Source organism: Nuphar pumila, chromosome 3 (assembly GCF_984573655.1).
Source record: "Nuphar pumila chromosome 3, dmNupPumi1.hap1.1, whole genome shotgun sequence".
NCBI classification, from domain to species: domain Eukaryota; kingdom Viridiplantae; phylum Streptophyta; class Magnoliopsida; order Nymphaeales; family Nymphaeaceae; genus Nuphar; species Nuphar pumila.
Window position 1 is genome coordinate 139,643,587 of NC_143251.1, and position 72,089 is coordinate 139,715,675.

Below are 72,089 nucleotides of genomic sequence, written 5' to 3' on the forward strand. Positions count from 1 at the left end.
GGGAGGTTGCAGGTTCAAAACTAAATGGTATAGTTGTATTACTGGTAGGGGTCTACCTAACCCCAGCTTGCCTTTCTAAAAAAAAAAAAGGAAAGAAAGGCATAAAACATGAGCATTAGAACTGTACGTTAAACATAAGGTGAAATCTAAAGCAACCATAGTTAACTTAACGCCGTTGATTGAATGGTTAGTATTGAATTTATGATGAAACCCTCATATTTCAAATGATGGAATCTGTGTTCGCTAGGAGGGTTAGGTGGCATATGTTTTAAGGGTATAATCGTAATTGGTTAAAAATCTTACTATGGTTAACGTGTAACCATAATTAACTTAACGCCGTTGTAACGGAAGAACTCTTTTGTACTAACCGCACAAAAGGTGGGCACTAGTTTGTAAAAACTCATAAGGCAGGGACTGATTTGCAAATCCGTCCAGCCTCTCTCTCTTGATAATAAAGAGAGGCAAGAGGGTTTCGCTTCTAACCTCTCTCTCACAGAGGAAGGCGAATGCCAAGAAGAAGAAGAAGAAAGAAGAGGAGGCAGGTACGTCCTCCTCCCCAATCTCCCCCCCCCTCTCTCTCCACCGCCTCTTCTTCCTCCTTTTATTTCTTTCTTTCCCTCTTTCAATTCTACCTTTTCCCTCCTCCTCTTCTCTCTCTACCGCCTCTTCTTCCTCCTGTTCCTTCTTTCTTTCCCTCTTTCAATTCTTCCTTTTTCCTCCTTTTCTCTTTCTCCACCGCCTCTCCGTCCTTTTCTTCTTTTTTTTCTTTCCCTCTTATTCTTCTTCTTATTGACTCTTTCTCCTCCTCTTCCTTCCTCTGCCGCTGGCGGTGAGCGGTGGGGAAGATCGGAGGAAGCAAATTTTTTTTGGGTAGACTGGATCAGGTCCGGGCCCGACCCAGTCCATACCGCACCTGGTGCGCGGGCGGTATCCGCGCCGACGCACCCATGTACTGCTTTCATTGAATTTGTGGGCGTGTGTTCTGAGATGGGTTGTTTTGTTCTACTGCCTTGACAGGCTGCATCTTGTGAGTAACGGGGAGTTGTTTTCCTTTTGATAAAAGCCAATTCTTATTTGGTAAATGGTTGCTGTGGATGATAACTTTGTGTGAAGACTCAGACGTATTGTGTTTGGAGACTTTGGTTTAAGCATTGAAGCGTTGTTGATCATTCACACGATCTTCCAGGTGTTCAGTTTTCCTGTGATTTGGCTTTCCCAAGCGTCTTTTACTTTTCCTTCACCGATTATCAGTGCTGTGGCTCTTGAAACGAATGCAACAATGGCTAGCATGGGCTCCATTCACACGATTTTGACGAAATTGGGCGTTTTAAGTGCGTCCGATCATGCCTCTGTGGTTTCAATCAACATATTTGTTACACTCCTGTGTGCCTGCATTGTCATCGGGCACCTGCTGGAAGAGAATAGATGGATGAACGAATCAATTACAGCTCTTATCATTGTGAGTACCAACCGCATATTGGTCATTTGAAATATCTTCGTCAAAGGACGAGGCATTGACGGGGTTCTTGTGGCTTTTGATAGGGGTTGTGCACTGGAGTCATTATTCTAGTGACCACCGGAGGAAAAAGCTCGCATCTTTTGGTCTTTAGTGAGGATCTTTTCTTCATTTATCTTCTTCCGCCTATCATATTCAATGCAGGGTATGCTCTTACCTTCCAAGTTTCTTGATTGACTTTCCTTTTAAGCTCAACTGATGCTGTGTATGTATGTCAGGTGTGTGTGTGTGTGGCTGGGTGGGTTTAGATTGAGGAGATGGGATCAGATCAGAGTGTGTTCTGGCGGTATTACATCAGCTAAAACCTGTACGAATGAGATGCCCATCACTTGGATGGGCCCCACTCTTTTCTCCGATGTCCATCGAATTTAGGATGGACAGCATCGGAATGGTTTAAACTGAGAGCGGATCCTGTAAAACCACAAAACCCACCCCTCTGTGGGTCCCACTTGTACTGAGCTACAGTACTGTGGGGGTGGGTTTTGTGGTTGTAAAAGCTGGGTGAGAGCTTATTAACTGTTTTGATGGGTGTCGTTCATTTTTAAGATCAGTGACATCCAAAGCGCCTCTGACGGTGTTACCATCAGAAGTGCCTCTGACATGATCCTCTCTCTAGATTGAGGTGACTCTTGGCAACAAGAACTTTGCAGGTGGCAGGAAAATCTCGTAGTGACTTGTTCTTGAACTCGACTTTGGAGTCAGGCAATTAATTGTATATTTTCTTTTTTATGTAATGCTTTAATACTAGGTTGGATTGTTAATGAATTTTCTTATCAGCTTTCATTATCATCCTTCCATCTTGGGTTTGGGTGTTCAGGTTATCTTCTCTGAATTTGGATCACGGGGCAGATAATGTTGATCTGCCAAAATTATTATTATTATGGATGGAGAGAGGAGTTGGGATCCAAGGAGAGCTTAAGTGCCCGGCTATGTGACACTAGCCAATCACATGACAGCATTGCATGGGGTCCGCTCATGTGATTGTCTGTGTAACATATACAGACACTTAACCACTCCATGGATCCCATTTCATGGAGAAAGGGCCTTTTCAATTTAGGCTACTTGTTGAAGCAGGGACAATATACTCTTCATAGTGATGGACACCATTACTCTTTAATATATCTCTCGAGCACCCACAAATTTGCGATGTTTAATTAGCATTATGATGCAACTTTTCTCAAAGGTATTTTTAAAATATATTTTTGATAAAAATTTGTCAGTGTAAACCGTGCATCAAATTTCAAATAACCGGTTCACACTAGTGGTGAAGTCTGCATTGAACGCAGGGAACATGTTTAAAATCTTGTACTCCACACAGAATAAATCTTTATTGCCTTAAATAAAATGTAAACAATGCGCACTTACCTTATTACAATGATCCGAGCAAAAAAAAAATTATTACAACCCAATTAAATGAATGACCTGAGACCCTAAAATAAAAATAAAGAAAAGTAAAAATTTGCATGGCTTTGCCTGATCTAGCTTCTGTTGTCCGCACGTGCACGACCCTCGCTGTCGCATTCCAATAAAAAATCTCGTACCCACCTGCAAAACTCAAGACCATAAAAACAACGAAGCGACTAGACTACCTAGTCTAGTTAAAGTTAGTTGCATGAAATAAAAATTAGATCTAAAAAAAATAAAAATGAAAACTAACTATGTTAAACTAATACCTATGTCACATGGGTGCGGGTGCGGGGATGCGACACTTTAAAAAACGAGGGTGCAAAAATATAAAAAATTATATATATATATATATATATATATATAATTTTGAAGTTTTAACAATTAACATATAAAATATTAACGTTTTATCAAGGTTTTAAAACCTAGTGACTCGGGACTCGACTCGTTCTTTATTGACTCGTGACTCGGTGGGTCAACTCGGTGACTCGGACCGGGTTTTGTTAACTTTTGATTTTAAAAGAAAAACAATATATAATTTGTCTCAAACCATGTTTTTCAGTAAACAAGAGATGTTTTTTAGCTCCATGCAGAATCTTGGGTTGAACTGAAATAAGGAGATCGTAGCATGTGGATAAATTGTTCATTAATGAGCAATAAGTTGGAAATGTGGAATGAAAGAGCACAATTTATTCCAGTTACATAGATGCCTTTATGCATTAAAAATGCACATGCCTATAAAGAAAAGAGAAATTTTTGTTGGATGTGATAAGGCAAGGTGAGGACAATTGGTTCTGATTAAAGGGGTATAGCCTATATGAGATACAAAGAAAATATGAAGTCTGAAAGGACAAGAAAGAAGCACCAAGTAGATGTTGGAACTCTATGGATGTTAAGGCCAAAGTTATGTATGACTTTGTTCCAGTTTCTTGTCTATTATGCCTTCATAAAGATGGGGCAAAGAGGAAAGGTGTGAGGAGAAAACCAAATTCTTCCTTGTTATATAGTCATGTTAGTAAAGTTTAAAGCAAAATATTAAATGCATTTATACAAAGAAACTGCAAAAAATATAATTGTGTAGAACATAATAAAAGCAGCAATCTACTTGATCATAAAATATTAATTAGCTGTTGTTGAATCTGAAGATTGTCCTGCCTGATGCTTCTAGAAATAGATTCATATCCAATAACATTTACCTTAGATCATAGTCACATATTGTCTTCTTTACATATTGAAGACATTAAGAAAGTAACAACAATATTCTCAATAATATTACAAATTTTTTTAATTCTAAAATACTCAAAAAATCAAATTTTAAACATTCCAGAACTCACCCGAGTCAGGCCGAGTCACAGCCGAGTCTTCGCAGACCGAGTTTAGCTTGCCGGGTTGACTCGTTGGAGGGCCGAGCCGAGTCAGCCGAGTCACCGAGTTGACTCAGCGAGTTTTAAAACCTTGCGTTTTATACATGATGCTGGGACCACGCTGTTACAATATTGTTACATTTTACATTTTACATAGAGAGTTTGTGAACTCTCTCAAACCTTCAACCGAGTTCACGTTACATTGGCCTTGGCTGCACTAAGGCCCAACCATGCTCCTTTACGTTTCTCGTAGTTCCCTTGAGGTTGAGTGAGAGAGACAGAGAGAAGAGGCAATGAGAGAGACAGAAAGAAGAAACAGAGAGCGAGTGAGAATGAGAGAGATAGAGACAGAGTTCAAGTGAGAGTGAGAGAGAGAGCGAGTACCTGAGGAGTGAGGAGGAGAGGTCGGAAGGCGTCGGCATCAATGTCGGCGTCGGGGTTGTCGGAAGGCTTTAGGAGAAAAACTCGGGCAAGAAGAAAATTAGGGCAAAATTTTTGCCCTAATCCTCCTCCCCTAAGCCTTTTCATCAAGCATTTTTTTTGTCCAAAAATTGGATACAAATGATCTTGGGTGCGTTGACCACACCCAGGGTCTGGTTGACCGCATCGAGTGCCACACCCACACGCGCACCCGCGTCACGTCGCGTTGCGTCGACGCGGGTGCGGTACCCGGTTGGCCGAGTCCCTGTGACATAGACTAATACCGAAGGGAATACATTTACTCAACTAATTTATCGCTACACTGATGAAAAGTACTAACAAAACTGCGTCACACAGTCTACCTTAACCGAGCCCCTGCTAAAAGAATATGCTTATCAAGTCTACTCGACTATCAGATCTATTCAAGTGATCAGCTGGGCTGGTAAGCTGACGTTGATCCGATCTAATCAGGCTGCACCGCAAGCAGCCTGTTCACTTAACTTGCAGTCGGCTAGGGCTGATCCGGATCAGCAGACCAGTCTGGACAGCCCTGATCAGGTCGGGTTTGGATAAGCTAGCAGCAGACTGCCAACCAGACTGGCAGGGACGAATATACAAGCAGATCAGGGCCTGGTCTGCTGGCTATTCAGTTAGATGCAGATATGGTCACAACAGCCCACCAGAGAATGGGTCTTGCTGTCAGGCCTGATTAGAGTCTGGTCAGTTTGGGGCTAGCTGAATCTAGGCAGATCGGGTTTGCGCTACTGCTGGCAGCAGATCTGATCTAAAAAAAGTAAGCTGAGCTGATCTGCCAGCAGGGCTGGCCTTATCAGTCTCGGCTGGTTCGGCCAAAAAATAATCAGATCTGGCCTGGGCCTACCAGCAGATCGAGTATGCACTGTCCGACCTGATCAAGTTGGCTCGGCTGGCAGATCAGTGACTGATCATGTCTGATCAGAGATATCCGATCAGATCTGCCAACAATGGCAGATCTGATAAAAAAAGTCAGACCTAGAAGTTTGTTGAATCAGATCTGTCGTAGATCTGATCAGCAAATCTGATCTGCTTTTTTTTTTGTTGTTTCCTTTTCAGCAAGTAAAAAGAAAGCTAACCTATACTTGGAAAATAAATTAATCAGAAACCTAAACTATGCAACAAACTAATAAGAAAAAATGCATGCATGCAGCAATTAATGAAAGCTCCCTATATGCAGCAATATATAAAGAGAAGGGCGAGAAGAAGCGTACCTTGGGTTCGCCTCCGACATACTGGGCAGACTTCCCTTCGATATCAACGTGTATCACCGCACCTCTGATCCAAGAAAAGAGACTCCAAACCGACGAGGAAGATGAATAGAAAGGAAGAAAAAAGAGGGGAGGAGAAAGAAGAAAGTGAGTGGAGGGGGCCGGTTGAGAGAGAAAGAGAGAGACTAGATAGAGGCTAGAGGGGGGACGTGTTTTTGAATGAGGGAAGACCCCCTCCTTATTGCTTAAACTAATATTTATAATGCTAAGTTAGGGTTAGGGGCTATTTTAGATTTTTTTCTAAAAGAGTATTATGATTTTCAAGAATTTCACAAAACCTCCTCTTTTAAAAATTAATTTATCAAAACCTGTTAAAGAAAACTAGAATTTTCTAAAAAGCACACGTTGGTCCAAACTTGTTTATTTCTTTTAATTGAGATCAAATGCTACCCTGCACAACAATGCACAAACATCAGCTAAACACTTAATGCTAATTTCGCACAATATCATGCATACATGCTGTATAAAATCATGAATAAATTATGCATGATCACATTATGTCAATTACATTACCCTTAGCACTATTGTTTATAGATTTAGATTTCCTTCAATGCACCACAAATGGAGCAGAAAGTTTCTTATATCAGCATTTTCTTTATTAAGAAATATTTTTACTGTATAATTGTTTGTAGCACAATTTTAATAGGTCTATTTACATAAAAAAAGTATCTATTACATATTTTCATCGCATGGTCAGTTGGTCAATTCAAATTGTGAATCAAAATTTGGCATGTAGTGATAATTAATGCAAGTTATACAGACAATGTCCTTCTTATGCATTTGAGAATAGCAGACTTGCGTTACTTTTTTCTAAAGATAATTTGATCTTTCTATTATGTCCCATTATCATTTATGCAGATTCTGAATTTTTTATTTCAGGTTTCAGGTTAAAAAGAAGCAATTTTTTCGTAACTTCATGACTATCGTGATCTTTGGTGCAGTTGGCACATTGATATCTTTTGGCATTATCTCTTTTGGTAAGGCTTAGTGAAATTGACTGAAGCTCTTCTCATGAAAATGTATATGCTTGTTGATATAAGCTAATTCAGAATATTCACCTATTATCAAACTTTATCTAGAACTATCCTATTGACTAGTTCTTGGATTGATCTGCTGAACTGCATGTCTTTTGAGAAATTGCGCTCTTTTTTTTTTTTTAGAATAATTTTCAGAACAGTTTTTGAAGCCGAGGTTGTAGGTGCCCTTTTCTTTTTCTGAGCCTTTTTATTCCTATTCCAGGAGCACTACTATTGTTCAGGAAGTATGATATAGCTCTCTTGGATATTGGAGACTATCTTGGTACTCTCTCTCTCTCTCATGTATTCATGCATGTGGAGATGTGATTGCTAGTTTTATAGAGTTTTTCTAATTACACTGTATGCTATTTTTTTGAAATTGCAGCGATTGGAGCAATCTTTTCTGCAACCGATTCTGTTTGCACTTTGCAGGTCCATTTGCTGTAAAAGAGGGTCTGTCATACTTTTGTGTAATTATACTTTATGGTACTATCAAAATTTGTTTTGTTGTAGGTTCTTAACCAGGATGAGACACCTCTACTTTATAGCCTGGTTTTTGGTGAAGGTGTAGTGAATGATGCCACTTCAGTGGTGCTCTTTAACGCTATCCAAAACTTTGACCTTAATCACATCAACTCTGCTGTTGCTGGGCAGTTTCTTCTTAACTTCTTTTATTTATTTGTGATGAGCACTTTCCTTGGAGTAGTTGTAAGTTTCACAATGCCATTTAGCATGACTACAGTTACCCTTTCTTCTGCATGTGAAATAATTTATCATAGGATGTCTCCTCTCTGTAATTTCTTACAACTTTCATTTTTACATTTTGCAGACTGGACTTCTAAGTGCCTATATAATAAAAAAGTTATATTTTGGAAGGTGAATAGACAAGTCTTTATAACCTATAACTTGAATTTTAGAAACAGTTTTTATCTTTATCTTTACTGTCATCCTTAAATAAGGACAACTTTGTTTTTTTTGTCTTTCTTTGTGTAAAATCTGATGCGAGAAGTTCCATTTGTTTTCAGGCATTCTACAGATCGTGAAGTTGCATTAATGATACTAATGGCCTATCTTTCATATATACTAGCAGAAGTATGACTCTGTTAATTTTTTATCTAGTTGCTAAATCTTCCATTTCTTCTTATTTATATGATTTTCATTTCCTTGTGAATTTTATGCTTTGAAAAACTTTTGTAGTCAAACTTTATTTGCATTTTTAACTTTTTCTTCTGTTGCAGTTTTTTAATCTAAGCGCCATTCTCACAGTTTTCTTTTGTGGAATTGTGATGTCTCACTATACCTGGCATAATGTGACAGAGTCTTCACGAGTTACCACCAAGTAGGTCAAACGTAATATTAAACATTTTGAATGTATGTTGTATTATGTTCTTTTTTTTTTTGAAAGGCAAGCTGGGGTTAGGCGGACCCCTACCAGAACAACAGCTGCCCATGTGGCAGAGGGATTCAATCCTGGGCCTTCAGCTTGACACAGGACCCCGCTTACCACATGGGATACCACCTCAGTGGTTGTATTATGTTTCTTATCACTGTCATGTGGTTAAAAGTATTTACGGTCTTCTCTCTTGTAACTTATGTCCATTTCAGGCATGCATTCGCTACAATGTCATTCATTGCTGAGACATTTATCTTTCTTTATGTTGGTATGGATGCATTGGACATCGAGAAGTGGAAGCTTGTGAAAAACAGGTATGGTTTGTGTCCAACAATCATAACATTAGACTGAAAAATCATTTTCTCCAATTACTTCAAAAAATAACATGGGTGTCCATGACATAATGATTCTGTACTTGTATCCCTGGGTCTCCAGAGAGGGAATAATTCCACTCATTGTGTTGTTTCCAGAATTTCTGTTTCAATTGACTTTTCATGCTACCTTTGCTTTTGGAGAATAACCATATGAGAGATTGTCCAAAAAAAAAAGAATAACCATGAGTATCTAATTAGAGATGAGCTTGTGATTATTGTTATGATGGTACCAAAGAGTTATAACTAATTGTTTGTAGATCTGCTGCCTTTGTTGGTGTCATCATAAAGCCCGACTCAATTACGCTAGTTACTAGGGATCAACTTAGATGTGCCATGGAAGTCTGAAGTCTAAATTCTAATCTTGCATCCACTCCCAAATTTCTTTTTACGACCTTTTTTCCTGTGATCTTGTGTTTCCATAGCATGTCCTTAGAAACGGTTTGCACTAAAGCATTCTCAAATCCAATTTATAGTTTTTATGGCATCAATAACTAGTTCCCTGGTTATCACAACAAGGATTTACAGATTTAGCTCACCAAGAAAATGCCTGTAAACATTTAAAATATGTCAGACTTGTCACTGTAACACCACTATGATTGTCCATGGCAGTGTTATAAAAAACGCGGCTTGAGGCGCGACCCTCTGTGCCTCAAGGTGCAAGCCTGAGGCACAGATTTTTTTTTTACAACAAGACTTCTGAGACATAATCAAAAAGATTTTTATAGGTTAATCTCATATACTTTTCAGTTATTTCAGTTATGTAATAAGTTTCTTAGTATATTACTATATTTTAACTTTGTTGGTTAATCTCGTATATTTTTCAGTTATTTCAGTCATGTAATTAGTTTCTTAATATATTTTAACTTTTGTTGGTTAATTTCATATATTTTTCAGTTATGTAATCAGTTTTTAGTTACTTTTATATGTTAATCTCATATTTTTTAGAATAATCTCATATATTTTAACTTTTGTAGGTTAATCTCATATATTTTTCAGTTATTTCAGTTATGTAATCAGTTTCTTAGTATATTTTAACTTTTGTTGGTTAATCTCATATATTTTCCAGTTATGTAATGAGTTTTTAGTTACTTTTATATTATATGTTAATCTCATATTTTTTAGAATAATCTCATATATTTTAACTTTTGTAGGTTAATCTCATATATTTTTCAGTTATTTCAGTTATGAAATCAGTTTCTTAGTATATTTTAACTTTTGTTGGTTAATCTCATATATTTTCCAGTTATGTAATCAGTTTTTTAGCTACTTTTATATGTTAATCTCATATTTTTTAGAATAATCTCATATATTTTAACTTTTGTTGGTTAATCTCATATATTTTCCAGTTATGTAAACGGTTTCTTAATATATATTTTCTTTTATTGGTTAATCTCATATATTTTCCAGTTATGTAATCATTTTTTAGTTACTTTTATATGTTAATCTCATATTTTTTAGAATAATCTCATATATTTTAACTTTTGTTGGTTAATCTCATATATTTTCCAGTTATTTCAGTTGTGTAATGAGTTTCTTAGTATATTTTAACTTTTTTTGGTTAATCTCATATATTTTCCAATTATATAATCAGTTTTTAGTTACTTTTATATGTTAATCTCATATTTTTTAGTACTTATTTGAGATTTTCTATTTCTTATTGGTTGCTATTTCATCAATAAAGTATTTTTTTATTTTTTTATATTTTTAGATATTTTTTTAAAAGTTTTCAAATTTTTTTTGAGGTTTACGTTTTACGCCTTGCCTCGGTTTTTGGTGGAGCGCCTTGCTACGCCTCAACGCTTTTCACAACACTGGTCCATGGTGTATTATTATTACAAGTATTGCCAGTAGTGATGCAATCTCTTCACTTTTGCATCTTGGAGTCTTTTTTTTTTTTTTTGCTTTTCTTTGCATTGCATAGTTTGTATCTTATATGTACTTTGTGCTTTGTTCTCCCATAATTTAATTCCTCTAAATAAATTGCTTATGTTGACCTGAAGAGCCCTTTTAATGTCTAATAAAATATGCGAAAATATAGAACAAAGGCCTCTACGGGCTTACATGATTATAAACACATAGTGCACATGCACATACTCAAGTCCAACTATGGGACAATCCAAGAGCTACTAAGGCACTATACAAGGACTAAGTGCATACAGGTAGGGGTGGCTAAATTTGACACGACCCACCAACCCGCTTCTTAGCCGGGTTCGGGTTCGTGTTGTAAACGGGTCGACCCGCCTAACCCGTTTATTAAACGGGTCGGGTTCGTGTTAAGGGTATGCCAACCCGCCAACCCGGCTGACCCGTTTAATAAACGGGTTAGGCGTGCGGGTAGCGGGCGGGTCAACCCATTTACCCAACCCTGACCCGCCCGCCAACCCGTTTACTCGAACCCAACCCGCCCGCCAACCCGTTTACTCGAACCCGACCCGCCAACCCGTTTACCCAACCCGACACGTTTATTAAACGGGTTAACCGTGTCGTGTCTGGTTACCCGTTTAATAAATGGGTCGGGTTCGTGTTGAGGTATGCTGACCCGCCAACCCGCCGACCCACCAACCTGACACGATTGCCACCCCTACCTACAAGACATAAAATAATTAAAAGAACACGATTATAAAAAATATATATTTTATTGAGCATGAATACTTAAGAGAAGCATTAAGAAATAAAAGGGGATAAAAGCCCCTATTTATACACATACAAGATAGAAGGAGACCTCAATAAAGTTGTTGGATTGTTCTAACAACAGCTCTATTAAAGTCCAAAAAGAACACAACAACTCTATTTGGTATTTGACCAAATAGTCCTCATAAAAACACAAAAACACACAACAAAGAATAAAGTACCAATGTACCCTTAATGGGCACAACCTATTACAAAGACGGAAATGACCAAAATATGTCTAACAAGTATTTACCTATTATATCATTATAAATAATATATATATATATATATAACTTAACACTCCCTCAAACTTATGGTATGATAAACCGAAAGTTTGAAAATACAAAAAGAATGAATGGAAATCAAAGTCTTTAAGTGTCTTCATTGTAAGTCTCCATCTTTATGTCGCATCAGAGAATTTTGCAATTACAAGTCTCTGAATGTCTTCATTGGTGATCGTCTTCAAACCCCTTCATCGACTATCTCCATCTTTATGATATGATGCATCAAAGATATTTCTTTCTCAATCCATCACATCTTTAAGAACCTGTAAAGAGAACAAAACAAATGTTCCAACTACACGGGAAAATATCCTAACCTAATAGTTATAAAGTTTTTAAAACAAATATATTTTTGAACAAGAAAAACATTAGATAATCATTAAGAAAGATAGAGGAGTCATAAACCAAAATTAATATATTAAAAAAAAACATAAATATTGATTATAAGAGAATTTGATCACTAAAGGACATATAAATCATAAAGAAGAGATAAACAATTATGCATAAATAATATCCCAAGGTTTTTTAGAAAAACATTTTAAATGAAATAAAAAATGGTCATCGACAACATGCATATAAAATATAACAATTCAAAAGAGCCCTTAAGAAAATAAGAGGTAATTAAATTCATGCATACAACAATGTGGACACGATAATTAATATGAAATACATACATCCAACATGCAATTAAAGCTTATTTAATACACAATAATGAAAGAAAGCAATCTCACAAAACAAATCATCACCAACAACATGCATATAAAATATAACAATTCAGAAGATCCCTCAAGAAAAGAGGAGATAATTAAATTCATTAATCAATATGAAACACTTATGTATCCAAAATGCAACTTGAGCTTATTCAATGCACATAATAATGAAAGAGAGCAATCTCATAATTCAATTCATTCAGACAACCTATAATGGGCTTAAGCATAAAGGACCAAACATCAATCTTAATATTAATAAAATGATCATAAGATGCATAAATTTTTTTCAATAAACATTTTTTCATACAAGTAGAAAAAGTTTAGAAATTTTATGGAGAGATTTTAAAAATCCCACACAACAAAAGGAATGATATTTGCAAATCTTAGTTCGACCACCACAAACAATCACCTCACTAGACCTCCAAAACTAAAAAATCAAGTGTATAAGCTACTAGAATAAAAGCATAATCACAATGCCACTAATGGGCTAAACCATACACAAAAAGTGTACAACATCTCTTGTCTAAAGATACTTAAACAAGTTTATCAACTACTAGAACAAATGCATAATCATAATGTCACTAATGGGCTAAAACACACACAAAAAGTGAATAATCAACATCTCTTGTCTACATAAAATGACACTTAAACAAGTGTAGCAACCACTAGACCAAATGCATAATCAGAATGCCACATATGGGCAAAAAACACACACAAAAAGTGTGAATAACCAATGGGTGCACTTAACTCACCACATTTGAAATACATCTATTGTCTACGTAAAATGACACTTAAATAAGAGACATAACATGAGCCAACAAGCTTATAATGAAAACAAACTAATGCCATCAAGAAGAATAAGAATAACGATTTTAACAATCCTTCGAAACTCCATGGTTTTAAAAACATGACTACCGTCACAGGAAAATCAAGATATTAAGCATCCAATAATGTAACAATGGCCACACAAACAAATGAGTACACTCATATAAACCGAGGTCAATCACTTGCCAGTTAGATACATACCGATACTCCGATACTCACAAGATGACATGAGACAGATTTTCAATAATGAGTTCAAAGGTAATCAACCATGAATAAGACCAAAGGCAAATGACAACACATCACTCATAACTCCTGATAATCTAGAGTGATAAGATGATATGAGGTGAACACATAACTTACAACATCGAGGTGCACAATAAACAAATAAGTGATATAACACGCTCATAGAACCGGAGGTCAATCAACCGTCAGTCAGAACCAAATCATTTTGCAATCTATACTGATAAGAAGATAAAGATGCACACATAACTCACTTTAACAACTAACTCTGGTTCCACAACATAGAAGTGCATACAACTTACCTTGATAAGGCCAAACTAATAATAATGGATGTATTGAAAGAAGAGTGATGGACTTACAAAGCTAAATAATAAAAACCTCGAAAGACACATTCCAAGGAAGAAAAACTAATAAGCTAAAAAATTTAAAGTCAAGGAAATCCTCAAGTAATGCAAGTATAGAGCCTTCAATCACGAACCAAAATGTCCGCCAATATTAAGTGGATAAACCAAAAAAATGTTCTCTAAGGAACATTCTCACAAAACCCACAAAGGGCTACACAAGAAGTCTCATAATATAAAAAATGATATTTTATTAAATAAGTATGCAATAAAAACTTAACACTTAAAACTCATGTGAGGTATCATGATGCAAATAAGTTTTAGTAAAAACATGAAATCATACAATAAAATAAAATGTCCACCAATGAGAGTGTACGAACAAGCATGTCAATTAATAATGGCCAATTACTAAGTGAACCACGGAGGAAACACTTATGACACCCACAAAGATGGTTCTCATAATTCTTAAATTAATATTTTATTAAAACTAAGTATGCAAAAAATTATAATATTTAAATCTCATGCAAAACATGTAAGATAATGTTCATTAAAGAGCCATAAGACTAAAAAAATAACACAATCAAAAGGGGCAACAAGAGAAACACCCAATAATGCAACCATTTTTAAATAATTTTTAAAATGGAACATATTTAAAATACATTTATACATGAGAAATCTTGTAGAATACCTTATGCATGGATAGATAATCTCATATTCATCATGTAAGGCAATCACAAGGATCATATATCAATATAAAAATTATTTATTCAAAATTCAAAAATATCAAGGTATCTTGATTGTAAGGAAATAGCGGAAAATACAAAAACAATGCAATTAAGGGCTTCACAAGATCACAATCACAAAAGTGCATAAGCACAAACCAATGCCACCAAGGGCTTACAAGATCACAATCAAAATGTGCATAAGCATAAGTCCACTATAGGACAAAATAATACCCAACAAGGGGCAACAACACAAGCACTTAGTTCATATAAAACACTAACTAAATACAAAAACATAAAATATAAAAATATTCATCTTTATTGAGTATAAATGCTTAAGAGAAGCAATGGTTACAAGAGAGGCGTTCAACCCCTATTTATACACAAAGGGAGAGCATACACAAAGGGAGAGCATGGGGCTCCATTAGGGAGCTCTCCCAATGACCCATGCTCTTTACAAAAAGGACATTAAATAAAAATAAAAAAATTTAAAAAATAAGAGAAAAACTGTTCCTAATAAACAGTACTCTTACACAAGTAAAATGACAAATACCCCTAGAGGGTATTTACCTATTACTAATATATATATATATATATATATATATATATATATACTAGTGAGATATAACAAAAGTTTTGAAATACAACAAAGATTCAATGGGAAGGATCCGAGTCTTCAAGTGTCTTCAATAGAATTTTGGATCTTTAGGACATATTAGAGAGTTTTGCAAATACAAGTCTTCAAATGTCTTTTATTGTTGATCATCCCCAATCGCCTTCATCGGCTATCTCCATCTTCATGATGCATCAAGGATATTCCTTTCTCGGTCCATTGCATCTTTTGCATCTTTAAGAACCTGTAGAGAAAACAAATCACATGTCCCAACTATTAAAAAAAGGTATTATAACCAAATAGTTATGAAGTTTAAAATATATATATATATATATATATATATATATATATATATATATATATATATATATTGAACAAGAATAACATTCAAGTAAAGTGGTGATAATTTTTAGAAATATTAGATAACCTTTAAGAAAGACAAGAGGAGCATACTTCAAAAGAGAAATTTTTATGAAATCAAATTTAGACAATCATAAACTCAAAATCAACATATTTTTCAATAAAACATAAATATTGATGATAAGGGAACCTAATCTCTAGAAAATGTATCAATTATCAAGAAGAGATAAACAATGATATATTAATAATATTCCAAATTTTTAGAAAATTCCCTCAATTAAAACAAATAATCAATTTATACTAAAAACATGCATATAAAGTATAACACTAAAAAAGAACCCTTAAGAAAAGAGAAGTTAATTAAATTTATGCATGCAACAATGTGAACAAGATAATCAATATGAAATACACATACATATCCAACATGCAATTAAAGAATATTTAATACACATAAGACAACAATAAAAATAACTATTTTTATCAATAAAATGCATATAAAATGCATGATTTTAATATAAAGAATCAAATAGCCTTCAATTACGAACAAAAATGTCCACCAATATCAAGTGGACAACACACAAGTGTTTTCGTAAAGAACACACTCTCAACACCCACAAAGGGGCACACACACAGGATATATCGCAATATAAGGAATAAGATTTTTATTAAACATCACAAGTATGCAAAATTCGTGAAATTTTATCAATAAGCATTTTTCCCTATATAGGAAACACAAATAGAAAACATTTTGAAATTTCATGAAAAGATTCTAAAAAATCTCACATAACAAAGAAAATGATACTTGCAATTTTCAATAATAGTTTGACTACTACAAGCAATCACCTCACTAGACCTCCAAACCTCAATTCAAGTGTATCAGCGACTAGAACAACATAAGTAATGACTGCACATAACTCACCACGTTGAGATGGGTGAAAATTATACACAAAGGTGTGATTAAACCTCTCTTGTTTACATATACTGACACTAAAAAATCAAGTGTATCAACCGATTAGATCAAGAGTATAATCATGCCACTAATGGGCTAAAAAACACACATTGAATAAACATTTCTTGTCTACATAAAATGACATTTAAATAAGATGCATAATAAGAAGAAACACAAAAGGTAAGAGAGTTTGTAATGAAAACAAACTAATGTCGTCAATCTGTACAATATTTCAAAATACCATGGTTTCAAAAATAGATAGTCATCACTAATAAACATAATTATTAGCATCCAACATGATAATGGCCAAATAAACAAATGAGTGATACAACACAGTCATAAAACTAGAGATCAAACAACTCTCAGTTAGAGCCTAACTATAAGTTGACAATTTAAACTTACATAACCACCGCCACAAACAAACTTTGGTTCAATAATAACTAGGTCAAGAAAAATGATGCATCGTAATGGACACAACAAATGCCATAAGAAGGCAATAAATATTCACGAAAATAACTTTCCAAATAAGTGAGTTCAAATATAAGAACCGATCTTAAAAACCAAAGTTTCAAATCAAATCCAATAGTGATAGATGGAAAACTTAGATTAAATATAGTGCAATCATTGCACAACAAGATGCCAATTGATGCATTCATATATCCAGAAATGTTTTTGATGAATTTGATTTTGTTTCAAAGGACAACAATGTACAAGGTGTTCAATTGCAGTCAAAACAACTATATCAACCTTGGTTAGATGATGGTGTGTTCTCTATCAAGGCAACAACAATGAATGATGCAAACAATGACAGATTAGAAGGTGCACATGTGGGGTCGGACGAGCCAAATGTTGAGGGACAACAAGTTGATCATTCTGATGGCATAGAAGGAAGCTTCAAAGGAATTACATACAACTGCATTATTTAAAATATTAAATCTGAAAATACATCCAATAGTAGTTCAGAACAAGTAAATGTTGAATCTTAAAATGATCCTAATGAACAAGGACAAATAATTAAAAAATTTGGAAGAGTGTGACTCCCCATTGATAAAATTTCAGCATGGACCATCAAATATTTTTAGTTGCAGTATCTCACCATGAAGAATCTCGATTATACAATCAGGACGCAAAATCCAACAAATGGATTGAGGCTATGAATGAAGAAATGCATGCTTTATATGAATATAAAACATGGGATGTTGTAAAAAGACCTGTGGGAAAGAATGTAGTTGGAATAAAATGGGTCATTAAAATAAAATATAAACTAGATATAGAGAGATAGAAGGCAAGGTTGGTTGCAAAGGGTTTTACTTGAAAACATGGGCTGGACTATGATGAAACATTCAAGAGAACTATTAGAGTTCTTTCTTTATCGGAGGATCATGGTTGGCACTTAAGTCAAATAGGTGTTAAAAATGCATTGTAGAGACCTCAAGGAGGAGTATGGAGCAACCACAAGGGTATAATGAGAAAGATCCAGCCAACTATGTGTATATTGAACAAAACTCCATATGGGCTAAATCTGACTTCTTGATCATGGTTTGAGAGTTTTTCACTTGAATCCAGCAACATGGTTTTCACATATCTCATTTGGATAATTTTTTGTTCATCTACAAAGGTGACAAATGGATTACAATATTACTCATTTATATTGATGATATTATAGTTGCATGGAATTCCAAAGACCATATTGATGATGTCTAGAGTGTACTAAATAGTAGATTCAAAATGAAAGACTCGAGTGATCTTAAATATTTTTTGGGCGTTGAGGTTGATCAAGGAAAAGACTCATTAGTGTTGACACAACACAAGTACACTATTGATTTACTCAACCGTGCTGGAATGAAAGATTGCAAGCCAATATTCGCTCCAAGTGTTTTGCAATAGAAACTTGGACGTGATAAAGGAGACATTTTTTATGATTCTACAAGGTATAGGAGTATTGTGGGTATGCTCTAATATCTTTTACTCATCCTGATATTGTTTATGCAATTAATCAACTTTCTTAGTTTATGCATTGCCCTGGTGTGACTCATGTTGAGGCTGTCAAAAGAATCCTTTAGATATCTGAAAGGCACTTTGTTATCAAAGAAACAGTATTGATAAAGCTGCTTTATCAGTTATAGGCTTTTCAGGTGCTAATTGGGTAGGGGATCTGGATGAAAGAAGGTCTGTCTCCGGGTATTGTGTTTTTATTGGGAAGAACATGCTCGCAGTAAAAAGCAGAAGGTAGTAGCTCGGTCAAATACTTAAGCTTAATACAGGTCAATGGCAACATCATATGAAACCATTTGGATCAGATATCTATTATCTAATTTATATCAACAAATGTCAAGTTCTATCTTATTTTGTGATAATGAAAGTGCGATCAAGATATCTCTCAATTCTATTTAACATGGAAAAACAAAGCATATAGAGATAGATCAACACTTTATTAAAAGTAAAGCTGAAAGTGGGGAGATTTCTACTCAATTCTTTGGGACTTATGATCAAGTTGCAGATTTGTTTACAAAAGGATTAACTAAGGAAAGGTTTTGTTACCCGATGAGCAAGTCGTTTATGGTTCTTACCATGCACAACTTGAGGGAGGGTATTGAGACGTTAGCTTCTGGGTCTAGATCCATATCCATATTGATTGACGTTCTTTTGAGTATCACGTTTCTGCTTGTAACTGTATTTTAATGTTTCTTTTGTTGCCCCTATTATGTATCTTTCCTATGTATTATAACCAGGGGCATTATTGGAATGTTACCTAATGGTTAATATAAAGATGTGAAAATGTCTTCAAAAAGACTGTATACAAAGGCATTAGATTCTCAATATGAAATGTGTGCACAAAGGCACAAAATGAACACTCAAGAAGAATACAAATGCACAAAGGCATAAAAATAAAGAGAACTTTTATTGAATAAGTGAGAGCTTTACAAAAAGCTTAGCATTTACAAAGGGAGAATCCCCTATTTATATACATTAAGGACCCTTGGAGGGGCTCCATCATATGGACATTGGAGCCCCTCCAAAATTGATCGTTGGAGGGGCCCAACGTCTATATGATATGGGCCCCTCTATGGCTAAAAGTCAAAAAGTAAAAAGAATAAAAAAAGGAAAAATAAAGAAATACAAAACAGAAAAGCATATTCAAAAGGAATATGCGTGAAATAAAGAAAAGATTGTTACTTTTACCCCTAGTGGGTATTTATATATAGATACATAGACATATATATAAGATATATATGTACATGTATCTCTCTCGATCTCTATATATTACGGTTTAACATCTCTCCTCAAACTTATGGTGTAATGACCAAAAGTTTGCCAAGAATAAAATTGAATCTAGGGGAACAAATATTTTGATGTTACATAAGATAGATCTATGACTTCAGATATTCTTCTCTAACATAGTAACAATCCATCTCGATATGCTTCGTGCACTTATGAAAAGTGTGGTTCTTGGCAATATATATTACACTATTATTATTACGACACAACTTTGTGGGTCCTTGAACATGAACCCACATATCTTTCAGTAGCCGTCGAATTCAAACTATCTCCATGGTCGTAGTTGTCATGGCTCAGTATTCAACCTCAGTAGATAACAAACACCTTTTGTTGCTTTTTGCATCTCCAAAAAATTAATGATTCACCTAACACACAAAAACCAGTGGTGGAGTGACGGTTATTTGGATCACCTTCCCAATCAGAGTCAGAATAAGCAATTTAATTTAATTTAGAAGATGAGGATAGAAATATGTGATAATTCGAAGGATGACACTCATATGAACTGATGTAAGAGCGTGCTGAAATTGACTTGCAACATGTACATGAGAGATATCAGGTCTAGTGATGCTAAGATACATCAAAGATCCAACAAGTTGCCTGTAAGGGGTGAGATCTTCTAGGTGAACCCTATCATCAATTTTCATCTTTGTTCCTATTACTCCAGGAGTTTTATAAATTTTATCATTTGTAATTTCTGATCTGTCAATAATATCGAGAATAAGTTTAGTTTGAGACAAAAAATAACCCTTGTGAGAGTAGACAACTTTAATGCCTAAAAAGTATTTCAGAAAACCTAAGTCTGACATTTCAATTCTTTCTGTCAATGTGGACTTGATACTCTAATCCTTTTAGTATCATTACCTGTGATTAACATATCATCAATATATAATAACAAGATTACAATTTCTGTATTTGATTTTTTGACAAACAACGCAGTGTCAGTATAAAATGAAGAAAAAATATTTTTTATCATTAAATTATTAAACCGATCATACCAAGCCTTGGGAGCTTGTTTCAAACCATAGAGAGCTTTTCGTAGGCGGAAAACTTTTTCTTTAGGAACATCTATACCTAGAGGAACATCTATATAGACTTCTTTATTTAGGTCTTAATTTAAAAATGCATTTTTAACGTCCATTTGATATGTGTTGCATTTTTTAATGGAGGCAATAGTAATAAGACACCTAACAGTGACCATACGCGCAACAGGAGCAAAAGTTTCATCGTAATCTATTCCATATTCTTGACTATACCCTTTGACAACGAGACAAGATTTATATCTTTTAAGAGATCCATCACTCTTAGTCTTGACCTTAAAAATCCACCTACATTCTATTGTCTTCTTGCCTTTAAGTAGATATTGAAATTCTCAAGTTTTGACTTTTCTAAGAGCTTAAGTTCACTTTCCATTGCATCTCTTTATTCTACAATTTTCTTTGCTTCTTCAAAGTTTTTAGGTTCCACATATGAATAAATAACACTGCGACATGCTCTATGTTTAGGTGAGAAAGATTCGTAGGATTTAAATCTAGAAGAAATTTTTCTAGCTCTTTCGGTGCTATGGTGATTTAGATTATTTATGGAAATAGGTTCGCTAGATTCACTATACTTTTCAATTGCACTGCTAAAAGTGTTTGGATCTCTATGGGTATAGGTAATAGGTTCATAGGATGTTCCCATTTTGGTATGTTGTTCAAGAGTTTGAAAATGAGAATCATTGCTCTCTTGTATTTTTTCATCATTACTAGGAGCATCATATGTCATTTCATCATCACTAGATACATCATCATTTCCTGATAACAATTAAAAAAAAGAATAATCCATATTATCTCCATGAAGTTTATATTCTTCAAAACTACTAGCACTTTCTAAAAGGTTACATTTCTAGAAACATATAATTTATCATTTTTGACATCATAACATCTAAAACCTTTTTGTGTTTCAGAATATCCAAGAAATGCACAAGGAATATCTTTTGGTGAAAGTTTATCATTTTTATCGGTAAGAACAAAACATTTGCATCAAAAATCTCTTAACCTATTGTAGTCGGGTTTCTTTTGATAAACAATTTCAAAAGGTGAGATTTTATTTGAATTTTTTGAGGAAAAACGATTTATAAGATAAACGGATGCAAGAGCTGCCTCTGCCCGAAATCTTTTAGGATTTTTTTGAGAAATAATCAAGGTTATAGTGCTTTCAACTATGTGTTTATGTTTTCTTTCGGCTAAACCATTTTGTTGAGGTGTTTTGGGACACTATTTTTTGATGAACAATTTCATTAATTTCAAGATAATTTTTAAATTCATTTGAAAGACATTCTCTTTCAGAGTCGGTTCTAAGAATCTTTAGGTTACCGTTAAATTGATTTTTAATCATCATGTGGTATGTCTTGAATGATGCAAACACCTCATGTTTATGCTTAAGAAAGTATATCCAACAATCTCTAGAGTAGTCATCAACAAAAATGACATAATAAGAGAATCCTCCTTTAGATATAACGGGCGACGGCCCCCACTCATCCGAATGCACAAGTTCAAAAGGTTTGGTTGTGAGCATAAATTTTTGATCAAAAGTCAGGCTTCTCATTTTTTCATGAATACAATCATTACAAGTGAAATCTCTTTTACAAAGATCTTTAATAAAATGTAAATAAGAGAGTTTGGTAATATTGGGATGCCCAAGACGTTTATGCCAAACATTTATATCTTTATGTTGGGCAATGTTACAAAAAGAATGTTTTAGAATTTGAAGAAATTTCATGTAGTATAGATCTCCCTTCCTAGAACCTTCTTCAATCAACTTCTTGGATCAGCGATCCTGTATCCAACATTTACTTGATAGGAATTTGACATCACACCCATAGTCCGAGAGTTGAGAGATTGAAAACAAATTTAAATTTAATTTTGGTATAAATCTAATTTTAGGAATAAAAAAATCTTGATTTTAAAAATTTTTAATCTCTTCGATTTCAAGAGAAGCGCCATCCGCGGTTAAAACAAAAGATGTATTTTTTGTGTATTCAGAAAGAGCAAAAATATTTGGAGTCATGTGAAATGAGGCACCTAAATCTAAAAGTCAAAAAGTCTTACCGGGAGGAGAGAAGGTTGACATGACGGCTCTGGAAATGGAACCCTAAGATGTTGAAGAACTTCCATAATTTGACTTAGTGATAATGCTCCATTGTTGGAAGTAGATGGACCCTCCTCCTTATGTGGTCGAAATGTTGTAGACATGGCTACCTTCTTTCATTTTGGACAAACCGATTTAATGTGTCTTGGTGCTTTGCAAAAATTGACAAATGATTTTACCATAATCTCTTCGTTGGTATCTTTCATTTTGGCCACCATTTTGACCACCATCTTCTCTTGCTCCTTGATAATGCTCCATTGTTGGAAGTAGATGGACCCTCCTCCTTATGTGGTCGAAATGTTGTAGACATGGCTACCTTCTTTCATTTTGGACAAACCGATTTAATGTGTCTTGGTGCTTTGCAAAAATTGACAAATGATTTTACCATAATCTCTTCGTTGGTATCTTTCATTTTGGCCACCATTTTGACTACCATCTTTTCTTGCTCCTTGATTTTGATTTTGAAATTTATTAAAGTGAGGGGGTTTATAGGTTTTCAAATTATTCTCCGGTCTAAAAATGACATAAGCTCATTCATTTTCATCTTTGTTTGAAGGCATAGCAAGAACACTTGGTTTTTCTCATTTTCATTCGAGTTTCTTTGCTCAAATTCGGGTTTAAGCTCATTCAAAAAATTAAAAAACCAATCTTCTTCTAATTGTTTGTGTCGAAGCTCAATGGCTTCTTCACTCCATTTTGATTCAAGCATAACAAGCTCATCCCAAATAGATGACAATTCGGCAAAATATTCTCTAATAGTCAATTTGTATTGTTGAAGGGTCAAATCCCTTTTTTGGAGATAATATTTATGGGATAAATCTTTCGAGGTATACATCTTCTTAAGATATTCCCAAACTTGAGACGCCTTTTTAAATTTCAAAATATTTGCATTGGTTCTAGTCTCAATCGAAGAAAAAATCTATGAAAGAATTTTGTAATTTTTCATCTCTCATTCTTCATGCTTTTTGTTATATTCTTCAAATGCTTTTACTCTTTCCTCCATCAAGAACTTTTATTTCTCCTTTTTCAACTATAGTGATTTTGACGTGGGTTCCGGAATCGTACCTTGGATGTAACCTCAAAGTCCCTTATCCTTGATGTGAGCCTCTATATCGGCTCAATCATGATAGTTTGACGCATTGAGTTTGAAACCAAGGAAAAAATGGGTCTTTTTCTGCCATTGAGGAGCTTTTATGAGAGACAAAAGAGTCTTCAAAAAAATAGAACACTTACCACAACGTGTCTTCTTTAAGCTTGCTTGATCTAGTGTGTCTCACTAGAAGTAGATTGCAAGAGCTTTCCACGCCAAAATACAAGAATGAAGTATGTGCACAATTTTCGAGGCAACCACCATGATGACGCAATACACGAGCTATTCTTCTGGAGACCAAGCTTTGATACCATGTGAAAATGTCTTCAAAAAGACTGTGAAATGTGTGCACAAAGGCACAAGATGAACACTCAAGAGGAATACAAATGTACAAAGGCATAAAAATCATCAAAGCAAATTTGAAGCATCATTAGCACTTAATCATGGTACAGTTATTTTCAGAATATTATCTTTTTAACAGGTGCGAGCAATTTGTCTTACGATTTACAAAGACATTAAAATACTCTGTGGCCAATTTCAGTGTGCATGGTCTGGGATGGTTTTTATATGTGGATGTTTTATCTGTGCCTTTCATGTTGTCTCTCTTGTTGCCTTCAAGTTTCTGGTTTATTTGCTGACTAGTATTTGGCCTTCCAGTCCAGGAAAATCAGTTGGTCTGACATCAATGTTGCTGGCGTTCGTTATGGTAGGAAGAGCAGCTTTTGTATTCCCACTGTCATTCTTGACCAACTTAACAAAAAAATCACCAAGTGAGAAGATCAATTTTAAGCAGCAAGTGAGTTTTAATTTTTATTTCTGCTGTAGCATAGTAACTGGAGGAGAGATGTTTAAGTGCATGTTCAACAATTTGTTCCAGGTCACCATTTGGTGGGCTGGTCTGATGCGTGGAGCAGTCTCAATGGCACTTGCCTATAATCAGGTAAACTGGTTATGTTAAAATTAGTAAAGGAATTCTTGGTTTCTATGGTGTTAAACTGGGTGTTTTTTGTTTTCCTGAATAACCATTGCTACATCTTGTTTCTTGCAATGTTAACCACAGAGGATGTAGGTTTAGGGGATTCTTTATGCAGGCAGAATGACCTCAATCCTTTTCAGTAGATGTAGTAATTTACCATAAATAAAAATGTTGCATACTTTTGGTCTTGTAGAAGCGAGAAAACAAATATTGTGAGGCATAGCATATTCTGAGAGGAAGACATTTTAGGATCTTAGACTAGCATGACTATATGCTTCAAAATTGTATGGTTTCAGAATCATGACTGCTTTTCTACAGGCAAATGACCATGCCATGAAGTTTAACTTTTGAAATGATGGCATCAAAGTATCAGATCTTGTATTTCCCATCCATGTTGAATTTGTGGCTTATTATTATATTCCGTATTGTCAGGCTAGACCATTGCTTTTTCCAATCTATTGCTATAATGTGACTTCCAAGGATATCAGAATATATCCCAAGTAGAACTCAAATCATTTGTTTGATTTGTTTAAGCACAACCAGAGGTTGAGACTTCCCATGAAATCCTCCAAAATTCCATCTTTTGCAGGTGTTTGGGGTTCTGGAGTTCCATCAACTTTTGAGCCTCTCATGGCACCCGAGTTGTTTTCATCATTAATGATAGTGTGCATCTGTTTCATGTACTGTGACTACAACTAATTTTGCCATGTAGTGTTAATCTCACTTCTCTCATTTCTTGACATGCATTTGCAGTTTACACGCTCTGGCCATACTCAGTTGCAGGGCAATGCAATCATGATTACTTGCACCATATCAGTAGTTCTTTTCAGCACAATGGTAAGTAGCTGCATGATTTTTATCAGTTATTTGTTTTTGGATATAAATAATGGCAATGGTCTTTCTTTCTTTGCTATAAATCAAACTAGGGATGGCAGTGGGGTGGGGCGGGGCGGGGCGGGGCGGGGGACAAGGTCTCCACCCCCGCCCTGCCTCAAGATTTTATCCTCCACCCCCGCCTCCATCCCCGGCGGGGAATGGATTTTATCCTCCATCCCCACCTTCATCCCCGTTTCATGTCCTCCATCCCCGGTTCAAACGGGGATGAGGCGGGGATATTGCGGGGAAAAGTGGTCGGGGCGGGGTTGGGGTGGGGATGAGGCGGGGATCATGGCGGGGACGGGGCGGGGCGGGGAAAAGTGCACGTCCATCCCCGCCTCCACCCCCGGACGGGGATGGATTTTAACCTTCTTCCCCGCCTCCATCCCCGTTTCATACCCTTCATCCCCGGTCCAAACGGGGCGAGGCGGGGCGGGGCCCCGCTTTCCCCCGGTCCACTGCCATCCCTAAAATCAACAATTAAAGGGCGTGTCTAGAAACCAATCTGCTATTTTTCTTGTAGGTTGGCTTACATTTTACTAGAATACTTAACCTATACAAATAAATGCAGAATCAACAATTAAAGGGCGTGTCTAGAAACCAATCTGCTATTTTTCTTGTAGGTTGGCTTACATTTTACTAGAATACTTAACCTATACAAATAAATGCAGAAGAAATATTGATTTTTAGTGAAAAAATTCTCTCTATGTCTGTCCTTTTTACAGTTAAATAGTTGTATTCTTCTGTATTACCGTAGAAATATATGATGCACACTAGAACCATATTCAAATGGAATCCCAAATAATGTGATTAGAGTAAACTAAGATATGCTGCTTCTGTTCACTTTTCAGATAAGGAACATATATATGCCCATTTATTGAGTTATATGGCAACACGTCTGTGTGCATATTCATGCATTCCACACTGTATTCTGGCAAGAAGGCATGTCTTTGTGTGTGTTTGCATGCATGCCATTCTTCCATGCAAAACAAGCACATTTTGGATGTAGGTTCGTTTGCATGTGTTCTTTGGTTTTAGACCATAATACTACAAGAATCTACTCACCGCTATCCTTTCATTATATGATAATGATATCTAATTGATTAGTGTGTATGTTTCAGGTCTTTGGCCTGATGACAAAACCATTGGTTAGACTTTTGTTACCCCATAATGCAAGCACAATGAATGGTGCATCAGAGCCATCAACTCCGAAATCCTTCCTTATACCATTCCTTGAAGACACACAGGATGCAGAAGCAGGTCATCTGAGTATTAGGAGGCCAACCAGTCTTCGCATGCTTTTGACCAAACCAACTAACACTGTGCATTACTACTGGCGTAAATTTGATGATGCTTACATGCGTCCTATGTTTGGAGGGCGTGGTTTTGCACCATTTGTGCCTGGTTCTCCAACAGAACAGAGCAGCAATCATCATAATAACTATTTTCAGTGAAGAGGAAAATGTAGATTCACATATATTTTGTTGGCAGATGCCCAAGTTGTGTTCTTGGCATTCGATGAGCTCCCCTGATATGGTATTTGCGAGGAGCTATAAGTTTTGGGTCCAGTGAACTATTTCTAATTTATCTTTGTTTTATAGTTTTTTCCGACAGATATCTTTGTTTATAGTTTGTAATTAAAGAGTTCTATATTTTTCATGTATATTTCTTATTTTCTTTTGGTTTTTTGAGATAATATATTCTTATTGATGGTGTTTATGGAGGTTTTGTAGAGAACAGTATTTGCTAACATAATTCGAGTGATCTTGCATTAGTATTTCCGGCGCATTGGATATACTCACGCACAGTTGATGATATGTTTGTTTATGATGCTTGCTATTCATAGTGGGGCTCCTAGCAATATGGTTCATTTGTTTTGGAGGCTGACAGTCCATATAATGTTTTCTTCACCATGTTCGTTTCCTGATTATGTTATTTTTCTGTTTATTCATAAGATGCAGGTATGTGACTCTAAATTTATACTGTACCTGTTGGGGTTGTTTCCAAGCCTCATGCATTGTTACTGTTGCTTGTATCATTGAAGGGGTTTAGTGTGGCTTATATCATTGAATGGGTTTTGTTATCTTGGCATCATTTAAAGGCTGTTATTGGCAGTAGAACCCTTCCCTTTTCTATTGCACTGTAGCTTCTCTCTCTAGCATATTTGGCCTTCTGAATTGATTTATTCGGATCCATGGGAAGGTCAATTTATGTAATTCAATAAATTCTTTCATCTAATAATGCCTTTATGTAAGAAGTCATTCGCTAAAGCTGATTCAAAGCTGTAAAATATTTCGTCTTTAGGAGTTGAGTTGAGTCGTGTCATCACAAATGAGTGTCCCATTCGTGTTTGCAGATAGTGGTGTGTCATTGTGACGTAGATGTTGGTGAACAAATCGAGCTGCTTGCCGCTTGGCTTGGATCGGCTTCAATAGAGTTCGTTTGGTTTCATCAAATGAGCTCGGTGATGAGAGAAATGTGTAGCTGATGGAAGGTAAGCTAGCTGAGCATGAACAATGGGTGTTCAGCGCACTTGTTTAGGATCATTTAAATAGCTTAATACTGAACTTATGCATAATATCGGCTGGACAGGCTTGAGTTTCATTCTCATTATGAACTCTTTATATACAAAGAGATTTTTTTTAAATTTAAACGAGCTAAAAATGAATTGAATCAACCTTGAATTGATCCCTTTTGGATCCTCTTTGGGCCGATCCAATCTTAATTAGCCGATTTAGGCCGATTCAGATGGATTTTGACAACACTGCCCCACAGCCATCTCCGAGGGTCAGGCCAGAGATCTTTCTCTTCTCAAATCCAAGGAAAGTTCTGAATCATACTAATTTTGGTGCAGCATGTTTGAGCCTGCCCCAGATGACGAGTTGGATTTAGAAAAAAAAAATACGGATTGGGTCCTTGTAATGGTGTAGTAACCTGAGCAAAAATGGTGTTGACAACGAGGTTTTAAGACTTGACTTAAAAATGGACAAATTTGATCTTGACTAGACTAGCATACCTACTTCAATCCTGTTTTGGATCTAATAACATCCATGTAAATTCAGATCCAAACCTCATATGCAAACCAAGCTATTTTCTACACCCTGAGGCCTCATCCTGATTAGACCCACTTGCGCCCTTTTTTTTTGTTAGGCCAAGGGAAAACTCCTCCCCATCATTGACCACACATTGCCAAGCCTCCAGTTGATGAAACCCTTGGTGTCGCCCCTGCTGACCAGAAAGTACAACTAGCTTTGAACTTGCAGCAAGGGACGGCTCCCGTGGGTTTTGATCTTGTGACATCCCATCAACTTGGTGACATTCACAAGTCGCCTCTACCAGATGCCAGTCAACTTGTGCCCTAATACAGACTGAGACTATACCATAGCCATAGTATTCAACTTCCATGCTGGTGTATAGGAAATCCGACTCAACCCAAATGTAACTCTCACAACATTTTGCACCTTCTTGACCTGTCTTCCTTCAAATGTTTTGATATCTATTAATAACGTGGGAGAAAACAAAAAGAAGACAAAAGACAGATTTCCATGACATTCAGTTAATTATGATCGTGATCTAAACCAAGGCGAAACCTTGGCTTAGAGATCACCACCCACTGGGGACTTTGCTCACCTTGAAGCTCAAAGGCCCAAAGCTTAGCAAGCCAACTGAATGCATGAGTAGCTCCCCATAAATCAAGCATTCCTTCCATGTAGCAGATGAGTTGCAATAAGCCAAGTTAAACAAATTCAGATTTTCTAAGGCAATCTTTCAGACCAAATCAGACTTGAACTAAAACAGCATAGGAAAACATATCATTTACACCTTTAAATTTTCTTACTATAAATAAATAAAGCACAACCATAATTGGAGGCAAGTTGGCAACAAATAGCAAAACAAGATCCAGTCACAATTCTTAAAACCTTCCTCTAATTTGTTATTCTCCAGATTGCAGATATTCTGTTTTTTATTTTTGGTTTAAAGAATCTCAGCCAAACACACAGAAAAATCATTGTTATATATGTACAGTCAAATTATAACCTGATCTGTATTTACCATGGAAGGGCTCTTCTGTGAACACAAAACTCTACCAAATTTTCAGTTTTTTGCAGAAAGAAAATTAGAGGGAAAGCATATTACACACGTAACATGCACCCAGACATTAATCCAACAAGGCCAATAAAACAAAAAAACAGAAATGGATAACCTACTCGAATTTGAACTCTCCGCTTTGCTAGCACCTAGAGAAAAACATTTTATGTCAAATAAAAAATCCATGGAAATGATTGAGAGAATAAAGAACTTAGAGAAGGGAGGAGAAAAAGGCATAAAAAATAATCAGAAAAGCAAAAAAAAGGCTTAAGATAGAGAAACAATAAATAAAGTTACAAGTTCTTCTTGCAACATTTCCAGATGCTGGATTATGGCACTTCCTTCTTCTCTCAGGCATGTGATTATGTTTTCAGCCTGCAAGATTCCAATCACATCTCAATCTAATGCCATTGAAGAATCAAAGGAGCTGAAGAAGAACAAAAACACACGGCTATAACATCAAAAAAGAACACTGTTTTAAGAAGGTTGTTTCTAGATAAGATATAGATCTGTGATAAGTGAAAAATGTCCACATATTGAAGAGAAACCAGAAAATTGCCGGAAAGAAGAGAACAGAGGGCATTGCTAATTGTTCGAAGGCTTTTTCCTTCAAGAAAGATTCAAACAAAAGTTTTGCATTTCTGATACTTCTAAGAAACTAAACAGCTTTATCAATACTTGTAGAGAGTTTTGCTGGAAACAGAATAAAAAAAATCAACCAAGCCATCAAGAAATGAAAAGGAAATTCAACTACAAGTGACCTCATTGAGCTTGGCTTTGAGTTCCTCAACATCCTTCGCAACCTGCCAGGATACAAGGCAATATTGCTCAATCAGTCTTACTCAACCATATCTATAAAGAGAATAAATCAGCATTAATAGAGTCATTGGTTTGAACCAGAATAGCAAAAGTAAGAAGCTTCTCCAAGTATGAAAACTTTTTGTTTCTCTGGAATGTTATAATGTTTAATGAAACGAATAAATGCAGAAGCCTCAGACAAAAGATAGTTACTTTAAAATACTAACAAGATAGAAATTTGTTTTTCCTGCTCAGAGGATGAACACAGATAGTTGACTGTAAAGAAATCTACATCCCTGTTGAATTTTGACTTTCAATGGAACAATCTATGAGATCTTAGAAAACTTGAACTAGATGCCATTTTCCCAAATCCTTTAGCTACATCCTAGATGCTTCACTAGTGCATTTAGAAAAGAGAAACTCATTATTGCGCAGTGAGACCAAAACCTCAATTGGAGAATGGTCACACAAATTTGCAAACGTGGTACATTTTACAAAATGTTTAGGAAACAAAAATCCCACATTTATCTCAGCAGACAGAAGGTCATGCTTTTCTTTGGTTTTACGTCGAAGAACATTAATCAACAAGTAGGGTGTACATATATTTGTGTTTGAGCTTGTGTCTAAATTACATAATCCCATGACATGCATTCTTTTGTGATCCTACATAACATATGGCATAAAAAAACCCAAGCATGCATGCCCCCTTCCAATAACGACAAGGAAATGAACATCTTACAGTCTGAGATAGTGGTTGACGGTTTTCACTAGGAGAATGTACTTGTTTCTCTGGCTTTGAAGGTTGACTATTTTTACTAGGAGAATGTACTTGTTCCTCTGGCTTTGAAGGTCGACTGTTTTCACTAGGAGAACATACTTGTTCCTCTGGCTTTGAAGCTTCATGAATAGGTTCCAGCCTTACTAAACTATCCATAGGTTGCAAGACTGGTGAGTGGGGAGGGCTGACAAGGGCCACTCCCAACTTCTTTTCTTCAATAACTCTGCCATTTTCTTTTACAAACTGCAAAAATAATGGTGTAAAATTCACAAAATATGAAAAATGCAAGATGATAATTCAGGAGATTATATGTGAAACTCACCAAATCCATGGAAATTTTTTCCACAGTGGTGGCATCTGGGACTGCCGTACTTTGAACAAGGAACTTGTCCCTACACTGCATATCAGGTGGGGCAGTGTGCTGAGATTGCATTGTAACTAAAAGCAAAGATTGAAAGCAAAGGTCAAAGCAGGAAACAATGTATGAAAAAAACCCAATGATTTTAGTGAAGCATACATGGGAAGAAAAGCAGAGAGACCAAAGATGGTGAACACTGGGCAAATGTTATCAGTATCGGCAGAGTTTTGATACGATTCAGGGCCGATTCAGCTATTTTTAAATAAATATAAAAATATCAAAAATTACTTTTTAATATTATTTTTATTATTATTTTAATAGTTTTAACACGTGTCACGTTATGATTGACACAAAATAGTTTTTATTATTTTTGAGCCAATACGGAATAATTCAGCTGAGTATCAGTATCGGATACAGCTGAATCGGCAGCCCAATGATTCAGGGCCGATACCGATACTGACAACATTGCACTGGGCCATCCTGCCACCTGGAAGAAGTAAACTCGTAGTGTTGCAATGTGCATAAAGAGGAAGTCTTACGAGAAACACACAACAAGGTGTGTAAGGTGGCATAATGGATCATCATGCACAACAAGCTGGCAGCAGCCTAGCATCCATAGATCTTTCAACACTCAAATGATTTAATACCAAAGCCTACCTATAATTTCACAAGGTGAGTTTGGACTTTGGAGAGATGATGCCAATATTTGGACGCACAGAGTATTTCTTTGGAGCTGTAGTTTTGACCTGCCAAGACAGATTATGATTAAGAGTACTTGGTGTATGAGAGAGAGAGAGAGAGAGAGAGAGAGAGAGAGAGAGAGAGAGAGAGAGAGAGTAATTTTGTTATGATACAGTGAAGATTTTGACAGACACCAAACTCACATTTTGATGAGAAAAATATTTACTGTTCCCAACCCTGTAAATATAATTGGAAACCAAATAAGAGTTCTAACCTTGTATGCAACACATTGGTCAGAATTGTTGAACAGCTGAACAGAGCAGAAACTTTGTTTCTTCGGCTCAACTGTAGACATGAGACAAACTTTAGGACTAATTTGGTCTCAACTGTACATAGACAAACTTTAGGACTAATTTGGTTATAGGGATCAAAGTAGAAAAATAGTCTACGAGTTACGCAAATAAGTTTAATGAAATTGAAAGACAAGCCACATTGTAAAGATACTTGACTTCTTACAAAAAAAAAATCCTCAAGATATTTTCATACTTCATACATAAAATTAACTTCGAGGTTACATATTTACAAGAAATGCAGTAAAATAAGATACTTATTTGCTAATTAAATAAGATACAATTAATGTAGAATTTCAAACTTGATTCCACATTAAAAAAGAGGAAATAAAATACTTATTTGCTCAAAGTAGATTTTATCACATTTTGATACAGAGCAGGACTGGGTCCAGCTTACACCAAATGACCCAGGCAAGGGACCGGGTCTGCACATGGGGATTGATGATCGGATCCAGGTGGTGGATCCGATCCAGATGGTGGTACCAAGGCACCAGAATGGAGAACTCCTGACGAGCACGAGGAACACAGGCCCAGACGACCCAGATCCAGCAGCAAACGGATGTTGCCTCGGGTCTGGGACCGGATCCGAGACCCGGATCCAGCAGGGCTTTTAAAAAAACCCCTCTAGGGTTGCGTGCGCAAGGCAAAGAATATTGAAAAATTGCAGCAACCTTTTACTTTTTTTTATTGAGCAGTTTTCCTTCTCTTTGTTTCCTCTGTGAGTATTTTTTTCTTGATTTAGATTCTTGTATTGTCGTTATTCATTTTTAACCCCCTTCATTAAGGTTCAGTTCTTTGTTCAACTGAAAGTTCTTGGAATAAAAACTATACAACAGCGTTTCTGTGGTTGTCGTCTGCTATTTCTGTGCCTTGCACTGTAATGATTTATGCGGAAATAAAAACAATGTCCTACAATGGACATTCACATATAAAAAGCAAAAGAACAAGCCCAACAAAGGACATACACAAAAGCCAACAATGACTTGCAAACATAAATTCTTATAAATGCAAGAAAGGGCTTGAAGAAGCCAATACTTTACAAAGGGGGATACCCCACTTATTTATAGGCAAGAAGGAATAAGAGAGAGGGAGAAAAGTAAGAGAGAGAGACCACATTGGGAGGCCCAACAAGGTGTCGTTGGGCTCCCAACGGTCACAATTGTGACCGTTGGGGTCCCAACGACTCTTAGTTGGGACCCCCAATGTGAATGCATTAAATGCATTTTTAGGAAAAATAAAACAGAAAAATAAAAGAAATAAAAAGGAAAATAAGAAAAGAAAAACAAAAATGAAAAAAGACTACAATGTCCCTATTGGACAAAATTATAGGAATACCCCTATCGGGTATGTTTGAATATATATATATATATTGATTACATGTATTTTAACACCCTCCCTCAAGCTTTACGGGGATATAATCGAAAGCTTATTGAAAAGGAACATAAAACGAGGAACAACAAGAGCTTTAGTGAAGAAGTCCACCAACTGGTACTCGGATGTAACGTAAGGCAGTGCTATGGTTCCTCTTAGGTATTCATCACGAATGTAATGGCAGTCCATCTCGATGTGTTTAGTACGCTCATGGAATGTGTGATTGTTTGCGATATAGATTGCGCTTTTGTTGTCAAAACACATCTTCGAAGGAGTAGAGATGACTATGCCCATATCACTGAGAAGACTTCTAAGCCACACAAGCTCCTTGGTTGTAGTGGCCATTGCACGATACTCTGCTTCTGTTGAGGATAATGATACTTTGTGTTGTTTCTTGCATCTCCAAGAAATCATAGAGTCATCTAAGAAAACACAAAAACCGGTAGTTGAGACTCTATCATCGGGATTTCCTCCCCAATCAGCATCAGTATAAGCAATTAAGTCAAGTGATGACGAAGAGGAAAGAAAAACTCTCTTAGTTATGGTGTTTTTGATGTATCTGACTATTCTTAAGACTGCACTCATGTGCACAATTGTAGGTGCATGTTGAAACTGATTGACTGAGTGAACTGCATGAGCTATGCCTGGCCGAGTGATGGATAAGTAGGTCAGAGACCCAACAAGTTGGCGGTAGGGAGTAGGATCCTCGAGGAGTGTTCCATCTTCCAACCTTAACTTTGCATTGATAACTTCAAGGGTTTCTGTCTTCTTATCGTTGGAGATGTCAGACTTGGAACAAATGTCAACAGCAAGTTTCATCTGAGAAAGAATGTACCCTCGGAGAGAGTACGCTACTTCAATTCCTAAAAAAAATATTTTAAGAAACCAAGGCTAGACATGTCAAAATTTTCTTTTAAAACTTTTTTAATATCATTGATTCCTTGCTTATCACTTCCAGTGATAATCATATCATCAACATAAAGTAGTAGAATAACCACTAAAGACCCTGCACTTTTCACAAACAAGGCAGTGTCAGTATAGCATGAGCGAAAATTCAAACTTGTCATTACATTGCTAAATCTATCATGCAAGCCTTTGGAGCTTGCTTTAACCCATATAATGCCTTTTTAAGTTTGAGAATTTTATTTTCACCAATACATACTCCTGGAGGAGGATCCATGTAAACCTCTTCATTTAATTTACCATTTAGGAATGCATTCTTAACATCTAATTGATAAATAGGTCATTTTTTAACTAACGCAACCGCAATAAGAGTCCTAACACTAGTCATCCTAGTTACGGGAGCGAAGGTTTCTTCATAGTCTATACCGTATTCTAGAGCGTATCCTTTTGCTACTAACCGAGCTTTATAGCGTTCTAATGACCCATCACTTTTAGTTTAAATTTCGAAGACCCATCTACATCCAATAGATCTCTTTCCAGTGGGTAAAGAGGTTATTTCCCAAGTTTTTGCCTTTTCAAGGGCACTAAGTTCTAAATTCAAGGCTTCAACCCACTGGAGAATGTTTTTGACTTCATTATAATGTGAAGGTTCATGAAAAGAGTGTAACATAATTAGACACATTCTATATTTTGGTGTTAGAGACTCATAGGAAACAAACCTATTAGGAGGATTAGAGATTCGGTTGAATCTCCTTAAAGAGGTTTCTTCTATGTTGGACCCTTGAGAGTATTTTTCTAAGGGACTTATGGGAACTTGTTGACCACGCCTAACATAGGTTTGGATGGGTCTATCATTTTCATTTTCAATATTGTTAAGAGGAATATCCTCTAGATCATTCAACAAATCATTAGAGATTTCCTTTTCTTGAGGAGTCACTTCTTCTTGAGAGAGAAGATCAAACAATAAAGCATATTCACTTTCGTCAATATCTTTAGTTTTCTCAAAACCATTTTCATTTTCTAAAAAGGTTACATCTTTAGACACATATAGTTTGTTATTTTTAAGGTCGAAGCATCTAAAACCCTTTTGATTTTTTCCATATCCTAAGAAAACACATTCAATAGCTTTAAGAGATAATTTATCTCTTTTATGTGTAAGGACAAAACATTTACACCCAAAAATTCTTAATCTATTGAAATCGGGTGTTCATTCTATTTATCAAGTGGGTTGAAGTTAAAGCGGCTTCGGCCTAAAAGTTCTTTGGAATTTCTTTGGAAATAAGAAGTGTCCTAGTTGTTTCCAAAATGTGTCTATGCTTTCTTTCGGCTAGACCATTTTGTTGGGGAGTCCTAGGACAAGATCTTTGATGACAAATTCCATATGTTTCCAAATAATTTTGAAATTCATTTGATAAATACTCTCCACCCGAATCGGATCTAAGAGTAGAGATATTACTTGAAAATTGATTTTTGACTATGATATGAAATTTCTTGAAGAAGTCAAAGACTTCGGATTTTAAATTGAGAAAATAGATCCACACATATCTAGTGTAGTCATCAATGAAAGTAACATAATAGGAGTACCCTCCTTTCAATATGACCGGAGAAGGGCCCCAAACGTCCGAATGGACTAACTCAAAAGGTCTTTTGGACACAAAAGTTCTATTTGGAAAAGGAGTCGATTTTATTTTTCCAAAAATACAATTCTTGCAAAAAAAATGTTTCTCATTACAAAATTTCTTTCCAAAAGGAAAGAAGTACATTTTTGAGAAACTTGGATGTCCAAGTTTTTGGTGCCAAGTTTCAATATTTTTATCTTGGACATGACTACAAAAAGAGTTAGTGGGAAGTTTCAAGTTGCCCATGTAATAGAGATCTCCTCTCCTATGGCCTTGCCCAATCTGCTTCCCGGACCGAAGATCCGGTATAAAGCAATCCTTAGTTGAGAAGGAGATTTCACATCCATGATCACATATTTGAGAAACAGAAAGGAGATTTAAATTAAGTTGAGGTACCACTCTTACGTTTGGCACAAAGAAATCTTTGAAAAAATTTAAAGTTCCAAAACTTTTTACTTGTAAAGATGTACCATCGACGGTTGAAACATAAGAGTTTTTAGAGTTATTACACAACTCAGAACGCCCATTTTTAAGAGGGGTCATATGAAAGGAAGCTCCAGAATCAAAAATCCAAGAAGACATACCTGGAGGAGAAGAAGAAGCTATGGCGGCACCCGAAGTTGATGGCGATTTGAGTAGAATTTGAAGTGCTTCCGATAGTTGAGCAAGAGAGAAGGACTCCTTCCCTTTGATAGTCTCCTCCTTCTTTTGAGTAATTTCTTCAACGGAGGCAACCTTACTTTTTGGTGCTTCATTTAGCTTAGGGCAATTATCTCTTATATGACCCGGTTATTGACAATGATGGCAAATGACTTTTCTATAGTTGCCATTATAGTTATTTTGCCTCCCAAAGTGTGGAGGCTTATAGGCTTTCACATGATTGCCGGGTTTAGACACGGCCAAACTTCATCTCCTCCCTTAATCATGCCAAGACAAGTTTCTTCTTGGCATATTTCGGCTATGACATCTTTCAAAGGAAGATGCTTAGATCTATGAAGTGGGGAAAATCTAACTTGTTCATATTCGGGCCTAAGCCCATGTAGAAATTGGAAAAAGTGTTCTTTTTCCATTTGTTCTCTTCTTAGTTCCACATCTTCACTAAAAATCCACTTTGGTTCTAGTAGAGATAGCTCATCCCATAAGGGTCTATGGGTGCTAAAGTAATCTCTTACACTCATTTTCCATTGCTTAATGGTCTCAATTTTTTCCTGGAGAAAGAATTGACGAGCAAGGTCTTTTTGAGTATACATACCTTTCATAAAAAACCATGCTTCATTTGCCATCTGAAATTTAACAATGTTGGCGCAAATTTTAAGCTCCACGTTGTTCATGAACCAAAGAAGAATTTTTGCATGCTTGCTTTCCCAATCTTTCACTTTAGATTGGTGATCTTCAATGGCCTTCATGCGGGCATTTCCTTCAAGAGTTTTCTCTTGATCACCATCCATCTTGGTGAGTTGGAGTTGCGGTTCCGGAATAGCGCCCATGACGTATCCCCAAAACTTTTTACCCTTGAGGTTGTTCTCCATGGCAGCGGCCCACATCATGTAGTTAGTGTAAAAGTATCTTTAACAAGATACTATAGTCGATGAAACGATATAAATGTGTGAATATACACACACCAAGAACACTTGGAACACTTGTGCACAAAAAGCACAAAACACGAAATCACAAATGTGCAAATGCACTCATAAGTTTCATAAACAATAAAAAGGTTGGGCAATAAACCCCAACACCCTTGAGAGAAATACAAGAGGGAGTGCCCATCTTTATAGGGCTTTAGGAGACCTTGGAGGGGGCTCCACATAGTCGTTGGAGCCCCTCCAACGGTCACAAATGTGACCGTTGGAGGGGTCCAACGACTAGTGTGTTGGGCCCCTCCCAAGGGAGTACAATGCATTAAATTAAAAGAAAAAGAAATAAAAAAAAGAAAAAGAAAAAGGGAAAATACAAAACATATTCTCGAAAAAGAATATGTGTAAAATGCCTAAACTACCCCTAATAGGAATATATATATTTTATATATATAATTGGTAAATACATATACATATATTATATATATGTATATGTATTACCTTATATATATAAAATATATATACGAAATTACAAGTTTGATTACATAATTTAACACCCCCCTCAAACTTAGGGCAAGATGACCGATAGTTTGCCAAGAAGAAAGTTGAACCGCGGAGCGCACAAGGCTTTAGTAAAGAAATCTGCCAACTGATATTCGGATGTGACATAAGGGAGATCAATAACTCCTCGGAGATATGCTTCACGAATATAGTGACAGTCCATTTCGATGTGTTTAGTCCGCTCATGAAAGGTGTGATTCTTTGCAATGTAGATTGCACTCTTGTTGTCACAGCACAGCTTGGTGGGTCCTTCAATTGTGATACCGATGTCTTCTAGCAATTGGTGAATCCAAACAATCTCCATGGTAGTAGTTGCCATGGCACGATATTCAACTTCAGTTGAGGAGAGCGACACCTTTTGTTGCTTCTTGCATCTCCACGAAATTAGTGAGTCTCCTAAAAATACACAAAAACCAGTGGTGGAGTGACAGTTATTTGGGCCACCTCCCCAATCAGAGTCAGTATAAGCAATCAATTTTAAATCGGATAAAGAGGACAGAAAAACTTTCTTATTTAGAGTACCCTTTATGTATCTTACGACTCGCAAGATGACACTCATGTGAACTGATGTAGGCGCATGCTGAAACTGACTTGCAGTATAGACTGCATGGGATATATCTGGTCTGGTAATACTCAGATACATCAAAGATCCTACAAGCTGTCTGTAGGGTGTAGGATCCGAAAGAGGAACCCCATCATCAATTTTCATTTTTGCCCCTACTACTGCAGGAGTTTTGCAAAGCTTATCATCCGTAATACCTGACCTGTCAATGATCTCAGAAGCAAGCTTAGTTTGAGATAAGAAGTAACCTCTAGGAGAGTATGCTACTTCAATCCCCAAAAAGTAAGTTAGAAAACCCAAATCAAACATTTCAAATTTATCTTTCAAGATAGATTTTATACTTTTAACCCCGTTAGAATCACTCCCAGTGATGAGCATGTCATCAACATATAATAATAAAATCACAATCCCTGCATTGGATTTTCTAACAAATAGAGCAGTGTCTGTAAAGCAAGAAATAAATCCATTTTCAATCATTACAGAGTTAAACCTATCATACCAGGCCTTGGGGGCTTGTTTTAGGCCATAAAGTGCTTTTTGAAGACGAAACACTTTTCCCTTGGGAGTCTCCATCCCAGGTGGAGCATCCATATAAACTTTTTCGTTTAAATCACCATTTAAAAAAGCATTTTTAACATTCATTTGATAGATGTTTCATTTGTTGATAAAAGCAACGATTATAAGACATCGGACAGTGACCATACGAGCTACAGGAGCAAAAGTTTCTTCATAGTCAATACCATACTCTTGACTATATCCTTTTGCAACCAAACGAGCTTTATATCTTTCAAGAGATCCGTCACTTTTAGTCTTTACCCTGAAGACCCATTTGCAACCTATTGTTTTCTTACCTTTAGGAAGATTTTGAAACTCCCAAGTTTTAGCTTTTCTCAGAGCTTCAAGTTCATTGTTCATTGCACTAATCCATTCAGGATACTTTTGTGCTTCTTCAAAATTTCTAGGTTCTATATAAGAATGAATGGCACTAAGACATGCTCTATATTTAGGTGAAAGAGAGTCATAGGAAATAAACCTAGAAGGAGTCTTTCTACTTCTTTCGGTTCTACAAGGAATTACTTCGTTCTGAGAAGCACTTGGACCAGTATCATCATATCTTTCAAGAGCACTTCTAAAGTTGTTTCGATCTCTATGAGTATAGGTGATAGGGTCTCTAGGTAACCCTTCATCAGTATGTTGATGTGATAAGGGAGCAAAGGGACGTTTTCCTCAGTTTCAAATTCATTTAAGTTACCTTGATCTGACTCATCATCACTAGAGTCATCATCTTTATTCAGTAAATCAAATAGAAAAGAATAATCCATATTCTCATTATGAGATTCGTCACGTTCGAATCCACTAAGATTTTCCAAAAAACTCACATTTCTGGAAACATATAGTTTATCACTTTTGACATCATAACAACGAAAACCCTTTTGGGTTTCAGAATAGCCAAGAAAGGCACAAGGAATGGCCTTAGGAGAAAGTTTGTCATTTTTATCAGTAAGAACAAAACATTTACATCCAAAGACCCTCAACCTGCTATAATCAGGTTCCTTCTCGTACAATTTTACAAAGGGACAAATTTTGCCTAAATTTTTCGATGGAAGTCTGTTTATCAGATAGATAGAGGTAAGGGTTGCCTCAGCCGAGAGGTTCTTTGGAATGTTTTGTGAAATTAGTAAAGTCCTAGTTGTTTCAATGATGTGCCTATGCTTTCGTTCGGCTAACCCATTTTGTTGAAGGGTTTTCGGACAAGATTTTTGGTGAAGAATACCAAAATTTTCAAGATAACTTTTGAATTCATTTGAGAGGTATTCTCCTCCAGAGTCGGACCTAAGGATTTTTATGGATCCATTGAATTGATTCAGAATCATCATATGAAAGCTTTTAAAAGTTAAGAAAACTTCATGTTTGTTTAAGGAAATAAATCCAACAAAACCTAGTATAGTCATCCATAAAAATCACATAGTATGAAAATACTCCTTTTGACATTACAGGAGCCGGACCCCATACATCAGAATGAACAATTTCAAAAGGTTTTGTCGTAAACATGGATCTTTGAGAAAAAGGCAAACACTTCATTTTCCCAAGAATACATTCATTACATATAAAATCACTTTTACAAAGATGTTTAATAAAAGGCAAATAGGAGATTTTAACAATATTGGGATGACCCAATCTCTTATGCCATACATGAATATCTTTGTTTTGAACAACATTACAAAATTGACTCTTGGGAACTTGAAGAAAATCAACGTAGTAGAGGTCTCCTCTTCTAGAGCCTTCCCCAATCAATCTCCCGGATTGGCGATCCTGTATCCAACATTTATTAGAAGAGAATTTTATATCGCAACCATGGTCCGAGAGTTGGGAGACGGAAAGAAGATTTAAATTAAGTTTTGGGATAAGACGAATTTTTGGAACAAAAAAAATCTTGTCTTTCAAAATTGCCTATTCCTTTAATCTCAAGAGGTGTTTCATCCGCGGTTGAGACAAAGGATGGAAGAGTATTTTTAGAAAAATTTGAAAGGGAGCAGGTACTTGGGGTCATGTGAAAGGATGCCCCGGAATCTAAAAGCCAAGATGTCTTACTGGGGGTAGAAGATGACATAGTGGCTCCGGAAATGCCTCCCTTGAGAAGAGGTTGCAAAGCATCTACGATTTGTTGAAGAGAAAGAGGCTCACTTGATGAAGGTCGTTCTTCCGCTTGGGATGCCATAGCCGTTGTAATAAATTTCTTCTATTTAGGACATATAGGTTTGATATGTCCCGGTTCTTTATAAAAGTGGCAAGTCAACTTGCTATAGTCCCTCTTGCCATATCGATCATTTCCTCCTTGGTTCTTGAAATGAAGAGGTCTATAGGTCTTCACGTTATTCCCCGGTCTTGACACGACATTAACCAATTCACCATCTTCTTGAGCGGAAGAGGTAACAAGAATGCTAGGATTATTCTTGCTAATCCCTATACGGGTTTCTTCACCACTTAGCTTGGTGATAACATCTTCAAGGGAGGGAGATGTAAAAGTGGAGAGAAGAGAGGACCGAACTTGTTCAAATTCGGGTCTAAGGCCGTTTAGAAAATTGAAGAATCGGTCTTCCTCAAGTTGTTTGTGCCTTAACTCGATAGCTTCTCCACTCCATTTTGGTTCAAGGATGGTAAGCTCGTCCCAAATAGAGGATAATTCGGCAAAGTACTCCCGAATGGTCATATCATTTTGTTGGAGGGTTAAAGCCCTCTTTTGGAGAAAGTACTTGTGAGATAAGTCTCTTGAAGTGTACATTTTCTCAAGATACAACCAAGCTTCAGAAGCTTTTTTAAATTTGATGATATTGGCGTTAATCTTGGTCTCAACGAATGAAAAAATCCAAGATAAGATCTTGAAGTTCTTCATTTCCCAATCATCATGCTTTTTTTAATATTCTTTAAGAGCCTTTAGTCTCTCATCCCCTTCAAGGATCGTAAAACAAATGTATAAGTATATTTTTTGGTCACCTTGTGTTGTGCACACACTTAATTTGATTTTTAAGGATTTGGCACATGAGTTTCATTGGTTGGGAGAAACATATTTGCAGAGTAAAGAAATTGTGAAGTATATCACAAATCATTCAAAAGCACTAGCAATCTTTAGAAGCAATGAAAAATTAGAGTTAACAAAGATTGCAAAAACAAGGTTTGCTTCACATTATACTACTTTGAAACGCTTGCTTGATGTGAGGGAGAGCTTAAGAATTTCAGATAGATGGAGCGATTGGAAGCAATCATGCACGGATGAAACTATGAAAAAAAGGGTTGTTACAATAGAAACAATTGTTCTTGATGAAGAATATTGGGATTTTGTACGTTTAACATTATTGATTACAAAACCTATATCTAAGATGATTAAATTTTGTGATCAGGAAGGCCCTATAATTGGTGAAGTGTATGAAGGCATGTACAATATGTTTGGGGAAATCAAAGACAATCTAAAAGGACAACCAGATTTGTATGAAAAGATTCATAAGATTGACTCAAATAGATGGGATAGAATGAATGTACCTCTCCATAGTCTAGCCCACATGCTTACTCCAAAATATTACGAGTTAGAGTATCTCAAGATCCCAGCAGCAGGAGGGGTCAAACGAGTTTCTCTTGGTAAAAAATTTATTCAATCTATTTAATAAAGTTTAAAGTTTAATGATTTTATTATTTTATTTGCATTTTTTTGTTATAGTTATTAAACATATTTTTTGCAGAAAAGGATAATGATATCTTAGACGGTGCAATTCTCGCGCTTGAAGTCATATCTGCTGGAAATGAAGAGGTATCTACACTTTATATGTAACGCCCCGGATTTCCAAAACAAAGCTAAGTTAAAATTTTCATGAATTTCTTTTTTTTTCTTTGCAGCGGAACTTAGAAAAGCTTTTAGCAGCGGAATAAGACGATAATGAGTCATCGGTTTTAGAAAACTCCGAGCACGTTGCAGGTATGTGGCCAAGCAACTCATTGACCACCAAAGTGTTCCATTTTATCGAAAACCACATGTTTATTACAACACTACTGCTTAAAAAAGCAGTGTAGGTTCAATAAAAAGGAAGCAGTACAACTCTGTCTAGAGAAACCCTGGAACTCGATGTTGTCTTGCTCCGCATATCGCCACGCAGGTACAACACCTGAAATCCCCATTAAACGGGGTCAGAACCACTGATGGTGTGGTAAGCAAGCAATCATGCATCCATTCAACTCAAGCACATACGATGACCACTCAGGGTCGCAGTTCGTAATAACGACGCTCAAGTCTCCAAGACTTAGCGTATATCGCAAGAGCCTCCTGAGGGCTATGAATTGAACATTCGCTCAAGTCTTCACGACTTAGCCTTGACCTCTTCCGGGTTTCAAGTGATGTCTAGCTCAAGTCTTCATACTTGGCACATCCGTATCCCACGCATCTAAGGACAGCTCCTCGAGCTTCGCTTAGTCGTGCGGATACAACACGGGTCTTTGCCTAGTCGGTCCAGTAGTATACCGAACATGACACATTCACAAAGGTTATGCAGGACTGACTCAACAACGGCCATCCACGCATACATTCAAGCATCACTGAACCTAAGCTAATGCATTGTTTCGATATTTAACCTTTTCCACCCTTGGTACGCGGGCGAAGCATTGTCCGGGCATCAACGCGACGTTCTGGGGGTTGATTATTCTATGTATTTTAGATACCCCAGAGGCCTGTTGACCCTATCCATAGTAGGGCAGTGTGTTTCAACTGGGAGAACCCTATTAGGCCCATATTCGGATGCATCCTCTACTTGCAGTAGTTGGGTTCAATCCTTAGATCTTAAGGATAACCACGACCCCAAAACCCATGAGTGACTGAGGCCATCGTGGACTCTATCAGGTCCAAAGTAAAATACGTGTCACTCAAGGCTGTACCATCACTGTCATTCCACAGTGAGCATAATTCCTGAAGGCGTCTGTCAGTCTTACAATTACTTGGACAGAATCTGCATGCCATTTAGGGAGCCCGTGCCTTAGCACTACGGGAGTATGTACCCGACCCCATTCAGTCTGCCCCAACACAGTCATTACTGAGGGGGTACCCCTAACACAATTTTCAACCGCGGGGCATGTGCGACCTTAAGTCTTATTCATATGCATACAAAACACTGCTCTTGGCACTTCGGCCACCACGAGCATCACACTTCTTTTGGGTGGAAACAACACACTCTGGCTCATCAGCCCTTACGAATCTGGTTGCGTAACCGTTCTCAATGAGCATGCATATGACTCGATCTAAATAGATCGGCTACTCGGCGTATTTTTACGCAACGAGTCCAAACCTAGGCAAGGCACAACCTCTACTCTGGCTCGACGGCCCTTACGAGCAAGGTGCCCTCGTAGGCACAAGAATACGAGCCATTCTGGCATCGTTCCATCAACGGACATCATTATGCCGTTCAACTGGTTCCGGCAGCTCTTCTGCCAACCATTTCGTCAGCACCTCCCCTGCTCTATTGGCAGCGGTGCGACGAGCCCTTCTACGTTGTAGAAGACATTCCATGAACCGGGTAGCACTCTGCTATATGTCAGAGTATCCTGCTACGTTCTTTCTGAGCTATTCTTAGCTTCTTTAGAAATTTTTGCAGCACTTCCTCTCTTTTACGGAGAAAAGCGTGCGTTTCTTTTATCCATTTCAGCGGCATCTCTCCTCTTTGGTAGGAAATCGCCACGCTTAATTCGGGAAATGGACGCGCACCGTTGTGCGTACTTTGCATCCATCAAGGTTGCAGGAACCCTAGGCCATAGCCAGGCCATACGTAATTGACTTAGTCTTTACGTAAAGAACATTTTGCCAAAAACCGAAGCCTTTCCAATAGGGGCTTCATTCGTCAAGCAGAATCTTGAACGAGAAGCGGTAAGGGAATCACATTGGCGATTTGAAGTTTGATCTCTATTTGAACGCTCATTTACGCGCCATATATGTAGTATAAGCAGAAGCCTGTGCTTTATACAACGGCGGCGTAAAGGAAATGCATATACTATTGTTCAGGGTGTGTAACTGAACGAAATATTCTACATATATAACTAGGGGTGGCAATCGGGTCGGGTTGGCGTGTCAGCATACCTCAACCCGAACCCGACCAGTTTATTAAACGGGTCAGCTGTGGCAAACACGAACCCGACCCGTTTAATAAACGGGTAACCCGACACGACCCGCCAACCCATTTAATAAATGGGTTGGGTAAATGGGTTTTCAGGTTCGCGGGTCAGGTTGGCGGGTCGGGTTGGCGGGTTGACGGATCGGGTTGGCAGGTAGGCAGGTTGGCGGGTCGGGTTGACGGGTCGGGTTGGCGGGTCGGGCAGACGGGTTGGCGGGTTGACCCACCCGCCTAACCCGTTTATTAAACGGGTCAGCCGGGTTGGCGGGTTGGCATACCCCCAACCCGAACCCGACCTGTTTAATAAACGGGTTACACGGGTCGACCCGTTTATTAAACGGGTTGGCTTAAGCCCAACCCGAACCCGCCTAAGAGGCGGGTTGGCGGGTCGGGTTGGCAGGTCGTGTCAGAAATTGCCACCCCTATATATAACAAAACAGGAGCCTTGGCATCGTTCGACGCGACGGCGTAAGTAAATACATAATCGGAAGTGCATTAATCGGAAATTGCAGAAAGCAGGGAGACTTGGCATCATACGACGCGACGGCAAAGGTAAATTACATAGCCTGTGCGATATAGGACGCGTCGGCAGAATCAGCAGATATACACCTAGATCTGTATCCAACGATAGTTACGAGGCGAGCGAGTGAACACCGAAGTGTCCTAGAGGGCTCAACCAAGAGCTAGGGTGAGATACTATTTTTGAAGAACGCATATACTGCGCATTCGAACATATATATCTGACAATAGTTACGAGGCGAGCGCGTGAACACCGAAATGTCCTAGAGGGCTCAACCAAGAACTAAAGCAAGATACTACTTCAGAAAGTATATGCTATATACAAACAATCAAATACTTGAGAGAGATGGTTTAATGAAGCAAACTTACTTCAATTTGAGGAAGAAACGACTCCGGTTGCTTCAAGCGCTTCGAACAAGGCTCAACTTCGAAAAAGGATCAACTCTGGACTTCGGACAAAAAAGGACTTGGACTTTGACTTTGAACCAAACCAGGTTCAAGTCAAGTCAACTGGGTTCAGACTTAGGTCAGGTAGGTTCAGACCTAGGTCAGGTGGGTTAGGACCAGGTCAGGCAGGCTCAGGCTAAGTCAAGCAGGCTCAGACCAGGTCAGGTGGGCTCAGGTGGGCTAGGCTAGGTAGGGGAGGTTTGGGAAAAGGAGGAGAGAGAGAGGGGTTGGCGATTTTTAGAGAGAGGGGGGCTCCTCTATTTATAAGAAGTGAAACTTGGGCCCCAAGTTTCACTTTTACCCTTTTACCCCTTGGCTTTTCAGAAATCCCCTCCATGGAAGGTGCTGGAAGGAGCTGGAAGGTCCTGGAAGATGCTGGAAGGTCCTGGAAGATGCTGGAAGGTGCTAGAATATTCTAGAATATTTTCTGAGAAATATTTCTGTGGGTCCCACCAATATTTTCGTGGATCCCGCAAAAATTTCGGGTTTTCGGCGATTTTTTCCGAAAAATTCTGAGTACGTCATTCTCTTCGTATTGACGTAACTAAGAAAGTTGGCTCGCAGGAATCCTTTGATTTCGTTCAGATAGGAAGTTATGGCTTCCAGAGTGTTTGAGCATATATTCGCGATTCGACGAATATCCTAAGTATAACTGGCTCGCAGGAATTAATTTGTTTCTTATTCTAAGAAAAAATGCTATTTTTACCGATAAATGCCTCATGAATTTATTCAGATATTTTCTGAAAAATTGCGGGTCTTACATTATAGGTCACAACTTGTGGCTTTTGCATCAAGTGGAAGATTTAGCTGAAATGCAGCAAGAATAGATGCATTGAATCCTACAATATCGGTGCTTAATTTGTGACATTTTTATGGTGGTGATACACCTGAGTTGAGAGCATTAGCCATTAAGGTTTTATCTCAACCTATTAGCACATCTTCTGCAGAAAGAGTGTGGAGCACCTACAGTTATATTCATAATGTTAAAAGAAATAGGCTCAATGAAGATCGTGTTGATACCTTGGTGTATATTCATTACAATCTTCGATTGATTGACATGTATAATTAAACTGTGTTGTACTTTTGTTTTGGTATTTTTTTTCTTTTTTTCTATCATTGATTGTTTATTAACATTCATATTTTATATTCTTGTTATAAAAATGTGCAACAATTGCTACAAAGAACCTAATCGAAAATGGGATATCAATCTAGAACTTCCTATTGTAAAAGAAAACACGTTGAGATTAGAGGACATGCGTTGGAGAGATTTGGATGATAATGCACAACAATCAAGCACTATTTCCAAATCCAAACCCAAAGATGTATAACCAAAAGCTCCATTACCTCCAATAATCATACGTACAAATGAAGTTGAAGATGATACAAATCAATCCACCAGATCTAGTAGAACTGCAGATATACAAAAGCGACCATCAGTTCCTCAAGGCTGGATTGATCGTTTTTTTAGCAGGAGACCTAAGCAAGGTATGTTGATCACTTGATCTTATGTTTTTTATTTTTACTTTTTTCTATATATGTATTTTTTATATTTTAAATTATGGTTTTTGAACATTTTAATTTTTTAACATATTCATTATAAAAAATGAAGGATCAGAAGGCATGGTCGTGGAGGACAAGAAGCGCGTGATGATGCAGAAAGTTCTCGATCTATTGCTGACTTGAAGGGGAAGACAAAGAAGACAGATTAATGAACTATTGAATTCTTAATTATTCTTTTGATGATGTAGTTTAACTTGAAAACTTTTATGTTACTTTTTTTATCATGGTCTTGTAATATTTTGTTGGTTTGATATGTACTTTTATTTTGAACCTTGCATGATAAAGTGAAGTAGTGGATTATGTTAATTTTAAGTTTTTAGTTTAGAACTTTATAGCTTATAATTTACAGTTTAGAACTTTATAGCTTAAAAATTTAACCATATGTCTATGTAATCTTTGAGTTTATTGATTTCTCATTTTTTATGTTGCAGATATCACAAGATTTATAATAATAAAGTCGTTTGATTCTTTCATTGAAAAATGTATGCTTTTTAATCAAATTTACTAGTTTTTTTAATGCATTATTTAGTGCTTGCATGCATTTGTTAAATGGTTGCAACATGAATGCGAATTATGATCTTCTTTTGATGTATTTTTTTTTAATGCTTGAAAGTTGCAAATGATGCATTTGTTAGATAATTGCAACTTATATTATTTATTGTCTTAGATACATGTTTTATTTTGTCAATGATGACATAAATCTTATTTTTTGATAAAATAAAAATATATAATTACATTTTTGCTTCCCTTTCGATTCTTGTTCGCTTCCCTTTCACTTCTAATTCGAATCCTATGTCGCTTCCTTCTTCGCTTCTTAGGTCGCTTCCTATGTCGCTTCCGAGACGCTTCCCAGTTCGCTTCTAAGTCGTCCCGCGCTTCCCGCTTCCTAAAATTGTATAAGTGTCTCGCTTAGTGCTTCTGCTTCTCGTATCGCTTCCCGCTCCCGCTTCCTCGACTGACAACTCTGGTCCTGAACCTACCCACCTGACCTACCCAGTTGGGTTTGGTTCACGGTTCCTCCCGAACCAAATCCAACCCTTTAGTTTTGACCCACAAAATGGATCCAGTACCGACCCAAACCCATATCGGACCAGGACAGAGCCCCAGTTTGAATTTGAGCCAGGTCAAAACTAGACCCATAATCATATGGATTGTGGATCGAGTTCAAACCGACCCTCTTATCCCCACAACTTGATCCCCGATCCAACCTATCCAAATTTGGGTCCGACGAATAGTTTAGGATTTGACCCAATCTAGATCCAATCGGGTGATTCATCCCAGTACTACACTATCCAAACCCAGTACCCTTACCAGACCCAAGCCTCTAACCCAACCCTGATCCAGAATCCCGTACCAAACCCAATCCACTGCCCTCATCCTAATCCAACCCATAACCCTGACCTATACTATCCCGATCCTACCCACCTAGAGCCCCAGACCCAGCAGCCCCATCCCCCTTACTTTGGACCTCCTGTCATACCGGTGCCACAATGTCGACCACAGATGGCTCCCGCCCACGGGCAAGCCAGACCATGGTTGCCAGTTGAGGAAGCGGGAGCGGGAAGCGATACGGGAAGCGGGAGCAGGAAGCGAGGCACTTTCAAAATTTTAGGAAGCGGGGAAGCGTGGGACCACTTAGGACCGATTCGGGAAGTGTCTCGGAAGCGACCTAGGAAGCGTCTCGGAAGCGAGGGGAAAGCGAAAAAAATAAAAATAAAAAATAAAAAATACAAAAAAATTTAAAAAAAAAAGGGAAAGCGAGGGGGAAGCGTGATGGGAAGCGCGCTTCCCATTAAAGGGAAGTGCGTCCCCCATTAAAGGGAAACGCGTCCCCCATTAAAGGGAAGTGCGCTTCCCAAAAAAGGGGGACGCTTCCCCCCACGCTTCGGAAGCGCGACGTTTCGCGCTTCCGAAGCGCGCTTCCCCTTTTAGCTAGGCGCTTCCGGTAACCCTGAGCCAGACCGAGGTAGACTCAGCAGGGACCGACGCGACCTGAGCGCCAACCACCCGTCGGAGTACGTCAGCACCAGCAGCCAGGCGAGCAGAACCGCAAAGATGAAGCAGTGTGGGACGATGATACCTTCTGGAACAAGTACCCCGCAGGCATGGTGGAGGCCCGTCAGCAATGAGCACCAGAGCGCCCCTCCACGTACGGGGTGAAGTTGGATCTTCTAGAGTTCGCAGGTCGGTTCGATGCAGAGCAGTTCTTCGACTGGTCCTATGTCGTCCAGTTCTTCTTTGACTACCACGATGTAGCTGAGCACCGTCGTGTCTTCCTGTCGTGTCTTCCCTAGCCTCTACTCGGTTGAGAGGCCTAACACAGACATGGTGGGTTGAGATGCAGAGGTCGAGGGAGCGGCAAGGACTAGAGCATGTGCAGTCGTGGGAAGAGATGCAGAGATTGATGCAGTCCAAATTTGTGCCGTCAGATCATGCCGAGAGGGCCTACAAGGAATACCTGACCCTGCGTCAAGGCACCAACACTATGGCAGAGTACACCGCTGAGTTCCATCGTCTTTCCCTATGAGTGCAGATCGAGGAGACCGCTCAGCAGGTCACGAGGTATATTTCTGGTCTTCGTCCTGTTATTTCTGACGACTTCAGCTGTATCACAGTCGAGTCATTAGATCAGGCAAGCAGTTATGTCATGAATGTGGAGGAGAAATTGAAAAAGAGACAGGAACATAGGACACCCCGTAGTGATCAGTCTAGTCAACTCAAATCGAGTTTCCCAACCAGGAGAGCGAGCTCCCCGAGGAAAGAAGACTCAAAGTCCACCCCAGGAGTCGACCCTAGCAAACCCGATCAGTCTGGACCCGCATACCACACTAGATCCAAAGGTGCCAAGAGTTAGCTCATGTTGCGTCCAAGTGTCCCACCGTGAGTAAGAACACCCATTTCGTAGAGGGCATTGTCGAGTCCGCATCCGATAGTGAGAGCGAGGGCGAGTCACCTGTTGAGGGAAATGACGAGATGAAAGTCGTAGAGTTCGATGGCAGTCTTGAAAACTTGTTAACCATCCATCATGTTTTGTCCATATCTCGAGAGTCGACCCCGACAAAATGGTTGCGGAATAATATTTTTAGAACCCGATGCAACTGTGAGGGGCACGCATGTGATATTATCATTGATACTGGGGCGTGCGAGAATATGGTGTCCGAGAGTATTGTGTCCACCTTGAACTTAAAAACGAAAAAATTGTCCCAACACTATAAAATGACATGGTTCAAGAAAGGGAACGAGGTACCCATCACCCTGCGTTGCCTAGTTCGATTCTCCATGGGAGAGCATTACCACGATGAAGTCTGGTGTGATATGGCCCCTATGAGTGCGTGCCACATCCTTTTGGGGCATCCCTGACAGTTTGACCGTAAGATCATTCATGATGGCTGTAGGAACACGTACACATTTGTCTTTCAGGATCATAAGATAGTTCTTCTTCCTACCAAGGAGACTGGGTTTCTCCGGCTCGCGGGCCTATTTGACTGATCTTACCTCCTTGAGTTGCTCGAAGATTGGCACCATTCTCCTATATCTACTATGTCTGATCTAATTGCTTACTGTGGAGACAACAAGTCGTCAGAGCCGACTTTTTTCCAACCAGGGGAGAATGATGCAGAGCAGGACTGGGTCAAGCTTACACCAAATGACCCAGGCAAGGGACCGGGTCTGCATATGGGGATTGACGATCGGATCCAGGTGGTGGATCCGATCCATCCAGCAGCAAACAGATGTTGCTTCGGGTCCAGGACCGGACCCGAGACCCAAATCCAACAAGGCTTTTAAAAAACCCCTCTAGGGTTGCGTGCGCAAGGCAGAGAACATTGAAAAATCGCAACAACCTTTTACTTTTTTTTATTGAGCAGTTTTCCTTCTCTTTGTTTCCTCTGTCAGTATTTTTTTATTGATTTAGATTCTTGTACTGTCGTTATTCATTTTTAACCCCCTTCATTAAGGTTAAGTTCTTTGTTCAACTGAAAGTTCTTGGAATAAAAACTATACAACAGCGTTTCTGTGGTTGTCGTTATGTGCCTTGCACGACGTGGGAGCCGAGTTCTTCCATTCAGCATCCAAGTGCCGCAACAGTCGATGTCCCCCTGCATCACATTTCTAAGAAGCCATGAACATGAATTGCTGCAAGCATTGACAATCTGTCTAAATTTCATCAGATCTCAGCCATTTCACTGGAATCTGAAACTAAACAATGACTTGTATTGCAGGGTGTTAAAATATGTTATATATATATATATATATATAGAGAGAGAGAGAGAGAGAGAGAGAGACTATGACACATACACATATATTTTACATATATATGTCTCTGTGTCATAATCTCTATATATATATATATATATATATATATATATATATATATATATAATGTATTTCCCTTGTAATACCCACTAGGGGTAAAATAGTCATTTTACTATTTCACGCACAATGCTCTCTTTTTTCGTTCTTCTTTTCTTTTTTCCTTTTTCCTTTTCACCTTGGGAAGGCCCCCTTAGGTGACGTTGGAGCCTCCAACGGTCACATTTATGACTGTTGGAAGGGCTCCAACGTCCCTTAGGAGCCCTTCCAAGGGCCCTCTCTTTTGCCTATAAATAAAGGGGTTCTCCCCCATGTAATGTATGCTTCTTTGAAGCCTCTCTTGAGTGGAATATATTTTTTTCTCTTCTTTTGTGTGTTTTGCCACTTTTGTGGTTTGGTGTAATCTTGCCCATTAGTGGCCACTTGTGTATGTGCGTGCTTTCTTGTTTGCCCTTGGAGATATCACTTCCGGCACTTCATTACACAGGGCTGTACTTTGCATTGAAACAATTTGATTGATTCCTCTCTGATCAGTTTGTACATCCATATTCTACAACAAGAGACCCATCCTATAAGTCGATCTTTAGAAACTGTTCACCAAGTAGTTGGGATAGCTAATTTGAATAACATGTGTTCCAATCATTGGGATAACACAGTCCAAATATTGACACATGTAAAACACTTAATACTATCATCACATTGATATGAAACCAAATCACATTGGAAGAACAAACCGTTTTGCTCATAGATGAGAAGAGCCAGTTGAACTGGTTTGACCAAGAACAGAGGAAGTGACTCTCATCTATGAAGCAAATTTTGTTTTTAGAACATGATTTGATGATATATCAATGGTGGTGGTACTGATTATCTGTGCACTCATGTGGAATCATTTGCAAGGGCCTTAAAGAAATCAAGAATATTGATGATGGATGACCCCCCCCATTCCGTAAAAAAAGGTATTCCAAGTGTCTAAAAACCATTAGAACAACACCTCAGTCTATTGGGTTTCACACGATACATTGTAAGGCCATATTTCACAATAAGCAAGGGCAAATCAAACTTGCTTGAACTGTCAGAAACAATTCTAGACGAATATTCACTCATCACTGTCTAAAACTAAATATCAGATGCATATTCATTCACCACTATCTAAAACTAAGTTAAATTCTTTAACCAGAGAAAACTTTATATTGGCAACAATCTCTGTTTCTGGAGACTAGCTTCCCTAAGAAAATGCAATCTACATGAGACTGGCCATCTGGAGTTTCAATAACATACCACGGTATCATGCAGCTAGAATGCTGCAAAATGCATCAATATAAATCTTGATATATTTATCACAAACATATGGATAAAGTAAACTACATTTGCCTAGGTAATGTCAAATTGCAGTCAGTTCATTTAATTCCAATAAATGTTTACATTAAACAAATCATATCTGCAGGAAACCCAGACCTTCATGTACTAAGAACCTATGGGAACAAGACTGATCAATTGAACATCACAAGCATTACATATCCATTGAAAAATATTCTTGGACTTCTTTTGCATGTAAATAGAACATTTGCTGAAGCTATATGCCTACTGAATATATTTTCCCAAAGGTTCCATAAAAAAAATTCTTATTCTGAATTTTCTAGTACAGAAGAAGCTGTTTCAGCTAGAAATATCATAGAAAAGATGTAATTTAGCCAATAACTTCTGGTGCTACCACAGGTCTTAAGTACAGGTGCATACACTGAAATTCAGAAAGTGAAGATTTTTTTTTAATTAAAATGCCATGGTGCTAATCCAATCACCACATATCATTGCATTATACTTATGTTCAAATGCCATGTCATGCAAGATAAAAGAGACAAGAAAAAGGGAGGAAAAATCAAAGAAACCTGTTGCAAGTCATTTCAGAAACCGTTCAGTAAGATGGATGGAAATAACAATTAACAAATCAGAATATACGATTGAAATACATACACATAAATTTGAGTAAAGTCGGTTGAATGTCAACCAGCTGACTAGTCATGGTTCTTAGAAAGATCAACAACAGCCTCAGTGAGAAAAATCGGGCTAGTGTAGGAATTGAAATTATCTTGACCTGCACAAAAAGATCAATGGAACAAGCAAAAGGAGGAACACCAAATAAAAGTTAGATCCGCTCCAGCCAAAGCTAGGTGTCAAACATGTCAACGGAAACCAACCTAGTTCCCCTTAATTAGCAATAAAGCCATCTGATTCACAAACCCACCAGAAAAGAGTCATCTTGATCCAGTGAACTCAATACGAAAGCTCATATCCAAACAGTGAATATGTGTTTCAAGTCCTCCTTCAATCTGATTTATGAAATTCAAAAGACTAACTTGAGAAAAAAAAATAAGCTCTAGATCACTCGAAAACTTATCAAAGATGGAACTCTTACAGATGAACAACTAATTCTTTTCTTACTAAAGCCGATCAAATTCACAATTCGACACAAACCAATCCTTATCTGTACAACCAGAGTTTTATGCATTTCAGAAACAGGGTATTCAGTATAGACAAGAATCATACTCCAATATTCAACTTGTATTAACAAGCCAACTCGATCAAGCGGTTCGAATTCGGAAATGAAGATTGCCCCGGACAAACTGATACAGTTCAAGAAACCAAACGAACTACTCCAAATCAAGATCTTCCACCACAGCAGGAAACACACACACTGAATGACAGCAGAAAATCTTTTTTTAATCACAAAAGAAAAGAAACAATGAGACCACAAAATCAAACAAACACCATCATCATGGAGACCATAAAAAACACAAAAATAATGCTTACCCACAAAATCAAACCATCTAAACTACCAGTAAAACAGAACCCATCACCATGTCCAAATTTTACAACACCCAACAACAGCGCCTCCAATAAAGAACCAAAAGAAGATACCACTATTAACTTCAAAAAACCTCCTCATGATCAAGTAAAAAACGAAAAGTGAACCTCTAAAACGCTACGAAATCGGATCAGCACCACAACAAAAAGAGATAGATATATAGAACAAACCCTATATAGCAGAGAACACAAATGCTTCTACTCTCTCAAACTTGGACGCAAAAAAGACAAAGGAGAGAGAGAGAGAGGTGGGTTTAGACCTAGAAATCTGCAGAATCGAAAGACCAACCAGAAATTTCCTTTGTTTCTTTCAATGGAAAGAAGAAGATGGGTGACACCCAACCATTGAAATCAAGATCAGAGTTTTTGTGAGTTATTGGTCTCTCTCTCTCTCTCTCAGAGTTCCCTTGACTCTTCAGGAAAGATAGTTAGTTGTGCATTGGCGGGCAGTTGCACTTGGACCAGCCCACGCGCGCCGGCTAATCGGCTCGGCTTATGAGTCGTGACTCATGAGAGAAGTGTTAAAATACAATAGTCAACGTCAGGTGGCTGGATTAGCTTCGGCTCTGGCTCGTAGCGGAGGCCACGACTAGGACTAACCGACTAAGCATCACCGCTCACCAACATGGTCATAACCCCCCACACACATCTCTCTCTCTCTCTCTCTCTCTCTCTCTCTCTCTCTCTTGTGTTATTTAATATATTTTATTACAAATCAATCTCACTCTCTTGTTTTATTTGTTAATCTTTTATATTAAAAAAATTGGGTTGTCTCAATCTTTTGGTCAGAGGAGAAGATCCAAAGTCCAAGCATCTCTCAAGGGTAAAGTTATCACTAATCTTGATAGAAAATCTATATTTTCTATATTTGCTGATATTTATTCTATGATTTTCAGAGAAAATAAATATCCTCAATTTATCGCGAGATTTTCTCCCCCCGATGCAGAGATTTTTTACATTGCATGTACCCTTGTGGTTGGTCAGACACAAATTGGACTAGAGCCTTACAATATGGTCCCTAAGTCACGTTGTAGCTTAAGCCGACCACATTTGATGAATTTCTTGTTTGTTGCTCCAAATCCAAGTGTGAAATTGGTTAGACCCAAGCTAGGCAAGGTTCCATGTTGAAGAGTATCTACACCCACTCTCAGTTTAATTGGACTTTGGATCTCAATACGTCCAATTTGATGTGATTATAAGACCATCTAATGAGGGCAAGATCCAGTCCGATTAGAACACGTCATCCACAGCCTTAATTCCATGAGTCTGCTTAATAGAATGTGTGTATAAAATGATTATTTAGGAGAAAACAATCAAATTAAATTGGTGGATAGAAGTGGCAAAACCAGTTCCACTCTTAGGCTTGGTTGAGCTTACCATATGAATAATCAAATCCATTCACCACTGTGGTGGCTACCCATGTGGTCGTTGGGGTCCTGCTTTAAGTTGAAGGCCCAGGATCGAAACCTGCTGGTGTATGGGGGCCGCCATTGCTTTATCACAGTTGAGGCATGTAAGGCTGGGTGGGTGTGGTCGTGTTCTCAAGCAGAAGTTTTACCTCACTGGAAGGCGGGCCATTAAGTGACCCCGTTCTTGGTGAAGGTTTTCCTTGGCAAACTCTTACACTCTTGTGTAGTCTTGTCAAGGATCAGACAAACTGACTGAATCAAATGCAGTTTTTAGCTGGGAGAGGGGCAGGTTCCTGGTTAAAGACCTAGGCCTATCTAGAGAAGAGTTAGCCAAGCTTCGACTTGACTCACAACCTTTCACTGGTTCAACCTTCCTCACAGAACTCCCCTAGTTTCTTAGTTAATTACAAGCACAAAGTGAACTAATGAGCCCTAAACATATATAAATGGATCAGGATTAAGTCTTTTGTAGGTCCTATACAGCTAGCCCATTAATGGACCATCCTCTTCTTGTGTTATGCCACTCATTTTGAATTTCTAGAATCTTCTTGAAGTACATGACAAATGGCCAGGACTCACTTCTGTCCACAGCTCATGGAGTTGGTTGTCTTTTTAAGCATTGAAGCATCAACTATTTGACTCTCTTTTATGTGGGGGTGCCAACTGTGGGTCCCAGTAGAGTGGCAATAGCATTGTGTAAGTCTCATGGTTGGTAACCTATGATGTAGTGTTGCTGCTAAGGCTTGTTTGGTCATATTTTATGCCTGTAACTGTGAGAAAAAGAAGCCTTACAAAAAAAAAACCCTTTTTCATTTGTTTTTGTTTGGATGAAGCTTACTTCAGTGAAAACTAAAGATAACCAAGTTATTTGATACATTATATATATATATATATATATATATATATATATAACCGTACTGTACAATGATGTGTTTTTCAAAAAATCTTATAATTTGTCAAAATCTGCTCGATGATTAATTTTGCGGGTTTTCAATTTTTTAGGACCTTTTTACTTTTAGTACTCACAAAACTCTTTGATTTACATTTAGTTGCAACACTCTTGCAATCTCGCTAAATCTTACTAAAAATAAAAGTTCACGTGATATGTTTGTTGAAATCACGTATTTCACATAAATAGTACACAAATTGTAACACTTTTTGCGAAAATTTCTTACGAATTTCGTCAAAATTTCACATTGGTGGTTGCAAAAGTCTACCTGTCAATGCAAAATTCATCTTTTACGGAATTAATGAATTTTTGCATGTGAAGTTCTATTTTATCATGCAAATTTACACACATATATATATAGGCGATTGGAATACAAATTTCGTTAAGAGTTTCATATTGGTTGTTATGAATGTCTACTTTTGATGTAGAATTCATGAGAAGCTTGTAGAATTCACGAACTTTCTTATACTTTCAATTTTAAGTGATGCAAGATTCTTTTTTAACATGTGAAATTACGTGTATATATGTACACATAAATTCGCAAACCTAGTCGTATATATATATATATATATGTACATGTAAATTTGTCCGTTAAAACAAAATCTCGCATCGCTTAAAGTTGACAACATGCGAAAGTCCGTAAATTGTGTAAACTTTTCATAAATTCTACATCAAAAGTAGACTTCCGCAACAACAAACACGAAACTCTTGACAAAATTTGTACTCCAATACCTATATATAGACATAAATTTGCACATTAAAACAAAACTTTGCATGCGAAAGTCCATAAATTCTGCATTGACAAACAAACTTTTGCAACCACCAACGTGAAACTCTTGACGAATTTGGCAAACCATTTTTTGTAAAAAGTGTTACAATCTTTGTACTATTTGTGCAAAATATGTGTTTTCTGCAAAAAATACAATGCAGATTTCTTGTTTAGTGAGATTAAGGAGAGCGTTGTGACGTAACACGTGAAAATCAGGGAGTTTTGCGAGTGCTAAGGGTAAAAAGGTTCTAAAAATGTTAAGAACCTGCGAAATTAGTCATGGAATTTAGCAAATTATGAGATTTTTTGAGAAATGCATTAAAATTGTCGGATCATTGTCTTATATATATATATATATATATATATATATATATATATATATATATATATATATATATATATATATATATATATATATATATATATATATATATATATATATATATATACCAATATCTTACTAATTTGATAAAGAATGTTTATGAAACTTTACAATGTTATCAAGAATAGGCATCATGCAAAGTGTATTATTTCTCATCATTGGCACGGATTGAGATCCTTCGGATCTTGTTGGCACGTACACTTTTTTTTTAATGAGGAATCTACTAAGATTAGCCTTAATTGGCTCCACCCTCTCTCCACGCCTGCTATGAACCAGGTGTCAACTGATCGGGTTTGGTTGAGAACCAGGTGGAACCAGACTTGGATCACATTTTCAGGTATGGGATCAAGTCTGAACCCAGGTCTAATCATGTTCACTATTAGAAAAATCATACCCGAACCCGATAAGAACATATCCGGTAAAACCATATTTTTTATCATTTTCACATTGAAAATTTGTGGGTCCTAATCGAAACTCGGGTCAGCTCCGGTATAAAATTTCACAAACTATACCTGGGTCCATGTATTAATTGGATCTTCGGGTCAAGACCCAAGTCTTAATCAGATCTTCTTATTTATCACCATACCCGGACCCTATAGGATTTGGTTCGGGTCGGGTCCTGTTAAACCAGGCCCGTTGACACCCCCTACTGCCATGGCCTTTAGGGGTGGACAATGCATCAGGCAGACCCTTGGGCCATGTCGACCTGACCTACCATGGACCGGGCTGGGTTTGGGTCTGGGTTTTATCCTTTGACCTGTTAGTTATCGGGCCAAAACTCACAGTTTATGAATGGGCCGGGCTAAGTTTGGATCACGGGCTACTAGCTACCTAATTAATTGTTTAAGATGTTAGCTGGTAACTATTATTATTTACCTAATTAGCTACATTAATTTTATGAAAACTTAAAAAATAAATAGTTGAGTGTATGGTAAGTTGTTAAATATTACTATTTACACAATTAGATGCATTAATTTTATGAAAAGTAGAAAGATAATTAATTTAGTGCATATAGGTTTTTTATCACCAAACCTTGACCCTATATGGTTCAGTAGGAGTCGGATCCAGGTAAAACCCGATCCATTGACATCCCTAAGTGCATAGGCACGATGGTTTACAATTTACTTCACTATATTTGATAGAATCGTCAGAGATTTTGCATGTCTATAATGTGCATGGAATATGAAGCGTTTCGTACGATGATGCATTTATCTAGAACAGATGGGTTTGCGCTTAGCTGGACCAACCCACTGAACATTGACCCATTAGGCGTATGAGACGGGTCATGGGTTGCTTTTCAAACCTAAGCCCAAACCCGGGATTACTAAATGGGCCGGGTCATGTTCAAAGCCCAATTCCCAGCCCTATTGGCTTTGTTTCCAAGAAAAATCAACATCCCTATTCTCGCCCTAACCAATTGGACGACCCTTTGGGGGCTTGTTATCCCTTTCACTTTGCAAAACTTAAGACTTGCTAAACACCAAACATTCGGAAGTTTTTTTTGTAGGAAAATGTTTTCATGGAAAATACTTCTCTGCTCCAAAATCCTCCTTTCGATGAGACCCAGGGAAACCAAATGAAGGGTGTATCTAGGATCAGTATTAGCTTTTTTTTTCATCTGAATCCGAATCAGAGCACAACCATGTCCAATTAGCCAATATCCAATTAGTCGGATTTGGATTGGCTATATCCGACCCCCAATCTAAACCGTTTATATCCCTAGATTCAAGCTGTCCATATTCCAACCTGTTCATCCACGTCAGTGCATTAGAACAATGTTGTCAGCATCTGAATCGGACCTGTATGCATGGTTTGGCCAACAGGGTGTGCTGATACCGATACTCAAGTGTATCGTTCTGAATCGGTGAGAAAATAATTAAAAAATATTATTGTGCCAATAAAAAAATGACACGTGTTAAAACCATTAAAATAACATCATTTTTTTTAATTTTAAGCTACTTTTTACATTTATTAAAAAACAGCCGATTCATTTCAGTATACTATACGTATCTGCCCATACATGCCGATACGCACATATACTGACAACATTGCATTAGAATAATTTACTAAATGATATCACGTTTTTAACTATGTCAAAACTGTTTTATTAATATCACTGCATATACTTTGAAACAGACAAAGGTCCTATCTTGAGATTGACTTATATGTGGTTTTGCTGAACCCAATATGTAATAATGCAACAACAACAACAACAACAACAACAATAATAATAATAATAATAATAATAATAATAATAATAATAATAATAAACAAAATACCAAAATGCTGTTCATGGGAAAATAAGAACATTGGGACCATCTCAATGTTATGTTGGTCTGCTTCAAAATTATGATAACACATGTTTTTTTACATCTGCTACTTTGGAAATTGGTTCCACCCAGATTTTCTTATGTACTGAAAAGAGTTGATTTGTTCCCTTCTAGCAGCTATCATTGTTGGTCACCACCATCTTAGGGGTTGGTTCATTGATACCACTTCATGGTGTACTGGCATGGTCCTCAGCCCCTCTACAGGGGTACTGTGTCTCTTCATTATGAGTTGGGAGGCTGGATGGTCTTCTCTTTTTTTTTCTTTATCTTGTGGTTTGCTTCGTTTCGTTGTCATTCGCATAACAAGATTTTATATATATATATATATATATAATCTAGTATTTTCCTGGAATTAGTCAATGAATAATAAGAAACATATCTTGCATGCAGTTTATATCACAGACTATAGATGGCTTAAGTGTTTAACCTACAAGTAATAAGTTTAGAGTTCAAATCTTTTTGCTTACAACTTTAAAACAATGTATTTATTTTGTAAATGAGTCAGTTTGAGCTTGGTTCAATAGTTTCTATGGTCCAAATTTTTTATTCTTAAAAAATATATTTTTCAAACAAGCTAGCTCGAGCTCAGCTCATTTAACTTGGGCTTGCCATGAGCTCGAGATTGGCTCCGGTTGCCACAAGAATAATCCGAACTTGAACACCCTCTGTTTGATTCATTCAGCTCGATTACTAGTCCTTTTATGCATACAAAATGAGGGAATGAACTCCCTCTCTCTCTAGAGAGAGAGTGAGTCACTAAAACATGACAACTGAAGTGTGAATCCTGATTTTCATAGATTTTTTTTTTCTTTTCTCTTGAATCTAACTGCAGGGATGTGATCTACATGCTTAGTTTTATAAGAACCTGCTCTTGAATCATCTGATTTTGACGCATAAACAAGATTTTTTTTAAGGCTTTAAAATCAATGACTCATAATCTTCATAAATATTCAAACACTCAAAAACCATATTTTTTCATAAAAAAAATAGACGATCCAATGATTGATTCCTAACAAATTCATCATGCCAAGCACATCCACGTGGTTGGATTTGGAAAAAAAGTATTGAAAATGCCCATATTTCTAATTCTCATATTTCAGTTCTCATATTCTAGTGACTCTCTCTCTCTCCCTATATATATATATAATAAAAACAACTCATATATTTATACCCTTTTCTATAATTATATGAAGTAGGGTCAGTAGTGCCCTGTTTAGGGTTTATAACTTGTTGTCATGGCATGATCTTTGATTGGTGCTACTTAAGAGGTTAATGGTCAATTTTTTTCCAAAGGCAATATTCCTTATGTAAATCTGGGTCAAATTTGTTCTGCAGTTCAATTTTGCTACCACCGTCACAACTCATAAATATCAGAAAAAACTTCTATTGAACTGAATACCCTAAGCTATTTACCCAAATGGATACATTTAGGATCAAATATTAATGACATTTGGATTTGGATTCATATTTGGATGTAAAACATTCAAACCTAATGTGGCCCATTATCTAATTGGATCCAAATGCCCAATAAAATCTGACTAATAAGTGTTTGTTGGACTTGTTGACATTTCCAATTGGCTTTACATTATATACAGCATCGCTGCATTGTGGGCATGCAGCAACCTGCCTGACAATCATCCATCTTGGCATATCTCGTTATGGGTGTGTTGTCCATCTTGAGAAATGTTGAGATGGATGGTCAGCAGTAATGCGGCTGCATGATAAGCATGCAGCACTGCTGCAAAAAATGGCCTCTTAAAATCAAAGAAAAAACTGTTAGGGTATCAGATCACTTTATTAGGTGGGCTTGTATCCATTGTTGGAAAGCAAAAGCCCTGGGTACTGGTGTCCTTGCCTGTTAGGAAATCACTAGGACTGTCAATAGGTCCAGTTTTTATCAGGTACCGGATTCGACCCAACCTGAATTCCTGAGTATGGGTATGGAAAGTGTCTACCTGAATAATATTCGGGTCGACTTGAACCAGACCCGAGCAATATGCAGGCCGATTTTGGGTCATGATTTTTGCTGGGTACCCTACCCAACCCAACCCGGCTTTTTTGTGAGGTACCCGACCTGACTTGACTATTATGTATATTTTTAATAAAAATAAAATTTTAAAATTATGTGAGTCTGGGTTTGGGATTGTATTTTTGTGACCCAATAAAGTCCCAACTCGGTTATTAGTTATATGGGCGAGTCTGGGTCAACCCTGATCCAACCCGTTGACAGCCCTAACCATCTTACATGATCCTAAGCATGTGAGTGGGCCCCTGGTGCGCTCTCTGGGTTTAGATGCACATACTTCCTGTGATAAACTTTTAATGCTGGTAGATAAACTCCACAACGTACTCTCCTCATGATTGTCTATGCAATACATTACACTTGAGCCGAAAGTAATTCAACATTACCACTCATGAAGATCAACAAAATGTTGAACCCATGAACTGAACAAGAACAAAAGCCAAAACAAATAAAGAAAGCACAAGAGAAAAGAACATTAGACAGATAAAATGGGCTCACGCCATAGCCGCGTGCCCAGATTGTGACAAAGGATAGGTAGCATCAGCAGGAGGGAGTGGAAGATCACTAAGATGCATTACACTTGAGAGTACCATGTGAAATGAGTTTTCATGGGTTATTCTCTATTAATTGTATTGGTACTCTTCCTTCATTGTGGTTCAACTGATTCCAACAAGAAAACACCCAACTTGGTGTATGCTCACCTGTCTAGCAACTTCACCAGCCATTATCTTCCTTCTTGGTTACTCCTCTCTTCCTTACCTGTAATTTACCTACCAACTGAGAAAACAGATACCAGAAGGTGGAGTACAGGAGCCACATCCTCTCTGTGTCTACTTTCTACCATGCTTGTTATGGGGTTGTTACCAAGAGACCATACTCATTGTGAGAATGGTAATGCCCATTACTTGATAAGTCAGTTGGGATGCTTCAACCAATGTTGTCAGTACCTGTATCATTTGGCCAACGATTCAGGTGCCGATACTCAAGTGTATCATTTTGAATTGGGCAAAAAAGAATTAAAAAATTATTATGTGTCAATCAGAATGTGACACATGTTAAAACCATTATAATAATATTTAAAAAATTTAAAGTTAAGCTATTTTTTATTTATTAAAAAATGGCCGATTAAGGTCAGTATCATATCAATTTTTTGGCGATACCATACGTATCAACCAAGACTACATTGGCTTCAACTCATTAAAGTTTGTTCCACCTCTTAACCTATCCCCATCAAATGACAGTGCTTTTGGAGGACTGATAAGGTGACTTGAGAAAACACACATTTTTTGTGTTTTGTAATCACCGCCATGTTGGATCCAGATAATGGATCCCGTGTGGCCATAGAATCCAAGGAACCACATAATATTGGGTTTGTATTAAAATCCCCATTCAAGGCTGAGAAAACAACTACCTAGGAGAGAACTATATATCTTTATCCCTTGTGCGCAATAGGAATGACCAAAGTTTAACACCCTTGAAGCAGACCATTTACCAAAGATCTCCCTCTCTCTCTGACCTCTGCAATTTATTCCATCACTTTGAGCACATCCTTACCCAAATTTTAACATTGGTATCAGAGCTATGGTTTTGGTGTGCACAGGAACTCGACGTAGATCGTTGCTAGAATATCTTCGCAGACTAAATCCTCACCGTAAAACCTAGGAACCGTCGAGCTCGATCGACGATGCTGTATGCAATAATCGGTAGTAGAGGAGAGTGACATGGCAAACAAAGAGAGGACTCTGACTGCCATGGAAGGGAGCCCAATGTCGGAAGGGCTTATCTATCAGATGGCCATATTCAGTAGTTCTTGCTGTCGATGTGAGGCGGCTAAAGAAAAAAGAGAAAAAAATCGGTCATGGGGTTTTCTCACCCATGGTGTCAGCGTTCTGCAGCCCATACGGACCTTGCTGCAATGGGCAATGCAACTGCCCTTCTGGTGACCAATCCATTGATGCTCAATTCTTTTGCTCTGGGTATGAGAAGGTGTATGGCTCGATCGACGAACAAAAAGAATCATGGTCACCACCAGACATACATGTCGAGAATCACCACCATTCACTTGTCCCTGGTGCGAGCTTCTTCGACTATGTTGTCATGACAGGATGGCCATACGTGCCCAAATTGATGCCTATAAGGTGTGTTGAGACCAAGCTTCCTTCCTTTCGGACATCCTTCGCGCCATTAACAAGGCCATATATGATGGGGTAGATGTCCTCTCCCTCTCCATCGACGGCAGAGTGAAGACTTATACAACAACAACTTTGTTGTTGGCGCCTTCCACGCCATGGAGTGGGGCATATTCATCTTGTGAGGAGAAAGGCATAGATCTCAGAGGCGTTAGGGGCGGCGTGGCTGCCGTCGTCGGGTGAAACTGCTGAAGGTGGTGGAGACGCCCTCCATTGGATGGGCAAGCCTTGCATCCACCAAACAGTTGCCAAAATCTGCGACAGTGGCCGCAGAGGAAATGGCAGATGAGGAGGAAGCTACATAGAAAAGTAAAGCGAAATGAAAACAAAATCTTGAAAAATCAAGAACCCCTTATTTTTCATATCTCATTATTTTTGCTTTTAATATTCAGTTCTTACTTTTCTATAATATTCCTTTTTGGGTCCTTTGTTATTTTTCAAATCAGAGGCTTTGTTTCTAGGTAATTTCAGAAATATGCCTGCTCTCTGGAAAATACCTGAGACATGGTTGTTATTTTTGTTTTATTCATAATAGATATTAGACTTTCTCAAATTGCAGAAAAAACACTTGTAATTTTTTGTTTAACTTAAAGTTTTGTATATTCTGTTCTCAGGTTTAGATTTATTGTTTTTGCCTAAACTACCTTCTAACTTTTTTGATTTTGCAGAAAAATGTTTTAAGCTTGCTGAAAACCTCTCAATGCTTTATCTAGAAAGGTTTGGATCTATTATTTGGATTCTGAATTATTTTTATGAGTTCGATAGTCAGATAAGGTAATATTCATGGTATTTAGATATATTAAATTTTTTTGTCATCCAAAAACTCATGGTTGATTTGGTTTTCTTGGATTCAGTTATAATCTGGATTGGATCTCTTCCCTGAAATAGGAGAGGAATTTTTAGCATGCATCTATATTGGATCTTAAAATATTGTGTGTAATTATAATTTATTTTTTGATATGTTTTATAAGATAATTCATGTTTTGGATTATACTAGTATATGGATTTGGTATGACTTTGTATTGATCCAGTTTTTATGATGGATCAAGTTTAACTGAACTAGGATCCATTAGATTTGATACTCAGATCAATATTAAATATGACCAATATTGGATTAGATGTTTGGATCTAATAAGGGTGACATAGACCTAGTTGGATTCAGTAAAGTAATTTTTTGGATATGATTGAACCTGTATGGATCTAGATAGACCCAATTAAATGAGTTTAGATCTAGTTGAATGTTTTGAAATTCATAAAATATCATTGAATATGCTTGCAAAATTATTATACTTAAATAGGGCATTTTATGAGTTTTTTGAGGTTATTTGGATGTTGAGCAAATAAGTCAACATGGATCAAGTATCGAGATCCAATTTAAAATTATTTCTTTTTACTCAAAGCTCATAGTATGATATGAACACAGTTATGGTTTGATGCATGTATAATTTAGATAGTTCTTTATTGGATAGATTTAATGTTAGATTCAGATATGTATAATGCCTAGATATGAGATATAGATCCTAGATTTGATCTAGGTTTTATGATGGATCTATATAGTATCAAGTTAGATATTTGGACCTAATAATATATTTTGTATGAGTCTTGGTTTGACTTAGATAAATTCATATAAGTATAATGTTGGATGTGTGGTCTGGATTTATTTGAATTTTTAACATAAGGATATGGATTTGGACTATGGTCAAATCTATTGTGATGCATGAATTTGCATAATTTATTTAAGCTTGCATGGAAATTTATTTTTCTTTATGAGTCATGTTGTACTTGATGATAACATCTCAAATTGATTTTTGGATATAGACTCATATAAATTCAATGAATTTGTATATGTTTTTGTATGTAGATTCGATAAATGATTATATACTCACATGATTATGGTTTAAATTATTTATTATCATATTTGATAAGATTGAAGCTTTGAAATGAGTTTATCTTGTTTGACATATATAAATGGTAATGAGATAACTTTTATTGGATATGATGACTTATGTTATGCTTTATTTCTTAATGTATATTGCTTCTAGTTTTTGATGACTTAATGAGTATATTGCTTAATTGCAATTCATTGGAGAAGTGAAAGTTGAATTATAATTTTACACATGTATGCATATATACATATAATGATATATAATCATCATAAGTCATGTTCCTTATGGTTTGTTTTATAAATGCATGAAGAGATATTTTCATATGTTAGAAGCTTATACATGGTATGCAACATGATATTTTTAGTAATACTTATGATTATTTGGATATGAATATGATCCAAATCAGGTGGTGGTTAACCTGATGATAGTTAAAGCATGTTGCATGTGATGATGATGCACATGGATAACTATGATAAAAATTTTGAAAAGCTATGTTTGTCAAATCATGAATCCATGAGTTGATAAAATTCACAATGCTCTATTAGTATACATGTAGGCATAATAATATCCAATGGTATAATCATGGAAGAGTCATAAGAACCCTATGTAGTATTTATAAAAATCTTGTACTTAAAATTTGAATATGAATGATGCAAAGTTCACATGATTATGTAGAAAATAACCTATAACATGTTAGAAAACATCATACTTACATATTGATATAACCTTTAGAATTGTGCATGGCTTATTCAGTGTATATTGTACATAATACCCCAATTGTGATATAATATAGTTGTTCACCCCGTATAACCAAATATGAGATGTTGGATCTAAATAATGGATTCTCACACTAAAATCCAAGAAGTCACACAATGGTGGCATAACGTATGAGTTAAAATCTCATTATAATATATTGAATGTGATTAAAATCCTTATTCAAGGTTGAAAAAAATAGCTAAAAAAAAGAGGACTATATATCTCCAACCCCTGTACACAACAAAAATGATCGAAATTCAACCCCCTTGAAGCAGGCCGTTTACGATAGATCCCCCTCTCTCTCTGACCTCTACAATTTATTTGTTTTTCTTTCGTCCATCACTCGGTGCACACCCCGGTCTGAATTCGAGCATATTCATCCCCAAGCAATGGGGCCCACCAAAAAATGCCGATGTCATCATTTCACAACCAATGGTGATGATTGAAGTTATGAATAGTGATGATTTCAAAACACAAATGTTTGTGTTTTGTCAAATCACCTGATCCGCATTAGTGAGACACTGTTCAAGAAGTGTTTCTCACAAGAAGAATTGAATGCCTGAATGGTGGGTTTCCTACCGTGTAGGTATTAGTAAATTCGATATTGTTATTATTGTTTTGGTTTGTTTCTTGTATATATTCAATAAAAGAAGGGGGGCATACCCAAGCATTTCTTTTTGGAAAAAAACATTGTTATTATCGTTTTGGGGGAGGCTTCAGAGGTATAATAACAGCTTCTGCAAACCATATCTGAATATTAATACTGTTACTGATAACATTATTACTAATAAAATGAATAATAATAAAACCATAAGAAAATCCATGTTCTGCAAACCATATCTGAGTATTAAAATGTGTTACTCATAACGTAACAGGTGTCATGTTATGATTGACATAATATTTTTTTATTATTTTCTGACTGATACAGAATGATTCAGATGGATCGATACAGCTAAATCGGTGGCCCAACGATTCAAAGCCGATACTGACAACATTGGTTTGCACTTTGTAGCATAAAGTTTTGGGAATACCTTTTTTCTTTATGCAATATAGCATGAATTTTTTTTATCAGCTACAAGATATTGACAACGAAAAAGTTCATTGGTTTTTTTCTTAAGTAAGTTTACATGTGTCAAATCACTATATTAGTACGCAAATCTCAAGATAACAAATTCAAATGCAGGTGTTGGGATCTACAACCAGTATACAGCAGGGATGTATGCTTAACATGCGGCTTCACTACTGCTGACGGACCATTCATTTCATCTCGACATTTCTTGAAATGAAAATCACATTCATATCGAGAAATGCAAGATGTATGGCTGAAAATCACATCCATCTGGAGAAATGCAAGATGTATGGCCGTGAGGAAGGTTACTGCATGCCCACCATGCAGCATCGCTGCATATAATATAATGTGAACACTACCCACTATGGGGTCATACAATGGGATCAAATTTGCTGACCCATTTTACGAAGGGATCCCATAACATCACTCTACCCCCATACGGCTGTATCCAAGGAGCCCCCTCCTCTTGTTACACTCCAAACGAGGATGGTGGGTCATTTCACTCCCCCACTACCCGTCTCCTCACTGGCTAAGTTCCCGGTGGCACCCTCTCTCTTTTCTTCTTCCTCCGTTCTCTCTTTCTTTCCCTTGAAATGCCTCAATCAAATGTGATTAGGGCTGTGGAAGCCCTCAATCGGAGGACCAAATTAGGGTTTTAAAAACCCTAATCCAACAAAACAAAATAAAAGCCCTAACATGGGTTTTTTATTTTTATCCAAATGCATATCTCTGATCTCATCCTAAATTAAGGTTTTTGATTTATGGATTGAATTATGGTTTTTCTATTTAGTGTTTGGAATTAGTGCATTTCTATTTAGGATTGACGTTATATTTCAGATCAGATGAGTTTTTCTGTCCTTTTCCCTTCAGATTGTTTTCTATGAAACGACTCGGTGGTTTGACACTCATATGACTCGGATATTCCTAGATGAAATGCCTCTATTGTTCAGATCTTTTCGGAATTGACCGAGTCGCTCGCGCCATTCATGATATATATATATATATATATATATATATAGAGAGAGAGAGAGAGAGAGAGAGAGAGTCACATGGTTTCAGTGTGAACTTTGCCAAATAAAAATAATGGTTTTAGTTGGAACGTATTAATTACTCCTTGGTGTCACGCGCTTCGTGTTCTCCGCTTTGCTCTCCCTTTTAGTACCGAAGTCTCCTCTGTTTTCCCTTGTTCCAAAAGAGCTTGAGAGGACTCCTCCCTTTTGTTCCTTGTGTGGATTCAAAGAAGGCCCAGGAAGTGGAAATCACAGAATTCACAGAAAGGATACAGTAAACAATGGCTGCCAACTCTATCAACTTCTCATCATTTCCTTTTTCATCAACCAAGGTCTCTCTCTCTCTCTCTCTCTACCATGTTGATATATGCACGCATGACTCTTTTGTCAATTCTTGCATGCATACATTTGAACATACACTGGCACATGGATCTCATGCATGATCAGACCCATTGGCGGGTGGGGTTGTTTATGTACCCATTTTAGCATCCATCCATCCATGTGCATGCATACACTCAATGGGGCATAGATCATCTTTCGTAAACATGGTGCATGCATATGTAGATGCAAACTCTTGTAGATGTGCATTCATATGTAGATGACCTGTTACAAACCAGAACTTCACGTGGTGATAAGCACAAAGTGCAGGAAGGTAAGAGAGAACAAAAGGCTTTTACGTGGTTGAGCATTACTCAGCCTACATCCACGGAGGAAAGAAGATTTCTCATTATCTTTCACACGATTTTGGTTAAAATCACCCACATAAATACGGCAGCCTTGATCTTTCAAGATAGTAACAAATCAAGAGGAGGCCAGACTTACCATGGATAACAATGGTAAGTAACAAGGATAAGGATACATGAAATCTCAATTTCCTAAACTTAAGGAAAGTATATCCTATAAAAAAAATGCCAACAATCTCCCCCTCAAGCATGATGTTTTTCTTTTCCCAGAGCTTTAGTGTATACATCGGCAAGCTGATCTTGACTCTTGACATGAGGACTTTTAATGACTTGAGACTAAATTTTTTGTAGAAAAAGTGACAATCAAGCTTAATGTGTTTTGTTCATTTGTGGAATACTGAATTAGCTCCAATATAAATTGCGGCTTGATTATCGCACAACAGATTTATGGGTTCATCAACTTCGATTCCCATATCTGATAACAGGGACTTGATCTATATCAGTTCATAGGTTCCAGGAGCCATAGAGCGGTATTCGGCTTCAGCACCAGATCGTGCAACAACACTTTGCTTCTTACTACGCCAAGTTACCAAATTTCCACCAACAAACACAGTATCCTGATGTGGATTTTCTATCATTTGGATCTCCAACCCAATCAACATCTATATACCCGACAACATTTAAATGACCATTTCTTTTCATCAAGATTCCCTTTCATGTTGACCCTTTTAGATATCTAAGAATTCTGTAAGCTGCCTCAAGATGTGGTTCTTTGGGTTCATGCATAAACTGACT

The 72,089-nt window shown here is 37.2% G+C and overlaps 3 protein-coding genes across 6 annotated transcripts in view; 2 read left to right on the plus strand and 1 right to left on the minus strand.

Annotated features, from left to right (window-relative positions):
* Positions 1 to 480: 480 nt before the first annotated feature.
* LOC149844076 (sodium/hydrogen exchanger 1-like) lies at positions 481 to 27,571 on the plus strand. Its single transcript, XM_090000308.1, has 15 exons — positions 481 to 542; positions 1,018 to 1,459; positions 1,543 to 1,661; positions 6,888 to 6,985; positions 7,248 to 7,307; positions 7,410 to 7,456; positions 7,538 to 7,732; positions 7,854 to 7,900; positions 8,050 to 8,116; positions 8,263 to 8,363; positions 8,630 to 8,731; positions 24,658 to 24,796; positions 24,878 to 24,940; positions 25,730 to 25,813; positions 26,974 to 27,571. The coding sequence occupies exons 2-15, from the start codon at positions 1,280 to 1,282 to the stop codon at positions 27,304 to 27,306; spliced, it is 1,635 nt and encodes a 544-aa protein (XP_089856434.1). The 5' UTR covers positions 481 to 542; positions 1,018 to 1,279; the 3' UTR covers positions 27,307 to 27,571.
* A 2,280-nt stretch (positions 27,572 to 29,851) lies between these two features.
* Positions 29,852 to 55,759, minus strand: LOC149844077 (uncharacterized). 2 transcript variants are annotated; one of them, XM_090002038.1, is made up of 7 exons: positions 55,522 to 55,759; positions 55,173 to 55,304; positions 54,949 to 55,069; positions 31,840 to 31,955; positions 31,479 to 31,760; positions 30,703 to 30,744; positions 29,852 to 30,316 (listed from the first exon to the last, which is right to left on the minus strand). In XM_090002038.1, exons 3-7 carry the CDS (start codon positions 54,995 to 54,997, stop codon positions 30,209 to 30,211), a joined length of 597 nt encoding a protein of 198 aa, XP_089858164.1. In that variant the 5' UTR covers positions 54,998 to 55,069; positions 55,173 to 55,304; positions 55,522 to 55,759; the 3' UTR covers positions 29,852 to 30,208. The 2 variants fall into 2 exon arrangements, with proteins under 2 accessions (XP_089858164.1, XP_089858165.1); XM_090002039.1 differs by having other exon boundaries at positions 54,949 to 55,304.
* A 14,307-nt stretch (positions 55,760 to 70,066) lies between these two features.
* LOC149844078 (acyl carrier protein 1, chloroplastic-like) overlaps positions 70,067 to 72,089 on the plus strand; it is an 11,234-nt gene continuing 9,211 nt past the window's right edge. Inside the window, exon 1 of one of the 3 annotated variants that reach the window (XM_090002040.1) lies at positions 70,067 to 70,141. In XM_090002040.1, the coding sequence (XP_089858166.1) occupies positions 70,088 to 70,141 (54 nt within the window). In that variant the 5' untranslated portion in view covers positions 70,067 to 70,087. Of the gene's footprint in view, positions 70,142 to 70,804; positions 70,944 to 72,089 lie in introns of those variants that run through there. The other 2 variants (XM_090002041.1, XM_090002042.1) reach the window with 2 other exon arrangements.

What these genes read in the sequence shown, in the direction of transcription:
- LOC149844077 (XM_090002038.1), bottom strand. Translation starts at nt 54,997, where the DNA reads ATGACTAGTCAGCTGGTTGACATTCAACCGACTTTACTCAAATTTATG. An exon ending in AAAAAATTTCCATGGATTTG is followed by an intron (nt 31,761 to 31,839) that starts GTGAGTTTCACA and finishes TTATTTTTGCAG; the next exon opens with TTTGTAAAAGAAAATGGCAG. An exon ending in TCAAAGCCAAGCTCAATGAG is followed by an intron (nt 30,317 to 30,702) that starts GTCACTTGTAGT and finishes GGAATCTTGCAG; the next exon opens with GCTGAAAACATAATCACATG.
- LOC149844076 (XM_090000308.1), top strand. Translation starts at nt 1,280, where the DNA reads ATGGCTAGCATGGGCTCCATTCACACGATTTTGACGAAATTGGGCGTT. An exon ending in AAAAAGTTATATTTTGGAAG is followed by an intron (nt 7,901 to 8,049) that starts GTGAATAGACAA and finishes ATTTGTTTTCAG; the next exon opens with GCATTCTACAGATCGTGAAG. An exon ending in AGATCAATTTTAAGCAGCAA is followed by an intron (nt 24,797 to 24,877) that starts GTGAGTTTTAAT and finishes AATTTGTTCCAG; the next exon opens with GTCACCATTTGGTGGGCTGG.